General features: G+C 33.6%; 1 protein-coding gene across 1 annotated transcript; it reads left to right on the plus strand.

The window, feature by feature from the left end:
- The first annotated feature begins 35613 nt into the window (after positions 1–35613).
- Positions 35614–36261, plus strand: LOC139900035 (uncharacterized). The gene is made up of 2 exons (XM_071882847.1): positions 35614–35992; positions 36062–36261. The coding sequence occupies exons 1-2, from the start codon at positions 35725–35727 to the stop codon at positions 36259–36261; spliced, it is 468 nt and encodes a 155-aa protein (XP_071738948.1). The 5' UTR covers positions 35614–35724.
- The last annotated feature ends 35828 nt before the right edge of the window (positions 36262–72089 follow it).

The raw sequence follows: 72089 nt of genomic DNA on the forward strand, positions 1-72089 counted from the left end.
TGAATAAAATTGAAGAATGAAAGTGTTTGTAGGTGTTTTTGGTCGTTGGTGTATGGATTAGATATAAAGGATATGTAATTTTGTTTTCATGTAAATAAGTCATGAATGATTACTCATATTTTTGTAATCTTATGAGATATTTCATGCTAGTTGCCAAATGATGGTTCCCACATGTGTTAGGTGACTCACATGGGCTGCTAAGAGCTGATCATTGGAGTGTATATACCAATAGTACATACATCTAAAAGCTGTGTATTGTACGAGTACGAATACGGGTGCATACGAGTAGAATTGTTGATGAAACTGAACGAGGATGTAATTGTAAGCATTTTTGTTAAGTAGAAGTATTTTGATAAGTGTATTGAAGTCTTTAAAAAGTGTATAAATACATATTAAAACACTACATGTATATACATTTTAACTGAGTCGTTAAGTCATCGTTAGTCGTTACATGTAAGTGTTGTTTTGAAACCTTTAGGTTAACGATCTTGTTAAATGTTGTTAACCCAATGTTTATAATATCAAATGAGATTTTAAATTATTATATTATCATGATATTATCATGTATGAATATCTGTGATGACCCGAAAAATTTCGACTAATTTAAACCAATTCTCTTTATGATTTAATATTATGTAAATATACATATATGTATGTATATATATATATATATATATATATATATATATATATATATATATATATATATTATAAGATGTACAAGTAAAAACGACTTTCCTACAGTAAAACATTAATTGCTACAGTAAAAATGACTTTGCTACAGTAAAACACTATTTGCTACAGTGAAACCGTATTTTGCTACAGTGCTACAGTGCTACAGTGAAATCCACTTGCAGTCCTTGGCAATTTAGTGATGAAATCCATGGTAATGTTTTCCCATTTCCATTCAGGGATTTCGGGTTGTTGAAGTAGACCTGATGGTTTCTGATGCTCAGCTTTGACCTTAGAACACGTCAAACATTCTCCTACGTATTTAGCAACATCGGCTTTCATACCCGGCCACCAAAAATGTTTCTTGAGATCATTGTACATCTTCCCCGTTCCAGGATGTATTGAGTATTTGGTTTTATGAGCTTCTCTAAGTACCATTTCTCTCATATCTCCAAATTTTGGTACCCAAATCCTTTCAGCCCTATACCGGGTTCCGTCTTCCCGAATATTAAGATGCTTCTCCGATCCTTTGGGTATTTCATCCTTTAAATTTCCCTCTTTTATAACTCCTTGTTGCGCCTCCTTTATTTGAGTAGTAAGGTTATTATGAATCATTATATTCATAGATTTTACTCGAATGGGTTCTCTGTCCTTCCTGCTCAAGGCATCGGCTACCACATTTGCCTTCCCCGGGTGGTAACGAATCTCAAAGTCGTAATCATTCAACAATTCATTCCACCTACGCTGCCTCATATTCAGTTGTTTCTGATTAAATATGTGTTGAAGACTTTTGTGGTCGGTATATATAATACTTTTGACCCCATATAAGTAGTGCCTCCAAGTCTTTAATGCAAAAACAACCGCGCCTAATTCCAAATCATGCGTCGTATAATTTTGCTCGTGAATCTTCAATTGTCTAGACGCATAAGCAATCACCTTCGTTCGTTGCATTAATACACAACCAAGACCTTGCTTTGATGCGTCACAATAAATCACAAAATCATCATTCCCTTCAGGCAATGACAATATAGGTGCTGTAGTTAGCTTTTTCTTCAATAACTGAAACGCTTTCTCTTGTTCATACTTCCATTCAAATTTCTTCCCTTTATGCGTTAATGCAGTCAAGGGTTTTGCTATTCTGGAAAAGTCTTGGATGAACCTTCTGTAGTAACCAGCTAATCCTAAAAACTGGCGTATGTGTCTCGGAGTTTTCGGGGTTTCCCACTTTTCAACAGTTTCTATCTTTGCCGGATCCACCTTAATACCTTCTTTGTTCACTATGTGACCGAGGAATTGAACTTCTTCCAACCAAAATGCACACTTTGAAAACTTAGCGTACAATTCTTCCTTCCTCAATACTTCTAACACTTTTCTCAAATGTTCACCGTGTTCTTGGTCATTCTTTGAGTAAATAAGTATGTCATCAATGAAAACAATGACAAACTTGTCAAGGTATGGTCCACACACTCGGTTCATAAGGTCCATGAACACAGCTGGTGCATTAGTTAAACCAAACGGCATGACCATAAACTCGTAATGACCGTAACGTGTTCTGAAAGCAGTCTTTGGAATATCGTCTTCTTTCACCCGCATTTGATGATACCCGGAATGTAAGTCAATCTTTGAATAAACAGACGAGCCTTGTAGTTGATCAAATAAGTCGTTGATTCTCGGTAGTGGGTAGCGGTTCTTGATGGTAAGTTTGTTCAACTCTCGATAGTCGATACACAACCTGAATGTACCATCTTTCTTCTTGACAAACAAAACAGGAGCTCCCCATGGTGATGTGCTTGGTCGAATGAAACCACGTTCTAATAGTTCTTGCAGTTGGCTTTGCAGTTCTTTCATCTCGCTGGGTGCGAGTCTGTAAGGAGCACGAGCTATTGGTGCAGCTCCTGGTACAAGATCTATTTGAAATTCAACAGATCGATGTGGAGGTAGTCCCGGTAATTCTTTCGGAAATACATCGGGAAATTCTTTTGCGACGGGAACATCATTGATGCTCTTTTCTTTAGTTTGTACTTTCTCGACGTGTACTAAAACAGCATAGCAACTTTTTCTTATTAGTTTTTGTGCCTTCAAATTACTAATAAGATGTAGCTTCATGTTGCCCTTTTCTCCGTACACCATTAAGGGTTTTCCTTTTTCTCGTATAATGCGAATTGCATTTTTGTAACAAACGATCTCTGCTTTCACTTCTTTCAACCAGTCCATACCGATTATCACATCAAAACTCCCTAACTCTACTGGTATCAAATCAATCTTAAATGTTTCGCTAACCAGTTTAATTTCTCGATTCCGACATATATTATCTGCTGAAATTAATTTACCATTTGCTAATTCGAGTAAAAATTTACTATCCAAAGGCATCAATGGACAACTTAATTTAGCACAAAAATCTCTACTCATATAGCTTCTATCCGCACCCGAATCAAATAAAACGTAAGCACATTTATTGTCAATAAGAAACGTACCCGTAACAAGCTCCGGGTCTTCTTGTGCCTCTGCCGCATTAATAATGAAAACTCTTCTGCGGCCTTGTCCATTCGTGTTCTCCTGGTTCGGGCAATTTCTAATAATGTGGCCCGGTTTTCCACATTTATAACAAAATACATTGGCATAACTTGCTCCGACACTACTTGCTCCGCCATTACTCGTTCCGACACCATTTGTTCCTTTCATTCTATTAACCCCTGGTCCGTAGACCTCACACTTCGCCGCGCTATGACCATTTCTTTTACACTTGTTGCAAAATTTGGTGCAGAACCCCGAGTGATACTTTTCACACCTTTGGCATAGCTGCTTCTGATTGTTGTTGTTGTTGCGGTTATTATTGTTGTTGAGATGATTGTTGTAGTTGCTGTTGCTGTTGTTGTTGTTGTTGTTGTTGTTGGGCCGTTTGTTGTAGTTGCGATTGATGTTGCGATTGTTGGGATAATTGTTGCGATTGCTGTTGTTGTTGTATTGGTGATTCTTATCGCCATTTTCCTCCCACTTTCTTTTGACTTGCTTCACATTGGCCTCTTCAGCAGTCTGTTCTTTAATTCTTTCTTCAATCTGGTTCACTAGTTTGTGAGCCATTCTACATGCCTGTTGTATGGAGGTGGGCTCGTGTGAACTTATATCTTCTTGGATTCTTTCCGGTAATCCTTTCACAAACGCGTCGATCTTCTCTTCCTCATCTTCGAATGCTCCCGGACACAATAGGCACAATTCTGTGAATCGTCTTTCGTACGTGGTAATATCAAATCCTTGGGTTCGTAACCCTCTAAGTTCTGTCTTGAGCTTATTGACCTCGGTTCTGGGACGGTACTTCTCGTTCATCAAGTGCTTGAATGCTGACCACGGTAGTGCGTACGCATCGTCTTGTCCCACTTGCTCTAGATAGGTATTCCACCATGTTAACGCAGAACCTGTGAAGGTATGCGTAGCGTACTTCACTTTGTACTCTTCATTACACTTACTTATGGCAAACACCGATTCGACCTTCTCGGTCCACCGTTTCAATCCGATCGGTCCTTCGGTTCCATCAAATTCCAAAGGTTTGCAGGCAGTGAATTCTTTGTAGGTGCATCCTACACGATTTCCTGTACTGCTAGATCCAAGGTTATTGTTGGTATGTAGCGCAGCCTGTACTGCGGCTATGTTTGAAGCTAGAAAAGTACGGAATTCCTCTTCATTCATATTCACGGTGTGTCGAGTAGTCGGTGCCATTTCCTTCAAAATAGTCAAATGGAACAAGTTAATCATACAGAATATTAAGAGTAGTTAATAGTATTTCGTAGCATAATATGAACTCATTTATAAAAGCTTTTTCTTCATATTAGCGTTTTATAAGTTTAAATTCGGGTAGTACCTACCCGTTAAGTTCATACTTAGTAGCTAATATACAATTCAACTACTACAATTCTATATGAAAAACTGATTATAATAATATTTCGCGTTCAAACTTTTTCACAATATTTTACAAACTTACAATACCGCTTATTTTACATATAGCATGAAATATAGCACACAATAAATTTGATACAAGATAGTTGTGAAGATAATTCTAGCTAGTACACAAGTCGTTCAGCAAAGGCAATAAAGACACGTAATTCATACGTCCAGAAACAAGTCATGCATTCTGGTTTTACTAGGACTACTTCCCATCCTTGGTCTTGTGGAACATAACCGTTATGGCCGTTGATAAGACAGCGTGTTGTAACGTCGTCAAAGGGACGAGGGTTACGTAATGTCCAACAGTCCCGTAACAATCTAAAAACCTCATTTCTTACCCCAATTACCGACTCCGTCACTTGTGGAAACGTTTTGTTTAATAGTTGTAGCCCGATGTTCTTGTTCTCACTTTGGTGAGAAGCGAACATTACTAATCCGTAAGCATAACATGCTTCTTTATGTTGCATGTTAGCTGCTTTTTCTAAATCACGAAGTCCAATATTCGGATATATTGAGTCAAAATAATTTCTTAACCCATTGCGTAAAATAGCATTTGGGTTCCCCGCAATATATGCGTTAAAGTAAACACATCGTAACTTATGGGTTTCCCAATGTGATATCCCCCATCTTTTAAACGAAAGTCTCTTATAAACCAAGACATTCTTGGAACATTCTTCGAATGTCTTACAAACTGATCTCGCCTTAAATAGTTGTGCCGAGGAATTCTGACCGACTCTAGACAAGATTTCATCAATCATGTCTCCGGGTAGGTCTCTTAAAATATTGGGTTGTCTATCCATTTTGTGTTTTTAAACTGTAAAATAGACAAGAGTTAGATTCATAAAAAAATACTTATTAATACAAGCAATTTTTACATATATCATAAAGCATAAGCACACTATATTACATATATTACACCACACGAATACAACTATCTTATTCCGACTCGCTCGTTTCTTCTTCTTTGGTTTTGGTTCGTTTTGCCAAGTTTCTAGGGATATATGATGTTCCCCTAATACGAGCCGTAATTTTCCACATTGGTTTAGAAAAACCTGGTGGTTTAGAGGTTCCCGGGTCATTGTTACAACTTAAGGACTTCGGGGGTTGACGATACATATAAAGTTCATCGGGGTTGGAATTAGATTTCTCTATTTTTATGCCCTTTCCCTTATTATTTTCTTTTGCCTTTTTAAATTCAGTTGGGGTAATTTCTATAACATCATCGGAATTCTCGTCGGAATCCGATTCATCGGAGAATTGGTAATCCTCCCAATATTTTGCTTCCTTGGCGGAAACACCATTGACCATAATTAACCTTGGTCGGTTGGTTGAGGATTTTCTTTTACTTAACCGTTTTATTATTTCCCCCACCGGTTCTATTTCTTCATCCGGTTCCGATTCTTCTTCCGGTTCCGATTCTTCTTCCGGTTCCGACTCTTCTTCCGGTTCCACTTCGGGAACTTGTGAATCAGTCCACGAATCATTCCAATTTACATTTAACTCTTCATCATTATTAAGTTCCTTGGATAAACCTACTAGAAAAGAGAAAAATGGATCTAGCTTCAACGGATCCTTGGATGGCTCGAAGTTCTTGAAGCAGAATCATGGCACGAAAACAAGTTCAAGTAAGATCATCACTTGAAATAAGATTGTTATAGTTATAGAAATTGAACCAAAGTTTGAATATGATTATTACCTTGTATTATAATGATAACCTACTGTAAGAAACAAAGATTTATTGAGGTTGGATGATGAAATGTCCCGTTCTTATTGATTAAAAACGTTCCATATTAATTGATTTCGTTGCGAGGTTTTGACCTCTATATGAGACGTTTTTCAAAGGCTGCATTCATTTTAAAACAAACCATAACCTTTATTTCATCAATAAAGGTTTAAAAAGCTTTACGTAGATTATCAAATAATGATAATCTAAAATATCCTGTTTACACACGACCATTACATAATGGTTTACAATACAAATATGTTACAACAAAATAAGTTTCTTGAATGCAGTTTTTACACAATATCATACAAGCATGGACTCCAAATCTCGTCCTTATTTAAGTATGCGACAGCGGAAGCTCTTAATAATCACCTGAGAATAAACATGCTTAAAACGTCAACAAAAAAATGTTGGTGAGTTATAGGTTTAACCTATATATATCAAATCATAATAATAGACCACAAGATTTCATATTTCAATACACATCCCATACATAGAGATAAAAATCATTCATATGGTGAACACCTGGTAACCGACATTAACAAGATGCATATATAAGAATATCCCCATCATTCCGGGACACCCTTCGGATATGATATAAATTTCGAAGTACTAAAGCATCCAGTACTTTGGATGGGGCTTGTTGGGCCCGATAGATCTATCTTTAGGATTCACGTCAATTAGGGTGTCTGTTCCCTAATTCTTAGATTACCAGACTTAATAAAAAGGGGCATATTCGATTTCGATAATTCAACCCTAGAATGTAGTTTCACGTACTTGTGTCTATTTTGTAAATCATTTATAAAACCTGCATGTATTCTCATCCCAAAAATATTAGATTTTAAAAGTGGGACTATAACTCACTTTCACAGATTTTTACTTCGTCGGGAAGTAAGACTTGGCCACTGGTTGATTCACGAACCTATAACAATATATACATATATATATATCAAAGTATGTTCAAAATATATTTACAACACTTTTAATATATTTTGATGTTTTAAGTTTATTAAGTCAGTTGTCCTCGTTAGTAACCTACAACTAGTTGTCCACAGTTAGATGTACAGAAATAAATTGATAAATATTATCTTGAATCAATCCACGACCCAGTGTATACGTATCTCAGTATTGATCACAACTCAAACTATATATATTTTGGAATCAACCTCAACCCTGTAGAGCTAACACCAACATTCACATATAGAGTGTCTATGGTTGTTCCGAAATATATATAGATGTGTCGACATGATAGGTCGAAACATTGTATACGTGTCTATGGTATCTCAAGATTACATAATATATAATACAAGTTGATTAAGTTATGGTTGGAATAGATTTGTTACCAATTTTCACGTAGCTAAAATGAGAAAAATTATCCAATCTTGTTTTACCCATAACTTCTTCATTTTAAATCCGTTTTAAGTGAATCAAATTGCTATGGTTTCATATTGAACTATATTTTATGAATCTAAACAGAAAAAGTATAGGTTTATAGTCGGAAAAATAAGTTACAAGTCGTTTTTGTAAAGGTAGTCATTTCAGTCGAAAGAACGACGTCTAGATGACCATTTTAGAAAACATACTTCCACTTTGAGTTTAACCATAATTTTTGGATATAGTTTCATGTTCATAATAAAAATCATTTTCTCAGAATAACAACTTTTAAATCAAAGTTTATCATAGTTTTTAATTAACTAACCCAAAACAGCCCGCGGTGTTACTGCGACGGCGTAAATCCGGTTTTACGGTGTCTTTCGTGTTTCCAGGTTTTAAATCATTAAGTTAGCATATCATATAGATATAGAACATGTATTTAGTTGATTTTAAAAGTCAAGTTAGAAGGATTAACTTTTGTTTGCGAACAAGTTTAGAATTAACTAAACTATGTTCTAGTGATTACAAGTTTAAACCTTCGAATAAGATAGCTTTATATGTATGAATCGAATGATGTTATGAACATCATTACTACCTTAAGTTCCTTGGATAAACCTACTGGAAAAGAAAAAAATGGATCTAGCTTCAACGGATCCTTGGATGGCTCGAAGTTCTTGAAGCAGAATCATGACACGAAAACAAGTTCAAGTAAGATCATCACTTGAAATAAGATTGTTATAGTTATAGAAATTGAACCAAAGTTTGAATATGATTATTACCTTGTATTAGAATGATAACCTACTGTAAGAAACAAAGATTTCTTGAGGTTGGATGATCACCTTACAAGATTGGAAGTGAGCTAGCAAACTTGAAAGTATTCTTGATTTTATGTAACTAGAACTTGTAGAATTTATGAAGAACACTTAGAACTTGAAGATAGAACTTGAGAGAGATCAATTAGATGAAGAAAATTGAAGAATGATAGTGTTTGTAGGTGTTTTTGGTCGTTGGTGTATGGATTAGATATAAAGGATATGTAATTTTGTTTTCATGTAAATAAGTCATGAATGATTACTCATATTTTTGTAATCTTATGAGATATTTCATGCTAGTTGCTAAATGATGGTTCCCACATGTGTTAGGTGACTCACATGGGCTGCTAAGAGCTGATCATTGGAGTGTATATACCAATAGTACATACATCTAAAAGTTGTGTATTGTACGAGTACGAATACGGGTGCATACGAGTAGAATTATTGATGAAACTGAACGAGGATGTAATTGTAAGCATTTTTGTTAAGTAGAAGTATTTTGATAAGTGTATTGAAGTCTTTCAAAAGTGTATAAATACATATTAAAACACTACATGTATATACATTTTAACTGAGTCGTTAAGTCATCGTTAGTCGTTACATGTAAGTGTTGTTTTGAAACCTTTAGGTTAACGATCTTGTTAAATGTTGTTAACCCAATGTTTATAATATCAAATGAGATTTTAAATTATTATATTATCATGATATTATCATGTATGAATATCTCTTAATATATTATATATACATTAAATGTCTTTACAACGATAATCGTTACATATATGTCTCGTTTAAAAATCATTAAGTTAGTAGTCTTGTTTTTACATATGTAGTTCATTGTTAATATACTTAATGATATGTTTACTTATCATAGTATCATGTTAACTATATATATATCCATATATATATCATCATATAGTTTTTACAAGTTTTAACGTTCGTGAATTACCAGTCAACTTGGGTGGTCAATTGTCTATATGAAACATATTTCAATTAATCAAGTCTTAACAAGTTTGATTGCTTAACATGTTGGAAACATTTAATCATGTAAATATCAATCTCAATTAATATATATAAACATGGAAAAGTTCGGGTCACTACAGATGATCACCTTACAAGATTGGAAGTGAGCTAGCAAACTTGAAAGTATTCTTGATTTTATGTAACTAGAACTTGTAGAATTTATGAAGAACACTTAGAACTTGAAGATAGAACTTGAGAGAGATCAATTAGATGAAGAAAATTGAAGAATGAAAGTGTTTGTAGGTGTTTTTGATCGTTGGTGTATGGATTAGATATAAAGGATATGTAATTTTGTTTTCATGTAAATAAGTCATGAATGATTACTCATATTTTTGTAATTTTATGAGATATTTCATGCTAGTTGCCAAATGATGGTTCCCACATGTGTTTGGTGATTCACATGGGCTGCTAAGAGCTGATCATTGGAGTGTATATACCAATAGTACATACATCTAAAAGCTGTGTATTGTACGAGTACGAATACGGGTGCATACGAGTAGAATTGTTGATGAAATTGAACGAGGATGTAATTGTAAGCATTTTTGTTAAGTAGAAGTATTTTGATAAGTGTATTGAAGTCTTTAAAAAGTGTATAAATACATATTAAAACACTACATTTATATACATTTTAACTGAGTCGTTAAGTCATCGTTAGTCGTTACATGTAAGTGTTGTTTTGAAACCTTTAGGTTAACGATCTTGTTAAATGTTGTTAACCCAATGTTTATAATATCAAATGAGATTTTAAATTATTATATTATCATGATATTATCATGTATGAATATCTCTTAATATGATATATATACATTAAATGTCTTTACAACGATAATCGTTACATATATGTCTCGTTTAAAAATCATTAAGTTAGTAGTCTTGTTTTTACATATGTAGTTCATTGTTAATATACTTAATGATATGTTTACTTATCATAGTATCATGTTAACTATATATATATCCATATATATGTCATCATACAGTTTTTACAAGTTTTAACGTTCGTGAATCACCGGTCAACTTGGGTGGTCAATTGTCTATATGAAACATATTTCAATTAATCAAGTCTTAACAAGTTTGATTGCTTAACATGTTGGAAACATTTAATCATGTAAATATCAATCTCAATTAATATATATAAACATGGAAAAGTTCGGGTGACTACAATATGTATATTATATATATATATATATATATATATATATATATATATATATATATATATATATATATATATATATATATATATATATATATATATTGAAATAAATCTTTCCGTGCTAAGCTATTGTGTGTGAATCTTAACTACTCGGTTAATTCATATTACAAATATGCAATAATGTACGTCCTTCGGCCGCAACTTAACCAGCGTTAACTACAATCTCTATTGCAATTCAACAAATTCCAATTCATAATAAATCAAGTATATATTTGATTTTACACTTTCATCATCGATGTACCCGAAACTTTTCAGATAACATCATTCGTACTTTGCGAAATTCACAAGAATTTCACGAACCGAACATCATACATCAACAAATAACGAAGTATTGATTCATAATTTCAATGTCATTAAAGAAATACTGCGTAAAAGTTATGTACTTTTTAAAGCCTTTAGGGATTATTCAATTCTAGTTTCAACCGTAAATCAAATGAGTTTAATTTAACATTAACTCATTAAATCTATGTTACATCTAAAGAAAATATACATATATATATATATATATATATATATTTTCATAAAGACTGTAATAAAATTCTTTTGTACAAAATATTAATTGTGAATTTTTTTTTTAACGGGTAGGTAATACCCGAGAGATATATAAATTCACAAATAATATGTTACATTCTTCGAATCTGATTCAGCAAATCATCCATTATACTCCCTACTTTCACAACAATATACATTCTTTTATAGAAATTAAAACAACCATACTCATTCAAAATTTAATTACATATTCTGATTTTGAAATCTCAAAATTCAACTCGAGATATGACCAAAATCATCACTCTTAGATCCTTACATCTTTCACAAGCTATATTTTGACTTCAAAACTGTGTTAGAACATCAAATGTATGTTAACGATTACAATCTGTGTTCAAACCCTTCGAAAATTTCTGAAGACACTTCGAATGATGAGCAATCGAGATGATGATCCAACCACATGTTACCCACAGTTATGTACCCGAAAAAAACTCTTGAAACCAAAGTAAAAGTTTAAACAACGTATCCGCGTCAGATTCTTTGGCATTTATTAACAAAAATAACTTTGCGACTCCTATTCAAAGTAGCCAGTTTTGTCACAGCTCCAGCAAGTCAACTTCGACTTTTCAGTCAGACTAACTTTATTATAACCTTGAGATATACACCATCGTTACCAGGGAACCTTTTACATTCCACCACATTATTAGCAGATGTACCAACAACTTCATTACCCTTTGACTTTAGCCTCTCCAAAAAGTCATTATAATTATTTATTGAAACCCCATCATTTACTCATTCGCATCTTGTAATGAGAATTGCCATACGAATCATTGGGAATTAGCAATCAGTATTTTGAAATCTCGCAGCATGTCTACGCCAACAGTTATATGTGTATATATAACGTCTATCTTATGGACTTAATTTGAATGTGAAGTTTCTGAAAAACACTCCGAACTACGAATTGGTTCTCCGAAAATGGAAAAAAAAAATGTTGATGAAGCAGCAAAAACTATAAACGACTTTAAACGATAAAAGCTAGATGATAATGATGAAGTGTGCTGGCAAAGCGCAGAAAAAGAGAAGTTTTAGAGCTGGAAAACGGATTGAGCAAAGTAGGAAGGAGGCTGTAGACAAATTACAAAGACTGAACCTGACTTCAAAGGATCCAAATGATTCAGTACCTACTGAAGTCATTAACGAATGCCTTGCTCCTGACTCTAAACCCCTGCGGACAATATTCTTCATCATCCTCTGATATTAGAAATTCTAAAATATCATCATATCTTTCATTATAAATATCCTCCATATTTCTGAAGATATTTTCTTAATTTTTCTTATTTGAAATCATTTACCTCTTCGCGCTATCTGTATTACATCATAAAAGAAACTATTTTAGTTTCTAAATTCTGAAACATTCAAGTTTAAAATAGGAATATTTTGAAGTAGTGTTGGGAACTGAAGCATGAATTAGTATAATATAATGACACTTGATCAACGTGATTATATTACAGTAAGTCATGCTGAGTTTCTAAATGGAACGTGATGATTCACAGATCATAACATCATCATGTGCCATGTTATACGACTCTTGTATTCTATTTAACCTCTAAAATATCAAGAAAATATTTCTTGATGATTCGGCCTTTTCCAAGGTATTCTAGTAATTTGACAAGTCAAGATCGTGCCATCACAATTTCCTTCCTAGAACATTAACAATGTTCATTCCGAAATTCATATCTGTGAATTCTGGACCATTACAAGTGGTGCTTAATCGCAAGAAGAAGAAACAAAAGGACAAAACTCCGAAATAGAAATTGGGGTATAAATTGCAGCAAATAAAAGAGAGCATTAAATGTGAATGATAATGATTATAGAAGACAGAAGCAGAGACTTTGAAATATAAGGGAACATATAAAGCCCAACGATAAACCAGAAATTATAAACCATATATATCGATGTATATAGCAATATAAAGACACGGGAGAACTAGAAACACTATAAACCCAAGAGTATAGTAGAAGTAAATAGATTCTTCCGGCGGTAGATGAAAAAGAAGAATGACCGATGTGAAAGTTAGAATATATCGAGAATCAGAACTGGATGGAGCATATTGATGAATACTTTAAAATATGAGTTGAGGGGGAAAGAATAGGAGGAGATGAAACATGACTAGGAACTTAGAAATCAACAGAATTAACTCACACAATGGCGGAATAAGTGAATCAAACCCTCTAGTGAATAGGTTAAGTTTTTTTTTTATTAATTTAGTCAAACCACAACTAAATCAAGTGTGATTAGATCAACACCTAGAGCTATTATTCACCATCTGGGTGATTTGGACTGAGAGAGAATCGGAGGAGCTCACTAGATATGAGTGTGTGTAACAAATGAGAGGCTTAACCTAAAATGAAGAACATAAGACTTTATCTACCTCTGCTGTTGACTCACCCATACGATTCATTCATCACACGTACGAGTTGGCTTCATCAGCCGTACGGGTGATCACTCACTCGTGTCTTCTCATTTAGGTTGTAATTGTGACTTAGCTCAGCATCAACCGTGTGTATGAGCCTGTCAGCCGTACTAGTGAGGCTTCACTTGTACGTCTGACTAAGTCTAACATAATCAAACATCTAAATCTCATTCCTGCAGTTCCTGTAACCACATACAAACACGGATAGGATAATAACGAGCAATCATGGTGGCCTGTAAACTATTGTACCTGCAATGGACGTGGGTAGATGTCTAGGGACTTGCATAAAATGCATCAACAGAAGGTGTGAGTTGTAAGGAAATGAAGGAGGTGAATTTATAAGAAAATCTCTGACAGAACAATTAAAATGGACGATCGCATTTAAAGCGGATCCTAATTCCCTTGATTACCGGAGAGTCAAATCTTATTAAGAAGATTTTCTTCAAATCCCTTGAAATCTGGGAATCAATCATATCTACGTCAAATGATAAGATAAATCTACACTTACTCATTTCACTCTTCTATGTTAGCTTCATTCGTACTCTTCATATAAATGGATTGTTTATCCAAATTATTCGCTGATGATAAAACTCTAATTTTCAGCCCGTATGCATCATGAAAACATACTTATTATCATTCACGACCTTTCCACGCAAATTTCGGGACGAAATTTCTTTAACGGGTAGGTACTGTGACAACCCGGAAATTTCCAACCAAATTTAAACTTTAATCTTTATATGTTTCCGACACGATAATCAATATTTGTTAAGTTAAATTTCAAGAATTTTAAACTATGTTCATACATTCATTCAACCTCGACCAAGTTCCAACGATTCACGAACCATTAAACGAATATGATTATATATGCATATGTGTATATATTATAACTTGAAATGTAAACAAAAATATTAGATTAAATACTTTATATGATTGTATCTGTTTCAAAATGTTTATCAATGGAATTAGAAGATAAGATCAAATGATTGAATTATCAGATATATTGAATTATGATTACAAGTCTCTGTTGAAAGGCCCACGTTGATTTGAGAAATCTTTCCATTTGAACAATATTCGGAAAATGGTAAAGTGATTTATAAATAAGAATAAATTGTGAATCATTGAGAACTAGACAAAGGATAGTGGAAGATTGAATCTCATAAAGACTCGATTGATCTATTTAGTTTCAAATGTACAAAAACGTTTTCAGTTTAAAAAGAACTTTATTATTAAAACGTATATAAATATCTAGAACCACTTTTGACAACTCATTACTTAACTAGTATGATAAAGATAACGATATTTATATTTTATTTTATTAAGTATATATAACGATTTAAATTAATATTATATATATTTATACGCGTATTATACGTACATAGTTTTATACTTTTACTATACTTAAACTTTACCTTTATTTTTACTTTACTTTAACTTTAATAATTCACTTTAATAATTCATACTTTAATAATTCACTTTAATAATTCATACTTTAATAATTTACTTTAATAATTCATACTTTAATAATTCACTTTAATAATTCATACTTTAATAATTCACTTTAATAATTCATACTTTAATAATTCACTTTAATAATTCAAAAATCTATTATAAATAGAATTCAATAGGTTTCATTATTTCATAGAAATTTGAAAATATTTTTCTCTAAACTCTCTCAATCGATTTACATATATATATTTACTCCGTATTATTTCAAGATATTATTAGTATACATAAAATATTACGACGGAGTGCTGTCCGAGTGATTTCGAAGTTGTTTTTCGAGTGGGATAGGATTAAGGAAATTATGGGTTATAGCTATGGAGGTGATTGAGTATGGTTCATGGGTATGCTCGTGAGGTCAATATAGTGTTTATCATTTCCGTTGCGTCTACGTACCTTTCCTGCAATATTGAATCTCAATATTGATACGTGAGTACTCATAATTTAACTTTTACATACTAATAGTGTATCCCTGACTAGTGCTCGAGTATTTAGGATTATGCATGCTTGTACTTTTGATATTGCCCTTAGACAGGTTAGGTTGAATCTTGAATTAGTTACACTTGCGTTTGAGATAAGGTATAAGATATGCATGTCCTTGGAAAGCTAGCGAAAAATTAAGAACTTTTCCTTTAGATATCGAATGGTTTCGATGAACGGATTAGAAGTTATAATCAATTGAATTTTTGATATTTTTATTAAAAAATGATTATTATTATCGTCGTTTTTATCGTCGTTCTAGTTTTATCTTATTATTATCATTATTATTATCTTTATCAATAAAAGGGATTTATCATTAAAAAATGTTATTTTTATTTTATTTTATTATTACTATCGTTATTATCGTTAAAGTTATAATTATTATTATTATTATTATCCAATTATTATTATTATTATTATTATTATTATTATTATTATTATTGGTATTATTATTATTATTATCATTATTAATATATATCATTATTTAAAAATGGTTATTGTTATTGTTATTGTTATTATTATTATTATTACTATATTATCATTAAGATAATTATTAGTATTATCATTAATAATGTCATAGTAACTATCATTATTAATATTAGTGTAATTAAAACAAATATTTGTAACACCTAATTATTTTGATTACTATTATTATCATTATTATCAACACGATATAAAAGACGATTAAAAGCTATTAAACGAAATGATTAGGAAATAATGGGTAAGAGTATCATGATGAAATTAAAATATTATATGATATTGATTTAGATAAAATTATCATTCTTATTATTTTTTTCATTACTATTATTATTATTAAAAGTATCGTTAGTATTAAAACTATCATTTTAACAAAAATTATCATTTTAATAGAAATGTCATTGTTACTATAAAATATCATTATTATTATTATTTTAAATAGAATTATTATTTTAAAGATAATATTAAAAATTATTGTAAATATTAAAGTTATCATAATTAGAATTATCGTTTTATCATAATGTCATCTTGGTAATTATAAATATTGATATTTTTATAATAATAATTATTATTACAAAATAATACAACTTTTACTTACTAACATTATAGATATTATTTTATCAAATAAATATGTGATACAAACATATTTTACTATGTGTAATAACTTACTTTAATAATACCTATCATATTATCTTTATGATATTAAATGAACCCTATAAATTTTATTACTTAATATATATAAAAGTATATTTTATTATATAAATTTAATATAAAACTTTATTTATTAATAAATAAATTATATTATTTACTCTATTAAATCTTTTAAAAATATTTAAAAATATAAAACGACGATATTTAAACTATATATTAATCATGTATAGATTTTTGGAAATTATTTTGAGTCAAATTTACTTTTGTTGACTTTTGCATATTAGTTTCGAGCATTAGGATTGTGGTACACTATGACTTGACCTAATTTGTTAGACAAATATTGACCAACACATAAATATATATAATTAATTTAGGTTCGTGAATTCGAGGCCAACCTTGCACTTGTTCAATGACGTTATATGTATTTTTACTATGAAATACAGTATGGTGAGTTTCATTTACCTTTTTACCCTTTATATTTTTGGGACTGATAATACATGCGCTTTTATAAATGTTTGACGAAATAGACACAAGTAATTGAAACTACATTCTATGGTTGAATTATCGAAATCGAATATGCCCCTTTTTATTAAAGTCTGGTAATCTAAGAATTAGGGAACAGACACCCTAATTGACGCAAATCCTAAAGATAGATCTATTGGGCCTAACAAACCCCATCTAAAGTACCGGATGCTTTAGTACTTCGAAATGTATATCATGTCCGAAGGAGGATCTCGGAATGATAGGGGATATTCTTATATGTATCTAGTTAATGTCGGTTACCAGGTGTTCACCATATGAATGATTATTTTTGTCTCTATGCATGGGACGTATATTTATGAGAACTGGAAATGAAATTCTTGTGGTCTATTAAAATGATGGAAATAAATGATTATGATAAACTAATGAACTCACCAACCTTTTGGTTGACACTTTAAAGCATGTTTATTCTCAGGTGTTAAAGAATCTTTCGCTGTGCATTTGCTCATTTTAAAGATATTACTTGGAGTCTTTCATAGCATATTTCGAAGAACGTTGCATTCGAGTCATTGAGTTCATCAAAGATTATTATTAAATCAATTTATAGTTGGATAGTGGATATTATGAAATGGTATGCATGCCTATCAATTTTCGATGTAAAGAAAGATTGTCTTTTAAAAACGAATGCAATGTTTGTATAATGTATCATATAGAGGTCAAATACCTCGCAATGTAATCAACTATTGTGAATCGTTTATAATGTATATGAACGGGTCTTTTCACAGTAGGGGATATTAACAAAGCTTCTAGTGTTTCGAATACACTTAAGGTAAAATAAATCATGTAAGGTCATCTTCTCCTTGTTTTTACCTCTTTGTGTAATCGAATTAGCTAAAAATCTATGTATAATACGAAGCTCTGCTTTGTTAATATCTAAATAGAAGTGTCTTCCTCCTAGCGTAAAGACATTATAATTTGACATACGCCTCCAGACGGCGTCTGCGTCAAAATTCCTATCTACCCTTTCACCATGATAAATCAAATTTGTACAATCAGGTAGTAGTAATTCACCAGGAGTGTAAATCTGTAAAGCCCTGGCCATGTCCAGCATGGACATCCTATACATCCTACGGCCAAGTAAAAATCTAAGAAAACTTCTATCATCTAACCTAACTACATCCGTATTTAACGCTATAGTACTCATAAGCTCAACACACCACTCTTTATATACAGGCCTACGAATGGTGAATAAACGTTCCCAATCGGGAAAAGAAGAGCTGCCATACCTTTGGATCAGATGCTGTCTAACTGAGTTAACTAGTTGGACCCTTTCCAAAGGCTCCCAATCGATTACCCTCGGTACTTCTACATTTTTTGTTACCAGTTTAAATTTGTTACTTTGGTACGTCGGGTAATCTCTCCAGCTTCGATCAAATCTCAAATTGGGATGCAACTGTTCTTCGTGAATCGTTGGGTGTTCTATTATTGGATGAATCGGAAATTGTATGTAGGCATTAACATATTCTAGTTGCGGATCATAATCTGGTACGTGTTGATCAGGTTGTTGTTATTGTTCCTGTTGTTGCTCCTCTTTAGGTTCTGGTTCATATTGTGGCTTATATTGCATTTCTGGCTGTGGTTCCGGAGCAGGTTGCCTAGATGATGATGATGCACCATCAGTATCGGTATTTCTCTGCAAAACATATTAAACACAAAATTTGTGCATCCAAATATGCATTAGTGTTAGCAAAATAACAACTTGAAACAATTACAATAACATGTTCAATCAAAATTAAACTTATACACATTTCATAATTTTAACAATTCTACACTTTTTCAAATAAGCATATATGAAAATGTTTACAAAGTTCATAAGCATTCAACTCAAATAACATATTAAAATAACCATTACTAGCAATTAAACAAGTTTCAAATGGCATTTACATCAATTTAATCAAGTTCATGAATTTTAGACTTAAAAAGTCCACTTTAATTCTCAAAAATCATGTTTAGGATCAATGTTTGGATTATTTAGCTACCTAAACATGTTACACTACTTAATTTAGCAATAATTCATGACAAAAATTGGCCATAACCTGTTTATATCAAAAAGCTCCAAATTGCTCAAGAACACAAACCCTAGATTTCTAAAATTTTTGAAGTTTTTGGCTTCAAATCATGTTAAATAGCATCAATCTAGGTTATACATGCATAATATACTACCAATTTAACTCTAATTACACTAAAAATTAACAAAATTAAATTAGGTAAAATATTGGTAATTATCACAAAAACTAGGAAATTTAAGAGTTTAGGGGTGTAATTTTTACCTTCTTGTTAAAAAATCCAAACCTATGCATGATTGTAGCGAAGTTTTGTGAGAAATTTGGAGTAATTTGGTGAAAAATTGATGAAAATTGAGAGGATTTTGGAGAGTGTTCGTGTTTTATGTGTGTGTTGTGTGGACAGAAGCAGGTGACTGAATTCTTGTAACCTGCCCAGTTTTTCAAGGCCATGCGACCGCATGGTTTTGAAGGCCAAACCCCATGCGATCGCATGGGGTATTTTTTTTTTTAAATTAAAAACCTTTAACTAATAAAAACATAAATTAATAAATTTTAAAAATTTTGTTTCTTTTTAGGATGAGGGCATTTCGGATCGTTGTCCTAGTCCGTCTCTCGACAAAATTTTAAAATTTGTCACTTTTTAAGCGTTGTTTTAAAAGTAAAGATTTTTGGGTTTTTTAATGTTTTTGGCATACTTTAATTCAATAAGATTAAAAATAATGATAATAAAAGTTCTCGTCCCGCCCTCGGGTAAAGCAATTTCGGTTCAACGACCTAGTTTTTAACTCACGACGAATTTTTAGAAATCACATTTTTAACTTAATGAAATAAAGTAAATTTTTGTTTTTAAATTCACACCAAACTTAAATTAAAAATGCATAAAATTAAAAATTCATATAAATATAATTAATATTTTTATACATTAATTTTACAAACTTATATTAATTTTTTAAAATACTTAAAAACTTAAATATTTTGATTTAAAAAGATTTATAATATTAATTTAATATTTATATATTAATTTTAAAAACAAAGTGAAAATTAAAATTAAAAATCTTTTTGGTCTTTTATCCCACTTTAATCAATCAAATATTATCAAAAATATACGCCCCTCTTTTCGGTAAAGTAATTTCGGTTCCATAACCTACTTTTACTCCTGACAAATTTCTGAAATATTTTGGGTTGATTGATTAAAGATATTTATACCTTAAGAATAAATGGTAAATTTCGCAGTGATGTAATAAATTTTTGTATGATATCAATAATTTCGGTTACGCATACCTAATTTTATTGAATACTAATTTAATACTTTATAGCGAACGATTCAGCATTTATTATCAAAAGGTTAAAAGCAATAAATTAAAAAAAATTAAAAACTGTACATATTTACCCGTGAGATAGAATTCTCAGAGACCTGCTTTAGCTGACTCATAGGAGAGTCGTGTGATTTGGTTCTCCATAGCTACGTAAGCGTAACCTCGATTCTTCAATATCTTTTCTTCTAAACATATAAACGGTCCTTCTCTGCATAGAGTAACAAATTCGGTATTTGAATATGTTTGATTATTTGAACATTTACCTTCGTGTGACCATTTTCCGCATTTATAACATCTTTCAAGGTATCGTGCTCTTCTTTTTGTTGCGGATTTTGATTTTCCTTTACCAAAATGTGTCTTATAATGATCTTTCCTGAGTTCTTTTCTTACTTCGTCACATATGCCTCTTATTACTGACACCAGGTCACTCGGGAGTGTGTCATTATTACGTTTAGTAATCAAAGCGTGTAGCATTAGAGCATGGTTCAAATCAAAGGAATTCTTCATCTCGTAAAACCTAAAAAGATAAAAATTCAGAATGGAGGGAGAAGACTATTTCTTTAGGGTCTGCTAGGGAAAGACCATTCGGATTCCATTCTCGAGAACTACACGAAAACAGAATATCTAACTCTAACAGAAATAAATATTATACTTAAAAGATTCAAACTTTCCCACACTTAGTTAGCTGTGGTGTCGAAATTGTGATTAACTTCATCTTCAACTTCCATTGGATTATCTATGTAATGTTTAACTCTGTGACCATTAACCTTAAATTCAATCCCATTTGAATTTATTAATTCTACTGTTCCATATGAGAAAACTCTTTTGACTATGAATGGTCCAGACCATCTTGATTTCAATTTTCCAGGAAATAGCTTGAATCGTGAATTGAAAAGAAGAACTCTGTCTCCTTCTTTAAATTCTTTTGAACTTCTGATTCTTTTATCATGCCATTTCTTCGTTCTTTCTTTATAGATTAACGAATTTTCATACGCTTCATGTCTTAATTCTTCTAATTCGTTTAGTTGACTTAACCGTAGACGTCCGGCTTCATGTAAATCAAGATTACATGTCTTCAAAGCCCAAAATGCTTTGTGTTCAATTTCTATTGGAAGAAGACATGTTTTTCCGTAAACGAGTCTGAAAGGTGTGGTGCCAATTGGAGTTTTGTAGGCTGTTCTAAAAGCTCAGAGTGCATCCTCCAATTTTATGGACCATTCCTTTGGATTTGATCCTACAGTTTTCTCTAGAATACGTTTTAAAGCTCGGTTGGTATTTTCAACTTGTCCACTTGTTTGTGGATGATAAGCGGTTGAGATTTTATGAATTACTCCATATCTTTTAAGAACTTTCTCAAGTTGATTATTACAAAAATGAGTACCCCGATCACTTATTAAAGCTTTCGGTGTTCCGAACCTAGCAAAAAGACGTTTTAAGAAGTTGACTACAACTCGTGCATCGTTAGTTAGGAGAGCTTGTGCTTCCACCCATTTAGATACATAATCAATGGCAACGAGAATATAGAGATTATTATGAGATTTTGGAAATGAACCCATAAAGTCAATACTCCAAATGTCAAATATTTCACATACTTGAATGACATTTTGTGGCATTTCATCACGTTGACTTATTTTTCCGGCCCTTTGACATGCATCACAAGATTTGCAAAGAAGGTGTGCGTCTTTGAAAATTGTAGGCCAATAGAATCCAGCATCGTAAACTTTTTTTGCTGTAAGTTGAGGCCCATAATGCCCTCCTGTTGATCCTGTGTGACAATGGTTTAAGATTTGACTGGCTTCATCCCTGAATACACATCGGCGTATTATTCCATCGGGACAACTTTTAAACAAATGTGGATCTTCCCAGAAATAGTGTTTTATTTCACTAAAGAATTTCTTTCGTTTTTGGTACGACAACCCTTTTTCAAGGAATCCACATACTAAGTAGTTTGCATAGTCTGCAAACCATGGAATTTCATTATAATTGATCTTCAATAGATATTCATCAGGAAAGTTATCTTGTATGGCCGATTCATTTAGAACTTCTAATTCAGGATTTTCAAGACGAGAAAGATGATCAGCGGCGAGATTTTCTGCTCCCTTTTTATCTCGGATTTCAATATCGAACTCTTATAAGAGTAAGATCCAATAGATTAATCGTGGTTTGGCATCTTGTTTTGAAAATAAATATCTAAGAGCAGAATGGTCAGTATAGACCACCGTTTTAGCTAGAACGAGATATGAACGAAATTTGTCAAAAGCAAAGACAATAGCAAGGAGTTCTTTTTCAGTGGTTGTGTAATTTGTTTGTGCTCCTTGTAACGTCTTACTAGCATAATAAATAGATTGAAATCGTTTTTCAATCCTTTGTCCTAAAACGGCTCCCATTGCAAAATCACTTGCATCGCACATAAGTTCAAACGGTAGATTCCAATTTGGAGTGATCATGATCAGCGCATTAGTGAGTTTTTCTTTAAGAATATTAAAAGATTTGATGCATTCATCCGAAAAGATGAATAGAGCATCCTTTTCTAGGAGTTTATTCATAGGAGTGGCAATTTTAGAAAAATCTTTTATGAAACGTCGGTAAAAATCGGCATGCCCTAGAAAACTCCTAACTCCTCTAACATTGGTGGGATGTAGAAGTTTAGCAATTACATATACTTTAGCTCTCTCTACTTCAATTCCTTCATTTGAAATTTTATGACCAAGAACGATGCCTTCTTTAACCATGAAATGACATTTATCCCAATTAAGTACTAGATTTGATTGTTCGCATCTAATAAGCATTCGTTCAAGATTAACTAGACATGATTCAAATGTATCACCGAAGACTGAAAAGTCATCCATGAAAACTTTCATGCATTCTTCTATCATGTCATGAAAAATCGCCATCATGCACCTTTGAAAGGTTGCAGGGGCATTGCAAAGTCCAAATGGCATGCGTTTGTAAGCAAAAGTACCATAAGGGCACGTGAATGTGGTTTTCTCTTGGTCCTCGGGTGGTATTGGGATTTGAAAATATTCGGAAAAACCGTCAAGAAAATAATAGTAACTGTTCCCGGCTAATCTTTCCAACATTTGATCAATGAAAGGTAAGGGAAAGTGATCTTTTCTGGTGGCGTCATTTAATTTTCTATAATCAATACAAACACGCCATCCTGTTACAGTCCTAGTAGGAATAAGCTCATTTATTTCATTTGTGATGACAGTCATGCCACCCTTCTTAGGTACACATTGAACTGGGCTTACCCATGGACTATCAGAGATTGAATAAATTAAACCTGCATCTAGCAGTTTAATAATTTCTTTCTTAACAACATCTTGCATATTCGGATTTAGTCTTCGTTGGCGTTGCACATACGTTTTATGACCTTCTTCCATAAGGATTTTATGTGTGCAATACGAAGGACTTATGCCTTTAATATCATGAATCTTCCATGCAATAGCTGGTTTATGAGCTTTTAGCACAGAAATGAGTTGAGATTTTTTATTTTCAGTAAGAGAAGACGATATTATTACAGGTAATTCAGATTCACCATGTAAATAAGCATATTCTAAATGGTTTGGAAGTGGCTTTAATTTTAATGTCGGTGGTTCTTCTATCAATGATTTATATCGATATCTGTCTTCTTCTTTTAACATTTGAATTTCTTCTGTTGTTGGTTCATATCCATTAGCCATGAGTGCGGCTAACATTTCAGCTTCATCAATTGGTTCAGTTCCTTCTCCTAAAGAACATTCTCATGTTCCTTGTAATTCTGGGAATTCTTCTAACAATTCTGCATGTGAATCTATAGTTTGAATATAATAACATGTGTCATCTGCAGATTACGGTTGTTGCATGGCTCTATTAACAGAAAAGGTAACACTCTCGTCCTCTATACTTAGGGTCAGTTTCTTACCAAACACGTCTATTATTGCTTTAGCCGTGTTTAAGAATGGTCTTCCTAATATGAGAGGAACTCGAGAATCTTCTTCTATGTCTAGAATAACAAAATCTACTAGAAATACTAAAGTACCAACTTTAACTAGCATGTTCTCCATTATCCCTCTAGGATATTTTACTGATCGATCGGCTAGTTGTATGCTTATTCGTGTTGGTTTTAATTCTCCAAGGTCTAGTTTTGCGTATAGTGAATATGGCATTAGATTTATACTAGCACCTAAGTCTGCCAATGCTTCTATTGAACTAAGACTACCCAGAAAATATGGAATTGTGAAACTTCCTGGATCTGATAATTTTTCTGGTATCTTATTCAACAGCACTGCAGAACAATTAGCATTCATAGTTACAGCCGAGAGTTCTTCCATTTTCTTTCTATTTGTGATTAGATCTTTCAGGAATTTAGCATATCTAGGCATTCCTGATATCACATCAATGAAAAGAAGATTTACATTTATTTGTTTAAACATATCCAAGAATTTGGATTGCTCGGCTTCATGTCTTTCTTTTCTCATTTTACTCGGGTAAGGAAGTGGTGGTTGATATGGTTTAACATAAGGTTTAGCCTTAACTGTGTTATCTTCATTAACCTTTTCAACTACCGGTTCTGTTTCCTTTTCTTGCTCAGATTGTGGTTCTTGTGGAGTAAGAATAGAGTCATCAGAAATTACAGGTATTTCAGGTGGTTTAAGTGTGATACCACTTCTTGTGGTAATGGGTTTAGCTGTTTCATTCCGGGGTTAGCATTTGTATCACTAGGTAAACTTCTCGGTTTTCTTGCACCTATCAACCTTGCTAGGTTACTTACTTCTTGTTCCAAATTTTGAATAGAAGCTTGTTGATTTCTAAATGCTTGAGCATTTTGTTCATTCGTTTGTTTCTGAGATGTGAAAAACTGAGTTTGAGATTCAACTAGCTTTGACATCATATCTTCTAAATTTGGCTTTTTATCATCGGTTTGTGGTGGTTTATTTTGAAAAATAGGTCTTTGCTGGTTGTAAGTATTATTGGATACTTGTTGATTGCTAGGACCTTGTTGATTGTTGTATGGAACATTTCGGTTATAATTCTGATTTTGATTGTAGATTGGTCTTGGCGGTTGATAATTATTCTGATAATTATTTCCAGGCCTTTGGTTCATATATGAAACATTCTCTCTTTGTTCCATTATTTGTTCAATACTGAGACAATCTTTTGTCAAATGTGGTCCTCCACACTGCTCACAACTAATTCGTATTGAGTGAATATCTTTAGTCATCTTTTCCATTCGTCTCTCGACAGCATCTATCTTTGCGGAAATGGAATCTAAGTCATGGCTAGAATCGGCTCTAGCCGCTTTAGATGATCTAACGATATCTTTTTCTTGGTGCCACTCATGTGAGTGGGAAGCAGTGTTATCAATAATTTTGTAACCTTCAGTTGCGGTTTTCTTCATAATGGAACCACCAGCTGCTATATCGATGTCTTTTCGTGTAGTGATGTCGCATCCTTGGTAGAATATTTGTACTATTTGATAAGTGTCTAAACCATGTTGCGGACATCCTCTCAATAACTTTCCAAATCTTGTACACGCTTCATATAGAGTTTCATTTGGCTTTTGTGTGAACGTAACAATTTCTCCTTGAAGTCTCACGGCTTTAGATGCCGAAAAGAATTGTTTAAGAAATTTTTCAACTAAAACGTCCCATGTATCAATCGCCCCTTCAGGTAACGATTCTAACCAATCTTTGGCTTCTCCCTTTAAAGTCCAGGGAAATAACATGAGATATATCTGTTCATCCTCAACTTCTCTTATTTTAAATAGAGTGCAGATCCTATTAAAGGTTCGAAGATGTTCATTTGGATCTTCCTTCGGCGCACCACTAAATTGGCATTGATTAGTTACCATATGTAGGATTTGTCCTTTGATTTCATAATCTGGCGCATTAATGTCTGGTTGAGTAATTGCATGACCTTGGCCAGTGCGTTTAGCTCTCATTCGGTCTTCCATACTTAGAGGTTCCAGATTTTCCATAATTAAATTTATTGAATCTGAATCGCTAAGGGATTCTGATTTAATGGTTTCTTCCTCGACAATCTCTGGATGAGTGATTTGCGTTCAGGAAAGATTAGTGGTTCAGGATCTCTGAATTGTCCTTAAATATCCTCCGGATTCTCAATTGTGAGGTCGGGTTCAAAAAATGGATTATCGGAAATTTGAATTGGAGTACTTGGTCGACTGGATGACGATCTTAAAGAAAAATCAACGGCAACAATATTGGCTAGATGTCTTGATCGAGTTACAGGTGGTGAACGTATGAAAGGTGGTGAACGTTTTGCTCGGTGCATTCACTGAATATCCTATTAGTTATAAAAATAAAAATTATACAAGTTTTCAAATTAATAGACTTTTCTGATTTTGCCCACGTTTCGAATAGCCAATAGATGCAGCATGTAGCCAGGACCCTTTAAATCGGAAGCACACAACTCGCCACTAACAAATCCAACTATTACTACGAACCAGAAAATTTTGGATGTCTATCAATTTAACCGCTTAAAATAATTTTTCGTCGAAGTTTAAAGAAGATAAAGAAAATTCTATGTCCTAAAAACTAGAGCGTCGAGAAATAAGAAAGAAAAAGAGCGCGTCGAAAAATGTCTAAAAATAAAAGGTTGAAAAATAAGCGTCGAAAAATAAATGGTCGAAAAACAAACAGTCGAAAAATAAAAATAAGAAAATAAAGCGTCGAAACTTAGAATTCTAAAAACTAAATATTAAAACTTGCGTCTAAAGGTATTAAAGCTTAAAAGAATTCTATATCCAAAACGGCAATAACTTAAAAAGGTATTAAAATCTTAAAACGGCGTCGCAAAATTCTAAAGCACCTATATCTTAGTCTAAAGAAAAAGCACTTAAGGAATTTTACGGCAAATCTTAAAAATCTAAAAATATAAATAACTACGGCAAAAACTATAACTTAAAACTAATTACGAGCGAAAAATATAAATATTACGAATAAACGATTAAAAAGATATAAATATAAAAAGAAACTTAAATTTATAAAAATACAATTTTTATAAAAATATTATTTTTATATTATTTATTTTATAAAAGTATTAATTTTATAATTTAATAAAACTAGTTTAAAACTAAAAATACAAAATAATAAAACTAAAACTAATTAATAAATAAATAAAACCCTAATTAGGTTTTAATTAATAATAATAATTAATATTAAACCCTTAACCTATCCGGCAGTCAAAGGTTTCAGGGCTGTCAACTCAAACCATGCGATCGCATGGGTTGATAGTTAAAATCTCATGCGATCGCATGAGCCTCGGATCCGGTTCAAAAATTGAGCTGCTACAGTTCTCGGGCCCGATTGATTTTTATATATATATTTTTAATATATATAAAATATAAATATAAATTATTAGTAAATAAAAAAAAATAGTTATTACTTATTAGTTTTTATAACTTTTCACAATAAATAAAAAATATAAACTTTTTAATTTAACTAAACTTTAAAATATAGATATATTTTCTTTTTCTTGTTTTTGTATTTTTTTTTTTAAAAAATTTAAAACTTATATTTTATACAAAAACTTAATTAAAAAAATCTTTTTTTATAGCGTTGCGCTTTCGGCGTTTAGGAGTCCCCGGCAGTGGCGCCAAAAATACTTGATGTGCGTAGAGGTGTATACGAAATAGCTTATATTTTGCTAGGAAATACTATTAAATACGATACAATTTTACACAAGTTATTTATTTATTTATAGAGTGGATATACCTAAACCTTGCTACAACACTTATAGGCAGTGTACCTAATCGTACAGTAGTGTAGTTTTTAGTAAGTTCGGTTCGTCCACAGGAAACTAGCCAAGTTTAACGCTATATTTTTTTAAAACTATATTTGTATATATATATATATATATATATATATATATATATAAATATAAGTAGTATTATTATTATTATAAAAGGGGATTTTTACCGTTTAATAACCGGTTTGTCGATTTTAAAACTTTAGTCACAGTTAAAACCTAATGTAAAATATTAAATATATAAAAGACTTAATTTAAAGCGTAAAGTAAATGACAATAATTAAAGTACGATAAATTAAAGTGCAATAAATAAAATGACGGTAAATAAAATTGCGATAATTAAAAAGTACAATAATTAAAAGTGCGATAAATAAAATGACAGTAAATAAAAATGCGATGAGATATAAAATAAAGGAATTATGCTTATTTAAACTTCCGTAATCATGATGTTTGACGTGTTGATTTTAGTTTATTACCATGGGTTAATTGTCCTTTGTCCTGGATTATTCAATATGTCCATCTGATTTTTGTCCATAACAGTCCATCAGTCATAAATATAAAGTGCGAGTGTCCTCGTCAAATTATCCTTATATCCGAAGTCAAATATTCCAACTAATTTGGGACTTAAACTATAACAAGGTTTTAATACTTTGTTAACAATTACGCCAAGTGTCCTTGTACATAATTCACCCCTGTTTTAATGAGTCTATTGACTATTAATCCATTCCCGTGTCCGGTTAAATGAACGATTATTAGTACTTATAAATATCCAGCCCATCGTGTCCGATCAAGTGTATATGGTTATTTATAATTACGTCCAATTGTAAATCTTTATATTAAATTAACGAACTATCATTCAATTAAACAAATATAAAGCCCATTAATAGCCCATAGTCTAATTTCTACAAGTGTCGTTCTTTTGTCCAAACCCCAATTATGGTACAAAGCCCAATTACCCCGTCTTTAATATTTTAGCCCAACATCACGATTACTTCAATTTAAATAAGCATAATAATAACTTAGCTACGAGACATTAATTTAAAAAGGTTGAACATAACTTACAATGATTAATAATAGCGTAGCGTTACACGGACAGAATTTCGACTTACACACTTACAACATTCGCTAACATACCCTTATTATTATTAATCTTAAATTAAAATTAAAATTAAAATTATAAATTTTATATATATATATATATATATATATATATGTGTGTGTATGTGTGTGTGTGTGTGTGTGTGTGTGTGTGAGAGAGATTGATGAATGGTATATTAAGCTCGATCACCAGACTACCTTTTATAGAAATGTGGCCAGAAAAAGTAGGCCATGCGATCGCATGGAGGTAGGATCCAGCTCACAATTCTTTGTCTCCTAATTTGCTGACAGTTTTTATATATATAATATAATATATATATAATTTTAAGAATTATTTATATATTATATTATATTTATGTGCATAGTTAACTTGTAATTTTTAGTCCGTTGCGTCGAGCGTTGAGAGTTGACTCTGGTCCCGGTTCCGAATTTTCGAACGTCCTTTCGTACTATTTAATATCTTGTACTTTGCGTTTTGTAACTTGTACTTTTATAATTTTGAGACGTTTCTCATCATTAAATTAAACCACTTTGATTGTACTTTGTACTTTTGAGCTTTTTGGTCATTTACGTCTTCAATTCGTCGAATCTGTCTTTTGTCTTCACCTTTTATTATTTAAACGAATATCACTTGTTAATAGAACAATTGCAACTAAAAGCTTGTCTTTCTTGAGGGATAATGCTATGAAATATATGTTCGTTTTTAGCAATATCAATTGTGTTCCTAAAATTATTTTGAGTTTATCGATGGTGTCGGAAAAATTTAACTCGTTGCGAGCGAGAAGATATGGCCCGTTGAATATTTGGGTGGAGTTTAGTTAAGATTTTTTATGAAAATAATTATTTGCACTTTACCCCCTATTTGGGGGGCCCGTTTTTTTTAAACAAAGTTTGGGGGTTTTTTTGGAAAAAGGAAAAAAAAAGTGAAAAAAGAAAAGAAAAGTGAAAGAACGAAATATATTATATAATATTATTATAGTTATAATAACGGGAAGGCGAGTGGGTCGGGTCGGGGTAAGGGGTAGGGTTGGGGGTGTTTGTATTTTCTCGAGGGTGTGAGGTTTTTTAGTAAAATTGGGGAGGGGCCGATTCGTACGTTGAATAAAGTTTAGGGTCCTTAGTGTGAGATTGGGATAGTCCAAATAGTACTATTCATTTGGATTATCTCAATTAGATATATAGTCCAAATATAATAATCTTTAGCCCATTGAATGTTGAATTTATCCCTTCAAGTCAGACACAAATTTAAAGTGTTCCCAATAGTTTCGCCTTAGTCCTACAGGACTAGACGTCACCTCAGCGCTAGGGATGACAATGGACACCCGATCCGATGAATATCTACCCGATTCACCCGCTTCGTGATGGATATGGATGAACCTAAATGGATATGGATACGGATATGGATATGGATATGGATGAAAAGTTTCATCCATGGATATATCCATTACCACCCGAAATACATATACAAATATATATAAATATAGATATATGCGTACATATTTACAATTACAAGTTTATTTACCATTAAATTTACATTTTTCTTTCAACCCATAATGAAATACTATACTATAATATATTATAATAAAACACGTATGACTAATAAAATAAACTTACAAATTTCATATTTAATTTATCATAATCTATGTTTATAGTAAAAATAAAAAAATTTGTTATATCTTCGACAAAGATTACGCATTCTTATGGATAGATTTTAATTATGTCATGTCAAATTTATTTTTGCTATACTACGTTTTTATTTTAATCAAATATTATAATATTTTATTAACATCCATTGAATATCCATTAACCCGCTAAATCCATTGGATATGGATATGGATATGGATGGATGACCTGAAACTAAATGGATATGGATATGGATATGGATATGGATATGGATATGGATGAACAAAAACTAAATGGATATGGATATGGATACAACATCACCCGATCCATATCCGATCCATTGTCATCCCTACTCATCGCCACATCAACACTTTCTTCCCAGGACTAAACACTCCCAACAGTTACACCTTTCTTTCATATTTTTAATTACTTTTTATTTTTTTTCTAAACAATTAAATAATTAAAATTAAACAAAAAAGTCATTAATATAAAACTAAAATTTCATTAAAAATAAAAAAAAAGTTACAGTAAAATATATAAAAAAAACGTTACAATAATTTAAATAAAATACAAAATAAATAAAAATAAAATACTACAAATAAACTACTCGTCGTCGTCGTCCGGACGTGCCAATTCCTTAGCATATTTTTTCTTAAGTCTCGCTCGATAATTCATCATCATTATATTCGTCGGGAGGTAAGTCTCGTGATACCGGTTTAGAAAGAAGCTTCAAACTTTTCAACATTGTCCTCGTCTCGCTTTCTTCACAAAGTTTTTCCATGGTTTTAGTCGCCGCTAGTTGAGAAGCTTCAGCAGATTGAGCTATCTTTATCCGAACTTCGTCGGACGACATACGACTTGCAGCATCGGATGAGTACGAATCCCTTTGACTTTTAGCTCGACTCGGAGGACGTCAGATCGGGTCATTATCTTTAAATAAATTTTCAATTTGGGTTGGGTCGGGGTTCGTGTTAATTTGCGGGTTCGAACTAGCCTCGGTTGGAATTGGTAATTCATCGGCTTGTTTTCTTTTGTTGGTAGCCGATATACCTTCACTTTCCGAATTGCCGGCCCTTGGTTTGGTGTTTGAATTGTTTTCGGGTCTTGAACTTGAGGGCGTTGTTTCGATTTGCCTTTGTTTGGTTTTTTTTTTTAAAACTCATTGTTTGGGAAAAAAAGATTGTATAAAATGTAGAGATGAATGAAATAGATTGGAATAGAGTGTAGTTTTTAGTGGTGTAAAATGAGTAAATGGAGTGTGGATTATATAGAGTGTATAAATGGGAAAAAATGAAAAAAAAAAAAACACTGTTGCTGCTAGCTGTTATAATTTTATTTTTAATTTTTTTTTTTCAAACGGTCATTTTGATCAAATACCTCCGTCCACGGATATGATTCAAACGAACGAAAGAGAGGGTGATGGGTGGGCGGTGTCCTGGGCGGTGCCGTGCCATCGGCGCCCACAAGGACGGTGGGCTGGGCGGTGGTGAAGATACAACCGTTGGGAGGCCTCTTAGAAAATTTTAGGTGTAGTTATATGAACAAATACCAAATAAGATAGTTTCTAAAACATAGTCACTGTATAACATATTAAAGTTGTTTCAAACTGATTTCTTGTTTATTAATACTCGTATAAGATTAACCATTTTAATTTATTTTACTTCCGGAGAGCAAATTTTATAGTAAAAGTAATCCCAACTTCAGTTATAATTTGATCTGTCACTGCTTTTCGGTATCTATATATAAACGCAATGTAATTAAAAAAAGTAAAAATACAAGCAAGGGTGTGGTTTGTGTTAGGAGATAAGAGCACTAAGTGACGTCAAGTTTTAGCGTTTTTAAAAGTGGACATTGACATCGACGATCCTTCAACACCGTCTCAGTGTCGATTTTTCGGTGTCTAAACCCCGACTCCGTGAATCAAAGTGTCCATTTTTTACTTAATCATTTTTTTATTGGTCCATATCATATTTTCTCTCAACACCAAACCACTCATCCACTTTATCAATTTCAAAGTCTTTTCTAAGCACTGAAATGGACATCGAAATACACTGTCACGACACCTCGTGCTCTAATTAAAAGCCAAAAGCATTCTAAAACCTTGTACTTAAGAGGTCGTTACATTATTAGTAGGTGGTTTGTATGTTCCAGTTAATGTAAATTCTAGTGTAGTTATTTAACTTTATTTTGTTTCAGTAGTATTTTCGTTATTTATTTATTTATTTATTTTGTTTATAGAGCCTTTTTTTTTTTGTTTCGTTGATTTGCTTTGATTTTAGTTGTTGTGTTCACCCCGTTATATCTTGTTTTAATTTTTCATTTATTGATAGAAATTTCCTTTTTTATTTATTTATGTAATGTAACTTTTGAAGTTTAGATATGGTCATTATCTTTTTATCATTTGATGGGGAAGACTATGGAATTCGAAAAAATCAAGTAGTGGTGATGTAAATCAAAAGGATTATTTTCAATAATTTAACCAGTTAAATTATATTTATGCATACGTACATAATATAATAAATATATAACAATACACCAACACTTAATAATAAATGGATTATAATTTTTACACAATTAATTTTTCTCCATACAAAATTAAATTAAACATGTATTAATTATTGTATATTACAACACATTAATATATGTTGGTTACATAAAAATAAAAAATGGTTGTGTATAGATCGATCCTCAAAAGACCTAATGGTGTTATGATTGATCCCTAACAAACTTAATAACGTTATCAACAATGTATTAAAAGGTTGTATAATAGAAACACTGATCATGCATATTTCAACCGCGGGGTTTAATATGCCTGCTCAATACATAAGGGGGGGGGGGGGGGGGGGGGTTTAAGGATCTTAGAACGTGGCTCTCCGGTCCGGCTACCGTGAATAACCCTGGCCGACATGATGATGTCGGCGGGGTGGCCAAGTGATTAAGTCCACCTCCGATAACGGTCGTCGATCAAGAGGCCCCAAATAAGGTCGTAGGTACTAGCTTACAAAAGACTAACCTGTTAACCTTGAAGAGATGTTGAATGATGTTGTTTTACGTAATGTGTATCGTATGCGATGGTTACGTAATGTGCTGTGTCCGGTAAATGATGATTAGGGTTTGTATTTATAGGCAAACCCTAATTCTAGAACCGTCCCAGATCACGTTAATCGTATCCATAACTGACTCCCCCAAATCACGGATATAATTATGGAAAAGATATTTACTTGACAGCTAAGCAACCGCCGTACCGGGAACAAAGGCATTCGCACGCCGCATACCGCACACAAGAACACGCATACGCACAATAGTGATTGTCCGCATACTCTTGAGGTGCGCCTGCGGGTGGCGGTATCATTATGTCCCCCCAGTTTGATGTTATATGGCGCGAGGCGTATGATATCAAACTATTAAGCGAAAGAAAAAACAAGAAAACGGCTAGCATTTAATATTCCGCGTGCGCCTCGATGCCATTAAATGCCTGTCACAATCGCAGAAGCCCATTCGGCGGACATGACATAAAGTGGCAGTGTGTCAGGCGCGTGCCAACCACGCGCGTACATGTAATCATACCCAACTGGCATCCACGCGCATAAATAAAGTGCTGTCCGTCGATTGCTTAACACGTGTACAGCCACGATCACACCACTCCATCCAATCTTCCCTATAAATACCCCATTTTGCAGCTCATTTCCACTTTCCTGCTTCAAGCTTCCTCGTTACGCTGCCAATTTGAATTCCGATCAAAAATCGAACATTCCGGCCACCATTTAAAGGTTAGTTTCATCCGATTACTCCTAGAAAATGACTAAAGCTAACGAGACGTATGTAGATAGCGTAGAGTCTGTTATAGAGCAGAAGCACATAGATTACTTAGTGAAACAGTATCCTCCCTTAGCCAAGTACAATCTGGTGCCCCCTTTGTCCAATCAGCGAGCCCACGAGCCACCGGAGAAAAAGGTGGCTATTTACGAACATGCTTTTAAGCATGGCAACTTTAGGGTTCCTCCCACTGATTTCTTCCTGGGCGTGCTAGATCACTTTAAGGTCGGATTAGGTCAGTTACACCCTTACGCTATAGGAAAAATAGTCTTGTTCGAGATGTGGTGCGTTGCACTCAAGAAAGTGCCCCTGGTGAAGGTGTTTTGCCATTTATACCGACTAGCCCACCACCACAAATCGTGGTTCACCTTCTTCGCTCGTCAAAACTTCACTAAGACCCCAAAATTGAATGCGGGGAATTGGAAAGAGACATTCTTTTTCGTCGACCAAACTGTGGTGAGTGCAAACTTCCCGCAAACGCTGATATGGTTCGAGAAGGTGGAGAAGGATGAAACAAGACCCCCGCCCTGGATGAGGATGAAAGGAAACTATTAGCGGAGTGTGCAAACGCACAGCTAGTGCATCGATCATATGGGAACGTAATGCTGCGGCTAGGGAAGATATCCGCACACTGGCCATGGGAGGATGTGCGCCCAGCCATAGTCGGACCGGATGGAAAGGGTAGGAATAGTATAATCGCGTACTAAACTGTTTTTGTATGTATATTATCTAACGCATGCGCGTATCTTTGCAGAAATGAGGATGAAGAAGGTGCTGACTGCGGAAGAGATTGCGGGAATCTCCTTCCGCAAGCAAGATGTGAACGTACAGCTAGAGCAGGAGAAAGCTAGCGAAAACGTGGAGCAATCGCCGGCGGCATCTGGCAACAAACGCAAAGCAGCTGAGACCTCTGCGGCTCAGCAGAAGAAGAAGAAGATGACTCCCAAACAAAGGGAGGACATGCGGAACGATAACTTTATTCCAATCGAGCCACGCTCCGCAGAACTACTTCCCCCCATTACTGGTAAGCGTCCATTCCTTGCGCCTTTACCGCATACTAAAGTTCACGTTATAACTATTTACTGATATGTAGAGCATGTGGAGGAGACGCAGCCGTCCACCCCGCGGGTCAACCCAGATCTCCAAGCTACCGCCACATCAAAGGATAAGACAATACACGTGGATTCCGATTCCACACCAACTCCTCCGCAAGGTAGCTTCCGCGTTGCCAACCTCAGCCAACTCACACAGTCTTCTGCGAAAAATGCCGCAGAGCAGTCTGCGTTCCTGTAGCAAATCTTTCCGGACGAATTCCGCGAGCAACTGGCCGCTCTACCGTTTAACCAGGCGCACAATGCCTTCATTCAAAATGGCCTTGTATTTTTCGGCATGTTTGCGGATCAGGCCCGCCGCTCTTCCAGCATATACCAGCTAGCTTTGCGCAAAGAGGTAGAGCTAGGACTACTGCAGGCGGGTGTAGATCAGGTCAAGAAGGATAGGGATGCTGCTGAGGAGGCGCGTAAGGCGGTTGAGTCGACCGCGAATGAAACCAAAGCCGCGCTGATTGAGGAAATAAAAAAGAGCCGTGAGCTGGTTGGTGCGGTTGAGCAGGCGAAGGGGGATGCAGAACGTTTGCGGTCGGAGCTTGAGAAAGTTACGAGGGAAAGGGATGACGCGGTAACCAACCGCGAGCTGGCAGAGGCGGATCTAGCAAAGCTGCGCACCACACTCCCTACCATTGCGCAAAAGGTGATGGACTCAGAGCCTGTGTCCGACAAGTTCAATGCCTACGTTGATGCGGTCAGGGACCATGAAATCAACAAGGCTGTGCAGGAGGTAATCCAAGCTTGCGGTCTAACACCGCCGTTCCCCGACATCGTTCAAAAGAAGCTAAAAGAGGGAACGGCTGTAGCGTTAATGGAGGCGGAAGAAGCCATCAAGTCCATCCCTATCCCCCTAATCAATGCATTCGCTGCGGACCCGAACATGTCGATCGATGGGTTTTTAAAGGAGGATTATTAGTGTTGGATTGCGGCGTAAGTCCTATGCTTAGGCAGGTATTTGTATTTTTGCAGCCCTAAGTCCCGTGTTGGGCAGGCGTTACAAACAATTACCTCTTATGTAACAACTTAATTTGATGTATATATATTCCTGATATGCATGCGTAGTGTGTTTATTTGTTTATATATCGCGAATCAAAACAAAATGTGAACCGCATGCCCATGCGCATAGTTAACCAAAACTCATGCGTATGCGGGTATTACTGCGTAAAATAAACCAATACTTTAACAATTACCCTTTAATAATTTAGACTCGAAAGCTACTGCGTTATCGCTTTGTCATGTACTAGAGGTGCACTATAGCTGTATAGTAAGCAACGCAACTAAAAAGAAGCAATGTTTTTATGCTTTGAGTTCCTCAAGCAAACCAATGCGAGAGTAATTACGCACAAGCATACCAATGCTTGTAATTTTTTAAGTCAACTTTGCAGCCATCTAGTCTGCGTGGCGCTTGGCTAGGGGAAAACCAATTCCCTTTGCCTGTCGTTATCGTCTAGCCTTGTAACCAAACAGGCTTCTACCGCACGGGGGCTAGAGGACACCCCTTAAGTAGGCAGGAACCGCATACAAAAAAGATTTAAACAACAAAAGTATGCGCGAGTAAATATTTAATTGGCATTAATCACAATTACAACCGCGACACATCCAAACGGACGGAAAATACATAGAAAAAATAATGTGCTACAATAAACTGGAGTGATCAGGTCCACCTAGCTACATATAACATTTTTTCAATAACGTCGCATGCCAAGTGCGTTTCACAGGTTTTCCATCTAATGTCTCGAGATGGTACGCCCCGGTATTGTTTGCCTTCGCTACCCTGTATGGACCTTCCCAACGGGGGCCCAGTTTCCCAGTATCCTCTACATGACTTGCGTCGTTCTGACGCCAAACCAAGTCACCGCACTTGTAAGAGCGCGAACGCACACGCTGATTATAGTACTTTGCAATTTTTTGCTTGTTATTTGCTTCGTTAACAGCCGCAGAAAGTCTGCGCTCTTCCAGCAAATTAAGATTTTCCCGCAAAGCTTCAGAGTTATTTTGCTCATCAAAATTTTGTATGAGGAACGTCGGTACCCCAATTTCTGCGGGTACAACAGCTTCAGATCCATAGACCAAACTGAACGGGGTCTCACCAGTGCTTGCTTTGGGTGTTGTTCTATGCGCCCATAAAACCTTCGGTAGTTCATCCACCCAACCAACGCGACGATGACCCAACCTAGCTTTGATTCCAGCTACTATAACGCGGTTGGTGACTTCGCACTGGCCATTCGCCTGCGGATGCGCAACAGATGTAAAAGTTTGCTTAATATTAAGCTCCGCGCACCAGCTGCGAAAAGGGTCACCCGCGAACTACGTACCGTTATCGCTAACAATTTCGTTTGGTATACCAAATCGACAGACGATGTCCTCCCATACAAAATTTCGCACCCTTTTTCCTGAGATTGCTGCCAGCGGTCTCGCTTCGACCCACTTTGTGAAATAGTCGATTGCAACAATCAAGAATTTGATGTTTCCTGCGTGCGCAGAATGTGCGTAAGATACTGATGTGAGTAGCATGTTTAGAAAATAAATAATAAAATTACCTCGGCCTTTTGGGAATGGTCCGACTATGTCGATTGCCCATTTGCAGAATGGCCACGGTGAGGAGACTGGTATCATTGGATGCGCAGGTGCTCTGCTAATAGGTGCATGTATTTGGCATGATTCACATTGCCTAACTATGCGCGCAGTATCCGCGTACATGGTGGGCCAATAATATCCTAGCCGCATTATTTTTGACACAATGGACCTGTGCCCCGAATGGAGTGCGCATGCACCTTCATGCACCTCGCGTACAACTTCCTCTGCCTCTTTCGGGCCAATGCACCTTAAGTGCGGTCCCAAATAATTTTTTCGATATAGGACGTCACCCTCAAGGGCATACAGCGGTGCCTTAACGCGGACTTTCTTTGCATCAGCGGAATCAGCAGGAGACGTGCCATCCCGCAGAAAAGCCACAATGGGCGTCATCCATGTTGAGCTTGATTCCTCAACTGGTGCCACTAAAGGCATCATAACAATGGATTTCGCATTGAGTTCTTCTATTAGAACTTTCTTCCCCATATGATCAAAAGCCAAGGCAGCCAGTTTGCTTAGCGCATCCGCTTTCTTATTTTGCCCCCGCATCACGTGGGAGATTTGAAAAGCTTCAAACTGGTCAGCGAGGTTGTGAACAAGCGATAGATATTGCTGCATGGCTATGTCATGCGCTTCGAAATCTCCGCTGACTTGACTGCATACTAGCTTTGAATCCACATAAGCGTGCAAAATTTTAACATTTAACTTGTGCGCAATGCGCATACCTGCTAACAGAGCCTCATACTCTGCTTCGTTGTTTGTAACAGCAAAATTAAACCGCAGTGCGTATGTATGCTCTTCGCCGTCCGGGCCTGTTAAAATTACACCCGCACCTGCATCAGATGCGCTGCACGCACCATCGGTGTACAATTCCCATGGTGACAAAGTTGGTGCAGGTGGATCCTGATGTTCTGCTGATGCCTCGACATCCGCAGGTAATTCTGCTAGGTAATCAGCAAGTATTTGACCCTTAACCGCACTGCGCGAAGAAAAATTTATTTCATGTTCACCTAACTCAACTGCCCACTTAGCCATTCGGCCAGAAATCTCAGGCTTGTATAACACCTGTTTGATTGGTTGATCAGTTAGAACCACGATTGGATGTGCTTGAAAATATTGGCGCAAACGCCGCGCCGTATGGACCAGCGCATATACAAGCTTTTCTATTGGTGAGTAGTTTACTTCGCTTGATGCCAGCGTCTTGCTTACGAAGTAGACCGGCATTTGCGTCTTTCTGCGATCCGCGATGAGGACTGAGCTGACAGCTTCCTTCGATGCCGCGAGGTACAGCGTTAGCGTTTCTCCTGATACTGGCGCAGTAAGTGTTGGTAATTCTGCAAGCACCTTTTTCATCTCCTGAAAGGCTGATTCTGCTTCCTGAGTCCATACGAAGTCTTTTTTCTTCAAACAATTTTTCAAAGTATTGAAGAATGGTAACTGTCGTTCTGCGGCTTTCGACAGAAACCGCGTGATAGCCGCAAGCTTCCCCGTTAGACTCTGCACATCTTTCTTTGTCTTCGGAGATGGCAAATTATCAATGGCTTCAATCTTTTTGGGATTGGCCTTGATACCCCGCGCTGTCACCACATGACCTAAAAACTTGCCTTCCTCTTCCCCAAAACTACATTTAAGCGGGTTAAGCTTCATGTTGATCCTGCGCAGAGATGCAAACGTTTCCAGGATGTCCGCGAGCATGTCTTCTTCGGTGTTGCTTTTAATTACCAAGTCGTCGACGTACGCTTCAAGATTTCTACCGATTTGGTGCTTGAATGCTGCGTCAATTACACGCTGATAGGTCGCGCCAGCATTCTTTAAACCGAAAGGCATCTTCGTGTAATAATAAATACCCTGTGGCGTATGAAAAGCAGTCTTGTCCTCATCTTCTGCAGCCATTAAGATTTGGTGATAACCCTTGTATGCGTCCAGAAAACACTTGTACCTAAATCCCGATAGTGATTCTACCTTCCAGTCTATCTCCGGGAGAGGGCAATTGTCCTTGGGACATGCCTTATTAATATCTTTGAAATCAACGCACATTCGCCAGTTACCGTCAGCCTTTTTTACCAACACAGGATTTGCAACCCACGTTTGATAACGCACTTCCCGTAGAATGTTTGCTTTGACAAGGTTGTCCACCTCTGCGCACAACCAATCACTGCGGTCTAGGGCCATATGCCGCTTCTTTTGCTTAACGGGTGTCAATGATGGATTAACGTTTAACTTATGTTCCGCAATATCGCGCGGAACCCCTGTCATGTCTGACTCGCGTCATGCGAAAATATCTGCGTTAGCTGACAGTATTCCATGCAACTTGCCCTTCGTTTCGGCTGACAAGCCTGCGCCGATTTTAATTCGCTTATCCGGATGCAAGCGGTTTGCTATTACTGCACAGTTTGCAAGTTGCTCTCCTACGCTAGGAGCGCTTACAGACGCGACAGAACCACACAGCTCGGTTGCTTGATGTGACACAACTGTGGCAACGCCTCCTACTGTGGGAAACTTAATCAAACCATGCACTACCGATGGGATAATGTTAAAACGCCGTATGAAGTTTCTCCCTAGCAGTGCGTTATATCGTGAAGTTGAACGAACCACATAAAAATCGACTAATTCACGCCTGATCATCTGCGGGTTCCTGTCATCCGCAAGCTCTATCATTAATTCTATTCGGCCTAGCGGCCACGAGTTTTCTCCAGAAAACCCCGATAGCGTAATATCAGGCTGGCGTAACTGCGCTTTGACTTCTGCCGGAAGGAAACGATAACAATGCTCATACATAATATCGACACCGCTGCCAGTGTCAACATGCATGCGCTTAACCTGGATTCCGCAATCGGGGATGCGACACTTGATGATAATGGGCTCATTAATAGAATCAATTGACATTACAGGAGGGAAAGTGATCGGGAGAAGCTCCCAATCCTGGTAATCGTTGTACTTTCTCCGCTGGCTGATTTTCTCTGCGTCAACCATGTTAATGGTTAAGTCGGCATTTTTCGCTTTGTCAACTTTCTGCCACGCGAAAGTCTTAGACTTCGAAGCCTCTTCTGCGGCCTTTCCCTTGTCCTTTTTAGGTGGTTTTAGATGATCCAATTTGCCCGCGCGAAGCGCTTCCAGAACCCGTTCCATCAAGTTTTTACACCGATTGGTGTCGTGACCATAATCGTCATGAAATTCACAATACTTTGTTTTGTCCCGCTTGCCAAATTCTGTAAGCGGAGTTGGAACCGCGAAGGTCGCGCATACTGGCTCCATTGCCAAAATTTCCTTGGGCGTTTTGGACAGACTTTTGAGTAGCGCATAGTTCTGATTATTGATGCCGCGCTGATTATTGTTTCGATAATTGCCACTTGATTTCCCTTCATCATTCCTGATGGGACCACCGCTAGGATACCTTCCACGAGAGTTGTTACCACGATTTTGATAGCGCAAACGATCATCATCGTCCTTTCTCTCGTTGCGTGAGCTAGCTGTTGGAATGTCATTATCTTCGCCACTCCGCATATAGTCGTGGCATTCATTAAGCGCCTCAGCATAAGTTGTTGGGACTGTATGGCGCAGACGCCTTACCAGTGTTGGATGACGTTCTGAGTTTATACCATGTATGAGTCCGGAAATCTGTTGCTCTGGTTTGAGATCTGGTATACGCAGGCACTCATTAGTATACCTTGTGAGAAATTCGCCCAAAGATTCCTTGGGCTTCTGCACGATATCATGGCATTCAATGTGAGTGCGCTTGCGTGGTCTCTGATTCTGATATTGCAGTAAAAACTTTGTCCGCAGATCCATAAACCCGGCAATACTACCCGCCGGCAACTTATTAAACCACTCACGAGCAATACCCTGTAGTGTCATAGGAAATATCCGACACGCAACCGGATCTACCCAGCCTTGAGTGCGCATTGCGCCTTCGAAACGCTGTAAAAAATCATCTGGATCGGTCAGGCCATTGTAAGTACCCAACGTGCTAGGTATCTTTGGTGCTGATGGAAACGGGTATGCGGATATATGCGGAGGAAACTTGTCAAAGGTAGTCGGTAGCTCGAAGGGTGGTTTAACAGGATCCCCTTTCAAATTTACAAAGAAACACTTCATCATGTCCTGAACAAAGTCAGGTTGTGAAAATAAGTGAACCATATCAGGAGGTGCGGCCTGCATGAATTGACTTGCAAGATTTGCCTACCCTTGAACATTTTGCCAAGGTTGACCCTGCATCTGCGGATATAACCAAGGCTGCTGCGTTGGAAAAGAGGGATAACTTGAAGACGCAGAGTACACAGGTGGCTGTAAAGGAAGCGAAACCTGTGGCGCAGATATCTGCAAAACTTGAGGATACACACTTAAAAGCCCAACTGTATGCGCTGTGCTTTGCTGCTGCGCTGTTATCGGCGTCCAATGAGAGTTCGCATCTGGGATGACCCCAAATCCCCAACTATTAAGTAACGCCTGCGCATCCGCAGGAGTTAAAAATTGCGAAACTGGGCGCGGTGGTTGCCAAGGTTGCAACGGTGTAAATGACGAATTCTGCTGAATGCTCTGCGTATGCAGAGGTATTGAAACAGTGGTACTGTAAATAGGTACCTGGCCGCAGCAAACCACATGCGGCCCCGTTGTTCCACCGCCAGTGCCTGCAAAGATGACCCTTGGATCCACTGACGAAAAGTCCAGCCGCGTGGTTGTGACTGGTGAGTTTGCTCTTGGCGGTGTGACCCCGTCTGAATATATCGGCTTGTACCTCTGAAAGGGTTCGCCGGATATAGGTGGAGGGTATATCGTGTATCCCGCCTGAGTAGCGGCCCCCGTAGTCATAACCGGTGTATGTTGACTACCAGATGGTGCGTTCTGAACATCTGTTTGGGTATGTTCCGATGATTCCTCGGAAGTCATGATACTGTTAAAGAAAAAATTCAAAAATTTTGTAAATAACGAGTCATACAATTCAAAACCTTAAAAGAAAAAGCAATTAAACAGTCTTGAATTAATTCGACTCTCAATGAAAGCACCACTTGATCATGCATATTTTGTAGTGACCCGAACTTTTCCATGTTTATATATATTAATTGAGATTGATATTTACATGATTAAATGTTTCCAACATGTTAAGCAATCAAACTTGTTAAGACTTGATTAATTGAAATATGTTTCATATAGACAATTGACCACCCAAGTTGACCGGTGATTCACGAACGTTAAAACTTGTAAAAACTATATGATGACATATATATGGATATATATATATAGTTAACATGATACTATGATAAGTAAACATATCATTAAGTATATTAACAATGAACTACATATGTAAAAACAAGACTACTAACTTAATGATTTTTAAACGAGACATATATGTAACGATTATCATTGTAAAGACATTTAATGTATATATATCATATTAAGAGATATTCATACATGATAATATCATGATAATATAATAATTTAAAATCTCATTTGATATTATAAACATTGGGTTAACAACATTTAACAAGATCGTTAACCTAAAGGTTTCAAAACAACACTTACATGTAACGACTAACGATGACTTAACGACTCAGTTAAAATGTATATACATGTAGTGTTTTAATATGTATTTATACACTTTTTAAAGACTTCAATACACTTATCAAAATACTTCTACTTAACAAAAATGCTTACAATTACATCCTCGTTCAGTTTCATCAACAATTCTACTCGTATGCACCCGTATTCGTACTCGTATAATACACAGCTTTTAGATGTATGTACTATTGGTATATACACTCCAATGATCAGCTCTTAGCAGCCCATGTGAGTCACATAACACATGTGGGAACCATCATTTGGCAACTAGCATGAAATATCTCATAAAATTACAAAAATATGAGTAATCATTCATGACTTAATTACATGAAAACAAAATTACATATCCTTTATATCTAATCCATACACCAACGACCAAAAACACCTACAAACACTTTCATTCTTCAATTTTCTTCATCTAATTAATCTCTCTCAAGTTCTATCTTCAAGTTCTAAGTGTTCTTCATATATTCTACAAGTTCTAGTTACATAAAATCAAGAATACTTTCAAGTTTGCTAGCTCACTTCCAATCTTGTAAGGTGATCATCCAACCTCAAGAAATCTTTATTTCTTACAGTAGGTTATCATTCTAATACAAGGTAATAATCATATTCAAACTTTGGTTCAATTTCTATAACTATAACAATCTTATTTCAAGTGATGATCTTACTTGAACTTGTTTTCGTGTCATGATTCTGCTTCAAGAACTTCGAGCCATCCAAGGATCCGTTGAAGCTAGATCCATTTTTCTCTTTTCCAGTAGGTTTATCCAAGGAACTTAAGGTAGTAATGATGTTCATAACATCATTCGATTCATACATATAAAGCTATCTTATTCGAAGGTTTAAACTTGTAATCACTAGAACATAGTTTAGTTAATTCTAAACTTGTTCGCAAATAAAAGTTAATCCTTCTAACTTGAATATTAAAATCAACTAAACACATGTTATATATCTATATGATATGCTAACTTAATGATTTAAAACCTGGAAACACGAAAAACACCGTAAAACCGGATTTACGCCGTCGTAGTAACACCGCGGGCTGTTTTGGGTTAGTTAATTAAAAACTATGATAAACTTTGATTTAAAAGTTTTTATTCTGATAAAATGATTTTTATTATGAACATGAAACTATATCCAAAAATTATGGTTAAACTCAAAGTGGAAGTATGTGTTCTAAAATGGTCATCTAGACGTCGTTCTTTCGACTGAAATGACTACCTTTACAAAAACGACTTGTAACTTATTTTTCCGACTATAAACCTATACTTTTCCTGTTTAGATTCATAAAATAGAGTTCAATATGAAACCATAGCAATTTGATTCACTCAAAACGGATTTAAAATGAAGAAGTTATGGGTAAAACAAGATTGGATAATTTTTCTCATTTTAGCTACGTGAAAATTGGTAACAAATCTATTCCAACCATAACTTAATCAACTTGTATTGTATATTATGTAATTTTGAGATACCATAGACACGTATACAATGTTTCGACCTATCATGTCGACACATCTATATATATTTCGGAACAACCATAGACACTCTATATGTGAATGTTGGAGTTAGCTATACAGGGTTGAGGTTGATTCCAAAATATATATAGTTTGAGTTGTGATCAATACTGAGATACGTATACACTGGGTCGTGGATTGATTCAAGATAATATTTATCGATTTATTTCTGTACATCTAACTGTGGACAACTAGTTGTAGGTTACTAACGAGGACAGCTGTCAAGACCCGTCCTTATCCCCCTGGACGAAATCAACAACATCTGGTTCCATCGCGATGATCGACTCCAAGTAATGTCCTTAATTCAAGCTAATGCACAGCGGAAGACTCGATTCGTACCTGAGAATAACATGCTTTAAAAGGTCAACATAAAGTTGGTGAGATATATAGGTTTGATGCTAACAGTGTAATAACTATGGACCACAAGATTTCATATTTAAAAACATAATACTCTCGCAAGTGTATGAAAAGCATTCTAAGCAGTGGGCACCTGGTAACTAGCCTTAACAAGAGTGTGTACCCCTGAGTTATAATAATATGTGCACCGAATCAAGTGCGTTCCGTTAACCTCGAAGTACTAAACACCCGTTCTTCTAGTTTACTAGAACAACATCTGGGTGGGGGTGTAAAACCCGATAGATCTATCTTTAGGATTCGCGCCTACCAGTTCATAAACCAATAGTTAAAGTTACCAAGCTAGGGGATTTTTGATTCAAACCCATGTAGAACGTAATTTTAGTCACTTGTATCCATAACGTAAATCATTTATAAAAATAGTGCATGTATTCTCAGCCCAAAATATTTAGAGTTTAAAAGGGAACTATATACTCACCATACTGTATTTTGTAGTAAAAATACATATAACATCATTGATCAAGTTTAAGGTTGGCCTCGGATTCACGAACCTATATCATTTGTTTATACATTAACACATTGTAATCGAATAAATTTATTTATTATAATTGTTATCCTAGTTCCTTATATGATTCACTAAAATTTAAATATATCAATTTTATGTATTCTAAATAAATAACTTATAGAATATAGTGTGGTTAAGTATGTACTCATATATCTAGCTTTTATTGTAACAATAATGATAATAACAATATCAATAATATAGTTTTAATAATAATAATAGTGATTTTAGTAGTAAAAATGTTAAAAATAATAATTTTACTGTTAAAACTAATAATAAAGGTATTGTTAATACTAATACTAATACTAATAATACTTTTAATAATAATAATAAAAATGATAAATTTTCTAGTAATGGTAGTAATAATAAAAATAATAATAAAAATAATAATACCTATATAAATGATACTAGAACCAATATTTAAGGAAGATAATAATAAGTTTTTATTATTTTCAAACTACCGATAACAATAGCAATAATATTCCTTATTATGTTAATAATAATCATAATATTACTAATACCTAATAATAATAATGATTTGGTGATTTTCTACATTTATTTGTAATATTAATAATAATAATTATATCACTAATGTTAACAACAATAACAATAATAATCAACTTAATATTAACAATAATAATATATATTAGTAATATTAAAATAACTACCTCAATAATTCGGCCCAAAAAGATTATGACTGCCCACAACCGGGATCGAACCCGCGACCTCCCGATGACCCACCAAGTCCTTAACCGTTCAGGCTATTGCCTGATATCTGATCTTATACCGAAATTTAGAATATATAACTTGTTTGTTATACCTCTTCTCTCCTTCTCCCTTAACACGTCGACCAGGAAAATTATAACACAAAAGCACTGGATTTATTGTTTCAATTAAAACATGTAACATTACCGAAACCTTTTAAAACGGGTTTGAATTGATTAAAACAGGAATCAATAAAAAAAAATAACTGGAAGAGAGGTATGAACACGATGAGAAACTCGAACCCAAACTCGAAATTTGAAAATGTTTTAGATAAAGTTTATAACATGAAAGAGGTATTAAATCATTCGTACAACCTTTCTGGACCTTCAATTTAACTCAAAATAAACATATGAATTCGAATTTTATAATTGTTCATACGTTGAACCTTTTTGATAATTAATTTAATTTCAAAAATTCTCAAACATTAAAACGAATTGGAATCCCATAATTTGCAGAAAGATTATTTAGGTTATTCCTATCGTGATTGCACTTTTACATTTTAAAATCTCGTTCGAATTCGATTTATGGTAAAAAAAATAATAAGAACAGAGGCTCGCGTTCTTTATCTATATCTATCTGTTTTCAGTAAATGTGATAAATATATTGCGAAAGTAATTGAGCAGAAAACACTAGTTGATCACGGATTGGAATACTGTATTCAGATGTCGACAAAAGAATTTTAATCAAAGGAAAAGGGTCGTTCGAAAGTAGCCAGAATCAGATAATGATATTGATAAAAAGCGTGCATATATATATCTGTTATATATATTATTTGTTTAATAGTTATAATTAAATAGATTAAATATAATAATGTGTTAAATTTTTATAATTCAATTAATATTTGATATAGTTAATAATAAGAATGCTAATAATATTAATAATAAGAATAATACTAATATTAATGATAACCAAATTAATAATAAAAATCTTTATGTTAATATTACTAATCTATATTATTTATGGTAATTATAATAATAACAATTTTTAATAATAATGGTAATAATTCTTATAAAAATAATTATAATCATAATACTAATAATAAAATTTTAATTCTAGTTATAATAATAATGTTGTTATAAGTAATGATGACAATAATATTAGTTATAATATAACAAATTAAATGTATCAAATTTTGTAGTATAATTTACTTAATAATACTGATATCCATATAATAATAATTTAGATGTTAATAACCTTAGTAATTATACACCTTCTATAATAATTTATATCAGATATTAAATTTTTATATATTTAAATACATATTAATATACATATATTAAGTATACTATGTATTATTATGTTTTAAATAACAAACTTTATATATATATCTACAGGGGCAAATAAACATAAAGTATAATATTATACGTTTAATGCATTGCTAACGTTGACGTAACATGTTTGAAATTACTTACGTTCAAAATACCCTAAATATTTGAAATAACAAGTTTTAGTTATTTTAAGTTACCATAAATCCCATAACAGTTTATTATTATAATTAATTTATTATTTATAATTAATTACACGTATAATTATCTATACATATATTTCTGTTTACAATTGGAGGTTCATGAATCGTCGGGAGTAGTCAAAAGGTCAATTGATTATTCGAATATAGAGATTTCAGACTTTCTAGACTCAACATTAGGGTTTTTGCTTATCGTGTCGGAAACATATAGAGTTTAGGGTTTAAATTTGGTCGGAAATTTCCGGGTCGTTACAGTACCCACCCGTTAAAGAAATTTCGTCCCCGAAATTTGGTAGAGGTTGTCATAAATAACAATAGAAATGTTTTTATGACGAATATGAGGTGATAATGGAGTTTTATCATTATTGAGAAATATAGATAAAACGATTCGGTCATATGAAGCGCACAAGTGAAGTTATCACAACAGAGTGAATTGAGTGAATAAATATATTCATTTCCCCCGATGACGTAGTTACTATTAACTTCCGGAATTTAAGGAATTTAAAGAAAATCTTACGTAATAAGATTTGATTTTTCGGCGATCGAGATCTTCTTTGATTTAACGCGGCAATCTGTTTCGATTTCTTTGTCGGATATTTTTCTATAAATCTACCCCTTTGTTTTTCTTATTCTCCACACCTTCTATTCTTTCTTTCTACTCATTCCTTAATATGCTCCATCCAATCCTGATTCTTGATATACTATTAATTTTCACATCTATCATCCTTCTTTTCCATTTACCACCGGAAGAATCTATTTACTTCTACTATACTCTTGTGTTCATAGTGTTTCTAGTTCTCCCGTGTCTTTATATTGCCATATGTATTGATATACACGGTTTGTAATTTCTGAGTGGTTGTTGGGTTTTATATCTTCCCTTATGCTTCAATGTTCCTGCTTCTGTCTTCTATAATCATTGTCATCCACAGTTAATGCTCTTTTCTATTTGCTGCGATTTTTACTACAATTTTTATTTCGGAGCTTCATTCTTTTTCTTTTCCTCCTCTTCAACCAAGCATCTCTTGTAATGGTCCGTAATTCACACATATGGATTTTGGAATGAACATTGTTAATGTTCTAAGATAGAAATGGTAATGGAACAATTTTGATTTGTCAATTTACCAAAATATCCTGGAAAAGACCGAATCATCAAGAAATATTTTCTTGATATTTTTAAAATTTTGAATTGATTGTAAGAGCCGTGTAACATGGTACATGATGATGGTACTGTGAATCATCACATTCCATTAGAAACTCAACATGACTTACTGTAATATAATGAAGTTGATCAAGTTTCATTATATTATAATATTTCATGCATCAATTCCCAACACTGCTTCAGAACATTCCTATTTTAAACTCGAAGGATTTCAGAACTTAGAAACTAACACAGTTTCTTTTATGTTGTAATGCAGATGTTACTGAGAGATAAATGACCTCAGATAAGAATAGTTGTGAAAATATCTCCAGAAATATGGAGAATATGTATATCGGAAGATTTGAAGATATCTTATAATATCTAAGATAAGATGATGATGAAGAATATTATTTGAGAAGGGTTAGAATAAGGGGTAGGGTTCTTACTAACGGTTTCAGCAGGTACTGATTTATTTGGATTCTTTGAGGGCAGGTTCAGTCCTTGTATCTGTTCTTTGTTTCCTTCACGGTTAGCTCAATCCATTTTTCAGTACCAAATTTTCTATCGAGCGTTCCTAACACTCCCTTCTTTATCATCAAACTTTTGGCCATTTAGGCCATCTATAATTTTACTGTTTCCTCTGCATTCAATGCAGCCATATCTGAATCGTCGGTTATCACTCCGAGGTATTTTCGGGCGAATTGTGTTTTTAGATGATTAAACGCTTATGGTCGTATGGTGGAACATAAAAGGTGCTCTAGTAACAATAAATACACATGTATATATTTCGAGGTTATAACAAGGTTGTTTTGAACGAAAAATCGAAATCAAATTGCTGGAGCTGTGACAAAATTGGCTAATTTGGAAAGGGATTGCAAAGTTATTTTGGGTAATAATAACACTAAAGAAATTAACACTGCTGCGTGTTAGATGTTGATTCAGTTTCCGAGAGTTTTCAGGTGCATAACTTTATGTAGGAATCTTTTTCCGTAGACGAGGTGCGACTGGTTCAACTTTTCGATAGAAGCGTTTTCAAGAATCATGAAAAATTTGAACGCGAATTGTAATTGTCAAGATACGAATGGGGTTTAAGATGGAATCAAGTGGCAAACTTGAAGAATTGTTTAGTTTCATATGTTATAATCAATATTTTAATTCATTTTAATTGTCCATAGTTAGCAGTCCAATAGTCCGATAAATTCATATATAAATTAAATATATAATATTCGAATTAATTAATACATATCGTGACCCGTGTACCGGTCTCAGTGTCGCTCACAACTCAAACCATATATATATTTTGGAATCCACCTCAACCCTGTATAGCCAGCTATAGAGTGTCTATGGTCGTTCCGAAATATATATATAGATGGGTCGATATGATAAGTCGAAACCTTGCATACGTGTCCCGACGGTATGTAAAGTGCGGAAATTAAATAACAGTAAATAAAATTGCGAGAATGTAAATTGCGAGAATGTAAATTGCGATAAATTAAATGTTAGCTGGGAACAGTTAGCCGGAACAGTTAGCGTGGAATCCTTAACAATATTTCAATTAGTTAATCCGTTTGTTTCTAACAATTTTTATTATATCCAATGTTTTCTTCATTATGCCACTTGTTGGATTATGATAGGTCAAAATCCAAACATGAAATTTGAACGGAAATAGTTATTCTGTGGTGAACGGATACGTATATCGGTGATTGTAAATAGAATAATAGATGACCGTTGAATCAGATTTGAAGAATGTACTGTGTAACTTATTAATGTGAATTCTAAATATTTCTCGGGTACTACCCACCCGTTAAAATATTTTCATCATTATCAGTTTGTACGAAAGAATTTTTAATTACAATCTTTATGAAAATATATTTGCATATATATTTTCGTCAGATGTAATTATGGATTTAATGAGTCAATTAGATATTAAACTCATTTGATTTATCGTTATTACTAGATTACATAATCTCTAAAACTTTAGAAATTACATAATCACCATGTTGAATGAGGAAAAAAAAATGAGGTAGAATGATACGTAAAGCGAAGATAGCCGATGTAGATCGATGTGTAGAACGAAGTTCATACTCGAAGTACAGATGGTGATATTGAGGCGTGTAATGTTGATATTCGAGGTACAGGTTACGATGTTGAGGTTTACAACGCGGTTGTGGTATAGGGGTGATAAAGGTACTGTCGGCGTTGATGATAGTAGTATGGATTTTGCTGCTGGTGCTGCTGCTGGTGTTTGTAATCCTATTACCATGTTCTCCAAAATCGTCACGAGAGCGCGTATTTTGTTAACTTCTGTTAGTACATCGGATTGATTGACGGTTGGAGCAAACGGATGGATAAGATTCGAAATATGGAATGGCATATATTCGTAACAAGATAATCTAGAATGAAAGAGAAAATGATGTTTCGAACAGGTTTGCCGGTATATGCTTCAGGTTCATTGCTAAGAGAGCAATTTGGTGAATGAAAAGGATCTCCGATGTGAAATGATTTTCGAATATAGGATGATATTCTAACTTCATAGAATATCTTCATATATAGTACTAAAGATTTTGCAGACTACGGAGGAATTTACGACATGTATTAGGCAATTCTATGATAACAGATACGCTAAGATATGAATTTTTGTCTTTACACTATCGATGCACTAAATGCAGTAAGACGTGTCTAGACTTCTGAATGATGAGCAGGTAATTCTCTAAGGATGATAAGCAGATAGTTTCCGACTAGATATGATAAGCAAAACTTTTGACAGGCAGACACGGTCAAAGTCCAGACTCACTAATGTATCCTAACAACTACCAGTTAGACACACTAATGGGAGACCTGGTTCGCTAAGACCAACGCTCTGATACCATCTGTCAAGACCCGTCCTTATCCCCCTGGACGAAATCAACAACATCTGGTTCCATCGCGATGATCGACTCCAAGTAATGTCCTTAATTCAAGCTAATGCACAGCGGAAGACTCGATTCGTACCTGAGAATAACATGCTTTAAAAGGTCAACATAAAGTTGGTGAGATATATAGGTTTGATGCTAACAGTGTAATAACTATGGACCACAAGATTTCATATTTAAAAACATAATACACTCGCAAGTGTATGAAAAGCATTCTAAGCAGTGGGCACCTGGTAACTAGCCTTAACAAGAGTGTGTACCCCTGAGTTATAATAATATGTGCACCGAATCAAGTGCGTTCCGTTAACCTCGAAGTACTAAACACCCGTTCTTCTAGTTTACTAGAACAACATCTGGGTGGGGGTGTAAAACCCGATAGATCTATCTTTAGGATTCGCGCCTACCAGTTCATAAACCAATAGTTAAAGTTACCAAGCTAGGGGATTTTTGATTCAAACCCATGTAGAACGTAATTTTAGTCACTTGTATCCATAACGTAAATCATTTATAAAAATAGTGCATGTATTCTCAGCCCAAAATATTTAGAGTTTAAAAGGGAACTATATACTCACCATACTGTATTTTGTAGTAAAAATACATATAACATCATTGATCAAGTTTAAGGTTGGCCTCGGATTCACGAACCTATATCATTTGTTTATACATTAACACATTGTAATCGAATAAATTTATTTATTATAATTGTTATCCTAGTTCCTTATATGATTCACTAAAATTTAAATATATCAATTTTATGTATTCTAAATAAATAACTTATAGAATATAGTGTGGTTAAGTATGTACTCATATATCTAGCTTTTATTGTAACAATAATGATAATAACAATATCAATAATATAGTTTTAATAATAATAATAGTGATTTTAGTAGTAAAAATGTTAAAAATAATAATTTTACTGTTAAAACTAATAATAAAGGTATTGTTAATACTAATACTAATACTAATAATACTTTTAATAATAATAATAAAAATGATAAATTTTCTAGTAATGGTAGTAATAATAAAAATAATAATAAAAATAATAATACCTATATAAATGATACTAGAACCAATATTTAAGGAAGATAATAATAAGTTTTTATTATTTTCAAACTACCGATAACAATAGCAATAATATTCCTTATTATGTTAATAATAATCATAATATTACTAATACCTAATAATAATAATGATTTGGTGATTTTCTACATTTATTTGTAATATTAATAATAATAATTATATCACTAATGTTAACAACAATAACAATAATAATCAACTTAATATTAACAATAATAATATATATTAGTAATATTAAAATAACTACCTCAATAATTCGGCCCAAAAAGATTATGACTGCCCACAACCGGGATCGAACCCGCGACCTCCCGATGACCCACCAAGTCCTTAACCGTTCAGGCTATTGCCTGATATCTGATCTTATACCGAAATTTAGAATATATAACTTGTTTGTTATACCTCTTCTCTCCTTCTCCCTTAACACGTCGACCAGGAAAATTATAACACAAAAGCACTGGATTTATTGTTTCAATTAAAACATGTAACATTACCGAAACCTTTTAAAACGGGTTTGAATTGATTAAAACAGGAATCAATAAAAAAAAATAACTGGAAGAGAGGTATGAACACGATGAGAAACTCGAACCCAAACTCGAAATTTGAAAATGTTTTAGATAAAGTTTATAACATGAAAGAGGTATTAAATCATTCGTACAACCTTTCTGGACCTTCAATTTAACTCAAAATAAACATATGAATTCGAATTTTATAATTGTTCATACGTTGAACCTTTTTGATAATTAATTTAATTTCAAAAATTCTCAAACATTAAAACGAATTGGAATCCCATAATTTGCAGAAAGATTATTTAGGTTATTCCTATCGTGATTGCACTTTTACATTTTAAAATCTCGTTCGAATTCGATTTATGGTAAAAAAAATAATAAGAACAGAGGCTCGCGTTCTTTATCTATATCTATCTGTTTTCAGTAAATGTGATAAATATATTGCGAAAGTAATTGAGCAGAAAACACTAGTTGATCACGGATTGGAATACTGTATTCAGATGTCGACAAAAGAATTTTAATCAAAGGAAAAGGGTCGTTCGAAAGTAGCCAGAATCAGATAATGATATTGATAAAAAGCGTGCATATATATATCTGTTATATATATTATTTGTTTAATAGTTATAATTAAATAGATTAAATATAATAATGTGTTAAATTTTTATAATTCAATTAATATTTGATATAGTTAATAATAAGAATGCTAATAATATTAATAATAAGAATAATACTAATATTAATGATAACCAAATTAATAATAAAAATCTTTATGTTAATATTACTAATCTATATTATTTATGGTAATTATAATAATAACAATTTTTAATAATAATGGTAATAATTCTTATAAAAATAATTATAATCATAATACTAATAATAAAATTTTAATTCTAGTTATAATAATAATGTTGTTATAAGTAATGATGACAATAATATTAGTTATAATATAACAAATTAAATGTATCAAATTTTGTAGTATAATTTACTTAATAATACTGATATCCATATAATAATAATTTAGATGTTAATAACCTTAGTAATTATACACCTTCTATAATAATTTATATCAGATATTAAATTTTTATATATTTAAATACATATTAATATACATATATTAAGTATACTATGTATTATTATGTTTTAAATAACAAACTTTATATATATATCTACAGGGGCAAATAAACATAAAGTATAATATTATACGTTTAATGCATTGCTAACGTTGACGTAACATGTTTGAAATTACTTACGTTCAAAATACCCTAAATATTTGAAATAACAAGTTTTAGTTATTTTAAGTTACCATAAATCCCATAACAGTTTATTATTATAATTAATTTATTATTTATAATTAATTACACGTATAATTATCTATACATATATTTCTGTTTACAATTGGAGGTTCATGAATCGTCGGGAGTAGTCAAAAGGTCAATTGATTATTCGAATATAGAGATTTCAGACTTTCTAGACTCAACATTAGGGTTTTTGCTTATCGTGTCGGAAACATATAGAGTTTAGGGTTTAAATTTGGTCGGAAATTTCCGGGTCGTTACAACAGCTGACTTAATAAACTTAAAACATCAAAATATATTAAAAGTGTTGTAAATATATTTTGAACATACTTTGATATATATGTATATATTGTTATAGGTTCGTGAATCAACCAGTGGCCATGTCTTACTTCCCGACGAAGTAAAAATCTGTGAAAGTGAGTTATAGTCCCACTTTTAAAATCTAATATTTTTGGGATGAGAATACATGCAGGTTTTATAAATGATTTACAAAATAGACACAAGTACGTGAAACTACATTCTATGGTTGAATTATCGAAATCGAATATGCCCCTTTTTATTAAGTCTGGTAATCTAAGAATTAGGGAACAGACACCCTAATTGACGCGAATCCTAAAGATAGATCTATCGGGCCCAACAAGCCCCATCCAAAGTACCGGATGCTTTAGTACTTCGAAATTTATATCATATCCGAAGGGTGTCCCGGAATGATGGGGATATTCTTATATATGCATCTTGTTAATGTCGGTTACCAGGTGTTCACCATATGAATGATTTTTATCTCTATGTATGGGATGTGTATTGAAATATGAAATCTTGTGGTCTATTATTATGATTTGATATATATAGGTTAAACATATAACTCACCAACATTTTTGTTGACGTTTTAAGCATGTTTATTCTCAGGTGATTATTAAGAGCTTCCGCTGTCGCATACTTAAATAAGGACGAGATTTGGAGTCTATGCTTGTATGATATTGTGTAAAAACTGCATTCAAGAAACTTATTTTGTTGTAACATATTTGTATTGTAAACCATTATGTAATGGTCGTGTGTAAACAGGATATTTTAGATTATCATTATTTGATAATCTACGTAAAGCTTTTTAAACCTTTATTGATGAAATAAAGGTTATGGTTTGTTTTAAAATGAATGCAGTCTTTGAAAAACGTCTCATATAGAGGTCAAAACCTCGCAACGAAATCAATTAATATGGAACGTTTTTAATCAATAAGAACGGGACATTTCATATTTCAACCGCGGGGTTTAATATGCCTGCTCAATACATAAGGGGGGTGGGGGGGTTAAGGATCTTAGAACGTGGCTCTCCGGTCCGGCTACCGTGAATAACCCTGGCCGACATGATGATGTCGGCGGGGTGGCCAAGTGATTAAGTCCACCTCCGATAACGGTCGTCGATCAAGAGGCCCCAAATAAGGTCGTAGGTACTAGCTTACAAAAGACTAACCTGTTAACCTTGAAGAGATGTTGAATGATGTTGTTTTACGTAATGTGTATCGTATGCGATGGTTACGTAATGTGCTGTGTCCGGTAAATGATGATTAGGGTTTGTATTTATAGGCAAACCCTAATTCTAGAACCGTCCCAGATCACGTTAATCGTATCCATAACTGACTCCCCCAAATCACGGATATAATTATGGAAAAGATATTTACTTGACAGCTAAGCAACCGCCGTACCGGGAACAAAGGCATTCGCACGCCGCATACCGCACACAAGAACACGCATACGCACAATAGTGATTGTCCGCATACTCTTGAGGTGCGCCTGCGGGTGGCGGTATCATTAAACACTAACACTAATGTATATTCAACAAGAGGCGGAGCCAGGAATTTTCATTGGGGGATGCTTCAATTTTTTTTTTTCACACTAGTTCGGGATCACCCATGGGACTAAACCACCAATGTGTTCTTCTGCATAACCCGCCCCCAACTGTTACGGTCCAATCCGAGGGCATGAGCGGTATAACCCCACTGCCCCCGCAAAGCGATGTGCGAAAGGCACTCTTGGGTGCAATGCTGAACCCCACGGGAGTCGAACTCCTAACCTCTCATTAAAAGAGGCAGACCACTATTACATGAGCTACAACATAAGACTATGGAGACTTCATTTACTTTTAAATAGAAATATAAATATTATATCGAACAACATTAAATAAATAAAAAGTATATCATAATTGAAAAGGCAAATATTGATTAATTAGAACTAACCTCAAAACAATTCTCCTTCCTAACTATTTTAAAACAACTAAAACCATCTCATCCATAACTTACAGCCTTATAGGATCACAGATATATGGACTAGGGACTAATGTGCTAAAGTAACAAACTTGAGGATTTTAACTTAACTAAACTATAATAACAGGGGTAATTAATGAAACATTTTGAAACATCTTTTCTTCTTCTAGGAACCATAATGTCGATTGAAATCTCTTCCTCAAACATAAACCCTAATTCTTAAACTATCCATTGTAACTTCGTTAAACTGAAATTAGCGATATAACTTGGTTTATATATCCAAAATATCATATTTGTCCATAAAAATTACATTACTAACTCAGAAATCTAGGATGGCCATTGTCAATAGGGGATGCTCAAAACAAATAGCATTAGAGATATGGTAATGGACTAGAAGTATATGGGCTCAATAGGGAATGCTCAGCACTCCAAAGCACCCCTATTGGCTCCGCCATTGTATTCAACGCTTTAATGTTATTGGTTGTGTACAAATTAGTTGTACAGTACTAACACTTTCAAAATTGGGTTGGGTACAGTGTACACACTTTAATAAATATAAGTGGTCCCTGTTTCTGGCCTAACAAACTACTGGCAATACGGAGTAACAAATAACAAACGATATTTATCCAAATAAAAAATCAATGAATGACACTAGTAGGACTGTAGGAGTATATATATATAGGGTGTGGATCCATGGAGAACCAAAGGTAGTAGAAAACCCATGGAACTAGTGCAGATTCAGTCAATCTGCTGCAGATTGACATATTTTATTTTTTTTTAATTTTTTTTTTGTGCAGATTTTTTTTTTTGCAGATTGACGTTTTTTTCCTTTTTTTTTTACAGATCAACTTTTTTTCTATTTTTTATGCAGATTGCGTCAATCTGCGTGCAGATTGACTTTTTTTTGGCATTTTTTTGCAGTTTTTTTTTTTGCAGATTGATTTTTTTTTCTGTACAGATTGACTGTTTTTTTTTAGAATTTTTTTTTCATAGATTGAAGCTCAATCTACACATAGATTGAAGTTCAATCTATGAGTTTTATGGGTTCTCTACATACTCTAGTTCTCTAGTATCCTTTCAATATATATATATATATATATATATATATATATATATATATATATATATATATATATATATATATATATATATATATATATAATTATAGTTCTTTCACAGCTGGTCGGGCCAAACCGTAACAAAGGAAAAAAAAAAAGCGGTCTCTGCCATTTGAAACCCTAGTTGAATCTATTGGAGTCTTCCGTCGCCAAAAGCCGTTGCTCCCTCTCCTCTGCCGTGCATTCTCTCGGACTTTGATCAAAACTTCAATCTCACTCGCTCGATCCGTACATCATCTGGTTCATTTGTCCTTTCTCTCAACACTTGTCCTCTTTATATAATTCCTAATTTCCTATTAATTTAATTGATATGCAACCGACTTTAATCTTACAATTTACGGTAAGTTTGCTTAGTAATTTTTGATATTGAGTTAATATGTTATGAAACCGCAAAATATTGATGAGTAGATAAGATATTATTCATTATTCTAAAACTTCAACTGGAATTTTTAAGGTTATTTAGTGTCTTGTTAGCCATTGGCCACAAACATATAGTTCTACTATATATTTTCACAAATTAGTAATCACGTTTTGAACTAAAAGAAAGGGTTGTATTTTGTGTTGATCTATAAAGAAATTTAAGTAAATTGATAATCTGTTGTGGACTTCTCATATTAAATGGTTTCGCGCATGACTTACGATTTACTTTGTTCGTATGCCTTGACTTGTATTCATGTCTTAAACTTACTCTTTTGTTGAACACTAGAAATAGAAAATCTTCATATGCGAATTAGTTAGTTACCAAGTAATCTTCTAGTACAATGTTCGGGCCTTCTTTTGTATTGTTTATGCGCTCTTTCATTTTTGGATAAAAGTTTCCCTTGTTCTATACATGCTTACGTTTTTGCCAAAAAAAAACACTAGAAATTTTTGCTATTTGTCAAGTTGAGGAAATTTGTTGAAGCCCTTAATCTGATTTAAATAAACATGATTAATGTAATATATGTTCTGATTCTGATTGTGATGTACATCTTTTGTTTATGTTTCCCCAAATGATAATTTGAGGTCATTATTCTAGGTTCGTGGTGGTATAATACGATAAGTTGGATAAAAGTATTTAAATAGTGGTTCTCAGGCCTTTTAGAGGTTGTTGGGAAAAATTGGAAATGAACGGTTCAACATAGTTGGTGGATCAGGTTCTTCTCTTAAACCAATTTGATTCTTTTATACTCCCTCCGTTCATAATTTATTGTCATCCGTTCCTAATTTATTGTGTAGTATTTTATTTTGGAATGTCCCAAATTGACTATCCACTTCTATAAATAGAAAAGAATAAGAAGCTTAAGTTCTAGTATGTCCTTAGTGTATGTAGATAGGATTAAAGGAGAATGAAAATGTAAAGGTGAAACTGGAAAGTAAACAAAAAGTACAGTACTTTTATGATATTTCCTTAAACTGTGTGTTTTTTTATCTAGGGACATTTAATATTGGACGGATGGAGTATATTTTTGTGCTTAATTAAGAAATCCTTGTTTTTGTGGAAATTAAAGGTACAATTTTGAAATCTTTTGCATCTGTCTTTTCTATGATAATACATTGATGAACATTATACACTCGATTATGGAACACGTATCCCCATATGTTTTCTTCCGACTTCCATCCCACTGTATAACTATGATTTCTTTTAATAAAAGAGCTGGTGATATTGGTGTGATATATGTATGTTTGTTTCTTACCTTTGTTTTTTTTTTTGAAAGGCAAGGCCCTAAAGTGATGGTGGTGGGGATTGAACCTGGGTCCCCTTTGGAGATTCCCAAGCACCCAACCACTCAACCACCCCTTTGGGGTTGTTTCTTACCTTTGTTAGAGAGGTATCTAACATTCCAACTTATAATGGAGCTTTTGCTCGTGTATGCTTTTATCTCAACATTATCATTCTATATAAAGTATACCAGCCTAACCATGGGTTGTCGTTCTGTTTAATTTAAATTGCAAAAACTCGTCGTTTTCTCAAGTTAAACTAAATAATGCCACATGGACTTATTATTATTGTTTTGATTAATATCTTGCATCAATAAATAGCGTATTGATTATTTATTATAACTATTTATATATAAATCCATTGTATACCGATTCAAATATGCTCAACCTATCCCTACACAACACAACACGGTCATATTTTTCTTAGACAAATTATTATAAACCATCGTAGACCGATTGGCATACACTCAACCTCCCTAACCCAACACGATCAACTTCAACTCGAACTTCCCTCATCGGATTCTTTTCTTCACACTTTTCGACTTTGATTTTTAGATCTTCCCCTTCAAACTCTTCTATATGTATTTCAATGTCGCCTTCGTTCTTTATTGCTCTGATATTGGCTATTCAATTATTTATTCTGTTAAGGATTTCGTAGCACATGTTGTAGAGCGTCTTTGTATCCTACCAAACGTTTGTGGCGGAAATTATATCATCAAAGATGGAACCAAAATTTATCACCAAAGGCATAACCTAAATTTATACTCCGGATACATAACGCACAATACGGGGGTTTGAAATCTGATTATGTCTTTGCTGAAAAGTTTGCTTCCGCCTTTGCTGATAGATTTGGTTTTGCTGTTGCCATAGGCTAATCACACAATCCAGGGTTTGAAATCTGGTTATGTCTTTGCTGATAGGCTAATCGCAAAATCCGAGAGTTCGAGGCCCAATACACGTGTACAGCTGGACATACTGAACTACTTTGTGGCGGCTTTTCCCGTAACATAGTGCGAATTGAAGATGCGAGAGTTATGATTAGGGATGGTATAATTTCCACCATAGGCGTTTTCAAGGACACAAATACGCTCTACAACATATGTCACGAAATACCGAAGAAAATAAATTATGGAATAGCTAATATAAGAGCAATCAAGTAGATGGGGATGTTGAAGTTCATATCGAAGAGTTCGAAGGGCATGATTTCAAAGTCGAAGAGCGTGAAAAAAAGAATTCGGTGAGGGAAGTTGAAGTTGATCGTGTTGGATAGGGGAGGTTAAATGTAGGGAAAATATGACAGTGTTGTATTGTGTACCGATGGGTTAAGCATCTTAATTTGGTATACAATGGTTATATATAAATAGTCAATACACAATTTATTGATACGAGATATAATATTAGATTATTATTAAATACCATAATGTTGAAGCAATTCCACAATAGTAAATTTTACTATTTTAAGTCAATGGATAAGATATCTGTAATTATACATCCAGTTTTTGTGATCTTCATAGATACAAACTTTCGTTTATGATCATATATGAACATTGCAACACTTAACTATAAGATGAAGTTCAATTGTAGGAGGCAACTTGTTTATTCTAATGAAAACAGGCTAGATGCCCAAGATGTAATGAAAACTTAGAATCTGCAAGGCACACGCTGTTAGGATGTAAAATCGCCAAGGAATTACCGATAAGATATGTAACTCTGTTTCAGCTCTTCGAGAGACCAGGGAGTCGATTTTCAGCACAGCAACGGCTTGCTACATGCTTTTACAAGGTACACATATGTCTCTAGTAATGTATATAGATATTTCTTCTAATTTCACAAACTATGCAAAAAATTCACATATTTATCATTATGCCAGTTCTTTGTTTTATAGTGATATACGTTGTGTGTTGCTTTTTGTGTATTCAGGGTCTTTTGTACGGTTCAGTTGGATTTGGTTTCGGTCTTATTGGCCAAGCAATCACAAATATGATTATGAATACCAAGCGGTATGCTATCGACGTCCTATTGTCTCCTTGATCAAATAATAAAACCACCACGAAATTTAGGAAACTTATGCTCATAGTCATAGTCAATCTGATTAATATGGCGTGGTTATTGCTAAATTGCTATGATCATATAAGTATAGTTAGAAAGAGATTTTTTTCAAAGGGAGCGTTTCATAACTTTTAACCACCAGAATAGCAATCATTTGAGAAATTTTGTGAACGTGTAGACCATGGAGTATCACATTCTGATCTGTTTTTGGATTTCTGGAGGATGTATGCAGCAGCACGTGTTTAAGGTGCGTGTGCGTAACCAGTAGCTTGCCTTACTTAGCCACGCATCACGCACCAGTTACACGCAACATGCGCGGTGCAGAAGCTACCGGTCTTCGTATAGTAAGCTTATTCTTACTAGATATCTCGAGTTACAGGTATATATTTATTTGAAATTAAAAGGAAAATGCAAAACGGTTCATTTGGTATGGTGTTAAGGTTAAGTTTATTGGCAATTTAATATACAGAGATCAGGTTGGGCGATGGGTTTCTTGACTAAAAACTTTGCAATATTTCAAAACTGAATGCTAGTTGATCCTCCGTTTTTATATAAAGTTGGAACAGAGGTGTGTTTTTGATATATCTTATCATTAATTACCTTTGCCATTAATTACCTTTGCCATTATAAGTATGGTTTTGCATGATGTAGATAGTGATTGATTCTTGTTGTGCAACATTTGCTGAAGTGCAAAAAAGAGGAAAAGATTTTTGGGATGAATTTGAGTTGTAATGCTGCTGATCTTTTGGTAGGTATAGTTGTTAACGTTACTACGGTAGGCATGTTTGCACCGTATGCACGTATTGGGAAACGACCAGTAGCAAGTGGTGGTATATTTGACGGTTTGAAGAATTCTGTTGCCGCTCTTCCAAGCAGGTTATTTTCATGCCATTATTATAACACCTAATCATGAACATAACATAGTATTGTTTAAGTAAAAACAATTTCTTGTTGATTTTATACATTGTTGGTGGTGCAGCGTATTTGAATTTGAGAGACCAGGGAGTCGGTTTTTGGCTCAACAGCTGCTTGCTTCTTACTTTTACAAGGTGCATTGATATATCTATTAAGAGATATATCTTCAGAATTTTCAAATTATGCAGAAAATTCACATATTTATAATTATACCGGGTATTTGTTTTCTAGTGATAACATGTGTGTTGCATTTTATGGATTTAGGGTCTTTTTTACGGTTCAGTTGGATTTGATTTTGGTCTTATTGGCCAAGGAATCGCAAATATGATTATGAATGCAAAACGATATGCTAGCACCTGATGTATCATTGATAAAATAATAAACCATCACTGTATGAGGAGAGTAGCTTTTTAAGTATTTGATTAATACTATAATACCTTTATATTTCCCCGACTATGACTAAATTTAGGAAGTTTATGGTCATATTTATCAGAATGGCTGTGGTTATTGCTACATTGTTAATGGTCAAATAAGTATAGTTTGAAAGAGATTCATATCTGTTTTTGAATTTCAGGAAGATGCGTGCATCAGAACGTGCTGTACGTGTGCCCCCTTTGGAGCAAAGTGCTGTTTTATGGGCTACGTTTTTTGTAATCTAATAAACACAGTTCACGAATATGTGATTGCAGACCTCATTTTCATGTGACGTTAAACGCCACATTAATCATTTACGGTTTTCATCATAGTATATTTTTGTGGTGTTGTTTTTAATATACAGGTATTTTTCTTGCTGTGTCATCAAATACACGTTATCAAGTTATCAATGGATTAGAAAGTGTGGTTGAAGCTTCTCCCCTGGCAAAGCAAGTCCCTCTAATGGCAATGGCTTTTACCGTGGGCATTCGTTTTGCAAACAACGTTTATGGTGGTATGCAATTTGTAGATGGGGCTAGATGGAGTGGTGTGCAGTAATTGTGAATAAACTTTGGATTTAAATGTGAAATTATTTGTGTCTTTAGGATCATATAGCCTGCTGTCTTCCTTGAGCTTTGAATAATGGTAGGTCTTTGTATCATGTTTGTCGATATTTCTAATAGTTTATCCATATACAGTATATTTTTGAAAGGCAATGCACAAAAGTGTACTTAGTGGGGATTGAACCGGAGTTTCTTCTTGAAGATTCTCAAGCATCCAACCAATAGGTCATCCATTGTTTATTCGTCTCCAATTAAATTTGCCGTTTTCTCTTTAAGAAAATTACCCTTCAATTTTCAAAATTGACCCTTCAAATCTCAAATGTGAATCCGTGATGTTCTACCAAGTAAACGTAACTTAAAATTAACTCACTCTTATATAAGATTAATGGAACCTATACTTTTCTCTTGTGAGAGATATGACCTCTAATGTTAATGTTGAATAAAAACATGTCAAATTCTACATCTCTCATACGTTATAGACACTTGGTCCATATATGTAGCCATATAAGGCGTAAGTTCTATGGTATGGAGTTTTAGCTAAAAACTTGTTTTGTATAGTAATAATTGTACATGTACATATGTTGATTCAATAGAATATCTTGGCAATTAATTGATCGGGAAAACATGGCTTGTTTGTGATGATACGTTGGATTACAAGACAAGAATATTGCTCTTAATGACCTGTGAAGGGTTATAATCTTTTAAATTAATATGAGGGTTTATGGGTTTTTCATCGTGTCAGGTGGAAATTCCCTATTTGGTAACTCATATTACACTTTGAATGCAATTGGTTTTACGTCACTGATCCTTACTAGGAACCGAACGATTGTTGGTAAAAACACATAGCTTTATTGGTTCGTGACGTTTTATATATCAACACTTGATTGGATTTAAGTATTGTGTATGATGATATTGTGTATGATAGTTATGAGAGATGATCTGAGAATGTCCTCTGCCTTCCATTTCGTTGGCTATTTATAGGCCACATGTGAATGTGGGTATCAACTAATTCAAGTGTCCGTCCATGTAACTATCCACCATCAGACATTTTTATTGGGTCCACCCTTATATACCTCTTTACATACATTTTTTATGTATGAGATCCTTCCATCTATTTAACTGGATTTTAAGTTTTGTACTTTAAGCATGGGTCCACTCTTGTAATTCTCCATATCCATATTTTACGTATAGGATCCTTGCAACTATTTTATTGGGTTTTAAGTATTAGCTAGCACAGAGTATATTACATTAGTATTAGTTAATTTCAATTAGTATTAATAATTTCAATTAATACTAGTTACTCTATTAAGTCCACTAGACTTTACATGTATAAAAATAGTGTATGCATGTATAGTCTAAAATAAAAGTGTAGGGATGACCTATTTATGTATTTGGTTGTGTGCTTGATATGGTACGGTTAATAGTTACTAACTAGTTATCGAACCCTCGTTTCGCGCCGGTGGTTCGGTTTTTAATGTATTTTATTGCGTTCAGTAAAATTATTTTGTGGCTAACGATAATGTCGTTGAAGCGCAACTCGAGTCGAACTAAAAGGTATAACCCGTGAGAGATTTAAATGTTATTTTAAATTAACAATATATGTGCATATCCGCGTTTCGCTATGGAATTGTCCACTTTTAAAAATTTAACGCACAATCAACGTGTATGAAAAGTACCATAAATATTTAGCGTTTTTTAAAAAGCGTCCGTTTTGCGTATAGCTAATGACATTGTGTTCCTAAAATTATTTCGAGTTTAACGATGGTGTCGGAAAAATTTAACTCGTTGCGAGCGAGAAGATATGACCCGTTGAATATTTGGGTGGAGTGTATTTAAGATTTTTTATGAAAATTGTTATTTGACACTTTACCCCCTGTTTGCGGGGTCGATTTGAATTTTTCAAAAAAGTGTGGGGGCCTTTGTTGATAAAATGAAATTTAGTTAAAATTTTTTTTTTTAAAAGGTGAAAAGTCGAAAATGCCCCTGATTACTATTCATAACTTTTGTCATTAGTTAATATGTAAATAAATATGACTAATGTACTTATATTATTTAAACTGTATCTTCCATCATTGTTTTATGGGGGATGATTCTCACACACACTTTTTTATCCTCACACACCTATTTTAACCTTTTACTCTTCTAATAATACTCAATTGGTGTGTGAGGATCAAAAAAGTGTGTGTGAGAATCATCCCCTTGTTTTATTTATATTATTATTTATTTAAAAAATATCATGGGTAAAGTGGATGGTTGTTTTACGTGAGGATAATGCCATATCTATTAGATGGGTGGCAACCCTACAACTTCAATGATTACATCTATATTTTTATTTACTTATTTATTTACTAATTTGGATAAATACGAAGATATCATTTAAAACTTTTACTGATTAAACCAACTTCATTCCATTGGTTTTGTTACTTCTGCAATGGTGTTTGTTGGAGATTCAGCTATAAAATCTGCAAGGATTTGGCCTTTGATGGATGAGCGTGGTGAAAGGACCCGTTCATATCGATTATAAACGATTCACAATAGTTGATTTCATTGCGAGGTACTGACCTTTATATGATACATTTTACAAACATTGCATTTTTTTTGAAAGACAAACTTTCATTTCAACGAAAGTTTACAATTATACATACCAATGATATAACTATGTTTCTCAAGTTATAAATGACTAATCTGTCATTCATTTAATAACAATCTTTATGAACTCGAATGACTTAAATGCAACGTCTTTTGAAAACTATGCCATGAATGACTCTCAGTAATATCTCTAAAATGAGTAAATGCACAGCGGAAGATTTCTTTCATACCTGAGAATAAACATACTTAAAAGTGTCAACCAAAAGGTTGGTGAGTTCATTAGTTTTTCATAATCAATCATTTTCATAATTTTTATAGACCACAAGATTTTCATTTCCATTTTTCATAAACATCATACACCCGCAAGTGTATAAAAATCATTCATACAAAATAAACACCTGGTAACCGACATTAACAAAATGCATATAGAATATCCCCCGCATAGACGTGCTTTGCACTTAGTATGCTCACAGCATACAAACATGCCACTTTTTTAAAAATGACGGTTGTATACATCTTACAAACAGGTCATTTCTTTTAAAGCTGGCGGTTGTATAATAAAAGTCGAAGTACTAAAGCAGTTCAAATTCTCTGACTGGGGCTTGTCAAGGCCCATAGATCTATCTTTAGGATTCACGTCAATTAGGGATTCTGTTCCCTAATTCTTAGGTTACCAGACTAAAAGGGGTGATATCCGGTGTATTCATAACTCAATCGTAGAATGTTTTTAAGTACTTGTGTCTATTTCGTCAAACATTTATAAAAGTAGCACATGTATTCTTAGTCCCAAAAATATATATTGTAAAAGCATTTAAAAGGGAGCAAATGAAACTCACGATACTGTATTTCGTAACAATTACGTATATGACGGCACTGAACTAGGGTTGGCCTCGGATTCACGAACCTATATCAGTTATATATATATATATATATATATATATATATATATATATATATATATATATATATATATATATATATATATATATATTAAAACATGTAATAACATTTAAACAAGTTGATATTATTAATATACTAGTTATATTAATTATTTATATATTATTTTAATAAATATATTAATTATATATATTATATATATTTTAATTAAATAGATAATATTTATATATATCGAATTCTTATTAAAATATTTTAACTAAAACATATATAATATATTAAAATTTATATATATTGATATATTAAAATATATTTATATCTTATATGTAACTTTAATTAATAATAAATAATAATATTTTATTTTGAAAACAAAATAGTTTGTAATATTAACATAGGTATTATATATGTGTTAGATACATTTTATGTAAGTAATATATCTTTTGTAATAATAATAATAATATTAATAGTAATATTAGTAACACAAATAATAATAATAATAATAATAATAATAATAATAATAATAATAATGTTAAAAATAATAATTTTAATGTTATAAATAATAATGATGATTATAATAATAATAATAATTATAATACTCATAAAATTAATAATAATAGTAATTTTCATAAAAATAATAGTAATATTCATGAAAATAATAATAATGATAAAAATAATGAAAATAATGATAATTCTAATAATAATAATAATAATAATAATAATAATAATAATAATGATAGTTTTAATGATGATAATTTTAATAATACTAATAATAATAATAACAATATTAATTTTTAGTAAAAATGATAATTTTAATAATAATGCTAAAAATAATTCATAGTAATGGTAATATTAATAATGATAGTTTTTAATAATAATAATAATAATAGTAATACTTACGTTTATAATCATAATGATAATAATAATAATACTTATAGATAATACTAGTAATAATAATAATGATAATACTATTAATTAGATTAATGATAATAATAATCATACTTCTGAATATTAGGAATAATAACAATAATAATAATAATTATAATAATAATGATAAAAATGATAATAATAATAATAATAATGATAATAATATTAATAATAATAATGCTAATGATAATAATAATAATAATAATAATAATAATAATAAAAATAATAATAATAGTAATAATAATAATAACAGTAGTTTTAATAATAATGAAAATACTAATAATAATCTTAATAATAATACTAATAATAATATGTATTAATATTGATAAAAAAAATTATACCATCATGATCATTATGCCTTCATCATCATCATCATAACATTATCATCATCATCACATAATCACTATCATCATCGTCCGTATATCATGCTCATCATTACACCATCGACTTCATCATCATCCATGTACATCATCATCATAATCATCATATCATGAACATCACTTTCATCATTTTCGTGTCATATCATCATTTTCGTTCGTTATCCTCGACACTATTCATCATCTTCTCCACTTCGTCTCATCTTCATCATCGATCATCATCATCCTCACGTTCTTCACTGTACATCATGTGGGTTTCGATAGCTTTGAGCTGGGATTCAATTTAGAACAGAAAAGAAAGCGTAGCAGCATAGCAACAGTTAACAAGCAGTAAACAATGATGGTTTTGAGTTGGTTTGATTAGTAGAGGTTCGTCGCCTCTATCGTTTTTTCGAACTGGATCTTTTCTAGTAAACGAGATCTCAGGAGTTGGTACAATTACACTAGCTTTCATTGCTTGTGGGTACCTTTGGATCATTAGAATCTCATTTTTTGGCCAAACTTCTTTATTCCTTTGTGGAAACTCACCCTGACTCTTTCCTTTATCAGTGCTTTCGGATGTGCCTAGATTTTGATTACTATTGTGTGCCCGTGCACCTTTCGCTAGATGACTTAAAGCGACCATTCCTAATACAAGCCTCGATTTCTTTTCGAAGGTCGATGCATTTGTTTGTTTCGTGTCCGTGATCTCCGTGAAATTCACAGAATTTAGTCCGGTCTCTACGATGAGCGGGTGTGAACATTTTTGATGGAGGTCTAAGGTCCGCCTTTCCTTCAGCCGTGGAGTAAATTTGTGCTGGAGATTTTGTAACGACCCGACTTTTTCGACTTGCTTTTGTGCTTGTTACTTTCTACGAAACTGCGTATTTGTGCGTACTGAGCTATATTATATTATGAGATCTTATTTCATGATTAATTACCTTCGTTTATATCATACAACATGCCATTAAGTACTTAGTTACTTAACTTGATCCTCAAATGCTTTTACGACCATTAGTGTCACTTGACGTTGAGAACGAGCTATATGTTTTGGTACACGTTTAACTTTGGTCGTAATTGGAATATTACGACTACGAAATACTAATTGTTATTTTCTAATAACAATTACTTGGGTTATTGGTTGCTTAATTACGCTTAGTAATTTACTTATGCTCACTAGTTAGTCTTGTTGGACTTTCTACCTTGTTGGACTCAAGCCCACCCTACTCTAGCTAATGGACTATTTAATTAGCCCAATTATAATAAGTTTATGACCCATATAAATATAAGACAAATGCCCATTTATCAGAGGGAACATACTAGCATTTTTGTTAACCATAATCACAATTGTTGCATGGGATCCCAACATAAGCACCAACTTTAGACAACCATTAATCAAAAAGCAAAAGTTTGTCCCACTTGTTCCCCCCATGGCCGACGGCCACCACCACCTTGCCACCCCATCACCTCCTATAAATACCATGCTAATTCCTCACATTTCACACTGGATCTCATTCACAAAATTACACACACTTACTCTCTAATTCTCTCTCTAGTCTTTCTCACTCTAAAAAGTGTAAGTTTTAAATTTTTTTCTTTTTCTTCTTCTTCTCTTCTCAATGTCGACATCATCATCATCATTAAAGGATCTAGCTTTTTAGCTTTTTGATCTTGTTATATCTTGTAGATTTAAACTTGGATTTGAATCCTTCAAGAACATGAAAGATTCAAGCTTTCTAGCTTTGAATCTTCATTTACTTGTTAGATCTAGCTTATGATTTCTTTATTTTGTTATAAAGATCAAAACTCGTGTTTATGATCTTCATGTAACTTGAAGATCTAGTCTTTTGCTTTAAGGATCTTCAAGAACATTAAAGATCCAAGCTCTCTAGCCTAGGGTTTCATTATTTTGTTAAAGATCTTAGCTTTTTAGCTTATCGTCTCATTACTTTTATTAGATCTTAGCTTTCTAGCTTATGGTCTCATTAATCTTGTAAAGATCCAAGCTTTCTAGCTTAGGGTTTTCTTAATACTTGAGATCTAAGTTATTATTGTAGATCTCACTTACTTGGAACCTTTTTGTGATTGTTGTGATTATAAAGATCAAGTCTTTATCACCACATATGATGAAGATGCATAAACTTGTGTAAAAAGGACAAAGGTTGAAGTTTTATTGGGTTTATGCAATAAAGAGGCAACCTTGATGTTCAAAACTTGTAGAATGATAGCTTTTACTCTTAGTTGTGTGTTTATGGTTGAAACTTGGTCAAAGTGATGCGAAAACATCAAAGAGTTGTACACTTGAAGCTTACACGCATCAAGGATGAGAACCGTGATGAGCATCAAGCACCAAGAAACCCACCGGAGCACTTGTTTGCTGTTTTCCGGGTCTGATCAGACTCCTGGACTTCTGGAAAATTTATTTTCAGATATTTCGTTTCGATTAGATGACTTTTCGTTTAGGCCTCGCCTAAATCCGATATACGGTTTAGGATTTATAGCCTTCCGAAAGT

The sequence above is a fragment of the Rutidosis leptorrhynchoides genome, chromosome 3 (genome assembly GCF_046630445.1).
Source record: "Rutidosis leptorrhynchoides isolate AG116_Rl617_1_P2 chromosome 3, CSIRO_AGI_Rlap_v1, whole genome shotgun sequence".
Taxonomy (NCBI): Eukaryota; Viridiplantae; Streptophyta; class Magnoliopsida; order Asterales; family Asteraceae; genus Rutidosis; species Rutidosis leptorrhynchoides.

Coding starts and splice junctions, on each gene's coding strand:
- LOC139900035 (XM_071882847.1), top strand. CDS start 35,725: ATGAGGATGAAGAAGGTGCTGACTGCGGAAGAGATTGCGGGAATCTCC. Junction 35,993..36,061: donor ACTACTTCCCCCCATTACTG/GTAAGCGTCCAT, acceptor ACTGATATGTAG/AGCATGTGGAGGAGACGCAG.